Raw genomic sequence first — 72,089 nt, forward strand, 5'->3', positions numbered from 1 at the left:
AATCACGGATAAAGAAGGCAAAGAGGATGATTATCTAGATAAATTCATGATCTCGCCCGAATTCGTGCAAGGTTTTTGATTGATTTGGGTTGTGAAGTTTGAGAGAAAATAGAGATGAATGGGAAAGAGAGGCGGCAGGGCGAGTGACAAATGTATTAGGGTTAGGGAATGAGACCAAATGGTCTCTAGGTTAAAGTGGGGGGAAAAGATTTGGGCCGTTGGATCATTTGATCAACGACCCTGATAATTTGGGTATTAATAGATTTTATCAAGGAAATGTGGTGTCCATTAGATCCCAATGATCCAACGGAAAGGGTTAAACCGATTGGGTATTTAAAATTAATATAAAAATTGGAGTTAAAATGTAGGCCATTGATTAAACGGATGGACGGTGCGGATCAAATGTGTTTGTTCTGTGAGTGGGTAGGACGGGTGACTGGATAATAAGAGGGGACGGGGATTTCCATGGTGGTGAGAAGGGAATTGGATTTGGGTCAGATTTGGCTTGGGCTTGGGTATTTGGGCTGAAATTGATTTAATAAATAGCCACATTGTATTTAATTAAGGAATTGCAATTGTAGCCTTTTAGCTTTTAACCCTTTTAAAATTAATTTAATTAAACTTAATTAATTTTTAATAAAATATAATAAAAATATAAATAAACAAATACACTATTAATTATTATAATTATGCAAAAAATACTTTATTTTCTAAATTACAACACTAATTTTAAATTATAGTATTCTAATTAATCCAAATTTTAAGGAGTAATTAATTATAAAATCTTTATGGCATATTAAAAATATTTTAAAATAATAGGTTCTTTTGTAATTATATAATACTAATGCTAGGTGATTAATTTCAAAACTAATAATGAATTAATTTGTAAAAAGTAGTTATTTATTGATAGAAAATTACTTTCAAAACATTCATTGTAAATAGTAAATAATAAATAAATTAATTTAAAAGGGAGGTCAAAATCGATCATCAACAATCACTGCCACCAATATCATGATGTCAGTGCGAGCGGGTGAAGGCAGCTTTGGTGGGCCTGGGCGTTCTCGACCTTTTGCTTTTGTGTTCCTACCTTTGTCATTGAGTAATTCTTTGAGGTGCCCTTGCTCCAGCAGGTTCGCTACTTGTAATCTCAGAGCGTAGCAATCTTCCATTTTGTGTATGTGTTCTTGGTGGAACTCACAGAAAGCGTCAGACTTCCCAGTGCTTGGGTCGGACATCATCTTTGTTGGCCACTTCACCATTTTTCCTAGCTTCTCAAGTGCGTAGACCACCTCTGTATGTGACAAACAAAATTTATGAGAAAATAGTAGCGGGAATATCTTGATAGTTTATGTGTATGTCCAATCTCGTCCTAGAAGGACCATCTTCGCGGAAGAAGTTGTTGACGGGTGCCCTGATGTGGGTTGATGTTGATATCTGCCTGGTCTCAATACCGAAGAGTCTCCCCTTGCATTGTCCCTACGTTCCCTCCTGGGTTCGGATTGTACAGAGGTGAGTTATCAGGTTGGCCTGCTAACGTCTTCGTCATTTGCCCTGACCTTAGCACAGTAGGCATTGTCGATCTCGTCCCAAGTAGCTGGTGGGTACTTTATCAATTGGCTCAGTAGCTTTTTGGTCACCTTTAAACCATTCCTGTTCAACCTATTTTGAAAAGCTGACATGGACATTCCTACAGAGATGTTTCGTAAAGTCATCCTCACCCTGTTGAATTGGGCGAGGAAGTCTCTCAGTCCCTCCCCTAGGGATTGTCTGATGGAGATGATATCATTCACCTCGTTTCAGCTTTCTTGGCACCATTATGCGTCGTCACGAACTTGTCCTCCATTTCTTTGATTATTTCTATGGAATAAGCTGGTAGTTGTGAATACCATGTCTATGCCCTTCATGTGAGAGAGTCACCGAATTTTTTCAATAAGATGGAGGACACCTCTTCTTTGGTGAAATTGCTGCCTTTTATGGTGGTGACATAATGGGTTACATGATCCTCGGGATCAGTCGTTCCATCATAGATTCGGGGTATGGAAGCATCTTGAAAGTTTTCGGTACATCATGATGAGTCGCTTCCTCCCTATAGGCTGTTCCAAGAACCTACCAGCATCTCTTTTGGTTAGCAATTTGGGGGCACCTGTTATTTTGTCTATTCATTCCCTGTGATCCTTCATCTGTTCTTTGAGCGCCCTGTTCTCGTTTTCCATTTCCTCCATTCTTTTTAGCATGGCAGCGAGGATGCTATCACCAGCACTATCAATAATTGTGTCGTGCCCCCTTTTTCTAGAGCGAAATCGGGTTTATGATATTTGGAGGAACAACTCATTCCTCATGGAAATTGGGTTTGCATTTGAAGAGTCGCCACTTAATGATTAGGGTGCATTAGGACACCAAAAGAGTTTGATTTTGAATAACCAGAGATTAGGGTAAGGGCTTGAAATTATTCCAAGGGGAAGGTGTTAGGCACCCCCTCAGAATCCACTAGTGTGGTTCCCGGTCAAACAATTATTGTGAATTTGGGGTGCAATTAACATGTAGACATATAAGGCTCAAATAAGAGGGGGTTTCATATAATGGTTTGCAAACAAATAAAGTTTGGAAGAACAAAGAAAGCTAATTTTTTAAAGGAGTTAAAATGATAAAAGGAATAAAGAAATAAGGGAAAGGGGGTCCTAGGTTTATTAATAATATGGATCACCCCACACAATTTCCGGTAATCACTCCTCAATGAGGGGCTACACGTGACATTATCGCATGGTCATCATATTCATATCTACCCTTCCGTCACGTTAAGGTATTTAAAGCACAGATTGGTCACGATTACTTATTGCATGCTATTACCCGTCCCATTCCTATCAATCTCGAAGGCACTTAGAACTACTAATCCTAAATGGGAAGGATGTTGTGCTTATTTGGAGTTTCAAAGGTAAAACTCTAGGCGACATACAAAATACATATTGCGCATTTTGGGGAAAGCATATAAACAAACAGATGCTCAGATATACCTTCTTAAATAAAGAAAGCATACAATTAGCATGACTTACACATACTGTTTAGGTCTGATTCAAAAGTATTAAAGATGAGTGAAATGAGGTTGTTAAGACAGTTTCAGTTTATCACATAACTCAGATAAGAAGTCCGAATCAGGCCTGTCTGTTGGTTGTAATTATTAACAGAAGCAGATTCAGTTTAATTACTCTAAAGCTTTCCTAGATGTTTGTACATGGGTCCTATATGCATGGTATCAACGGGATTCAGAAGGGTGATGAAATAGTAAGACTCGAAATGAACTGTTTGAAATCCTATAGGTTAAACTTCTAAGTGAGGGACTCATATTATTAAAAGAGAGGCAAAATTTAAACAAAACGATTATGAGTTCTGCAACTGACAGTATCTATTATTACTGATTTTAACATTAAGTGAAGCGAATTAGATTCAATTAGAAACTCCTATAGGTATGCTTTTTAGGCGTTACTGATTTTAAAACCTTGTAGACGTGGTATCTAGATGCAGAAATTATTTTAAACCTTATAAACATGATATCTAAATGCAGACCTTGTGCGGAATTAAACATTTCTTTAGGCGTGATTTCTATATGAAATTCGAACATGCATAATTAGAACAGTCCTATAGGCATAATTTCTATTTGAAATTCGAATATGCAGAATTAGAGTAGTCCTATAGGCATAATTTCTATGTGAAGTTGAATATGTATAATTAGAGCAGTCCTATAGGCATGATTTCTACCCTTTGCATGCATAGTTACCCAGCCCTGTTTCACTAGCCAACCCCAATTGTTTATTATAACTTATTACAAGACAGAATGAATAAAATTCCATCAAAAATATAAATGAAAGTGCAACTAAAGGAAGCCTGATTCTGACTTCCTCTTTGAGTTACAAGATAGACCAACTCAAAGACCATTGATCCAAAGCATTTCTTCAATTTGAGTGTGTCAGAGTTCCCTAAGAGCCTCAGTGGTACTCTGGGCAGTGCTCATACCCAAATTGCATTACCAGAATGGGAATAAGTGTAGTGTGTAAGGGCCAACCCTCAAGCATCCAAGTTTAGAGGGAGCTCAAGGGGTCCCAAGGCAAGGCTCACAAGAGGGGGGCAGAACTTAAAGTCTAAGAGAGAGTGCCAGTGAAGAGTAGAGTTCTGGGGAATAAAGGGGAGGGAAACAGCTACAAACAAGTACATAAAAGGGGCTCAGGGGAATAGGGAGGTTGCAAAGAGCCTATGTGCTTAGGCAAGGGTAAGATTTGGGCATGCACAACAATAGACAATGCTGGCATGCCTATAAGCCTACCAGAACATACAATAGCAGAGAATTATAGAGGTTAGGATCCCAGGGATCAGGCTTGAGTCATGGGCAGTAATATTCAGTATTATCATGCCTCAAGCAAACAATAGCATCAAACACATTGGGGTGGGGGTTTGGGATTCATAATAGATTCAAAACAGGCGGAAGGAAATTATAGCATACTAAAATAAGTACTGAACTAAACACTAGTAGTAGATAGACAAGAAGGTAAATGTATTAAGTAAACACATTGGGATGATGCTAGAATCTTAATCAAAACATACCAGTTCAAAGAAGTAAAATACAGTAAAAGCAGGTAACAAGACTTTGAAAATAGCTTCGGCCAGCTAAATGGGTCACAGTACAAGTAACAAGAGAGAATGATATTTGAGTGTTAGTGTGAGTTCAGAAAACTAAGAGTATTCGTGTGTGTTTTTGTTTCAATGAAAGAGCATGGTATTTATAGTTTGAAAATAGGCAGAGAATAAGGCAAGAAAATAACCATGTACCAATTAAAATCAATTAGTAGAAGAACTTCCTTTAATTAAAGAGTTCAAACTTAAACGGTAATGAACAGAAATCATTTAAGGAAAGAGATCAAATAAGCATCTTGTGCAAAGTAGACAATTAGGAGTAAATACATAGGAGTTTAATTAAGGGAAGGATCTTTGAAATACACGGTTAAACAAATAAGGCAAGAATAAATCAGTACATAGTAAATCAAAGAGTCAGAGATTCGAAATTACTGGTTCATGAATAAACCAAGTCAGAAAGGCTAAGAAAAGTTTTCAAATCAAATCAAGAAACAAGGAAATTAGTAAAACAAGGAAACAATCAATCAAACATACACAAGGAGGTCTGAAATCAATCAAAAATTGAAAGTCATTTTAGAGGAGAAGCTTAGCATATATAAAGAGCACACAAGTATTAGGCATGCGAGGCTGAATTTAGGACAAAGAAAAGTGTCATGCAATTATAAAATCAGTAAGTAGTGGACTATAGGAACATGGTAGTCACATAGGTCAGTTTCAGTAACTCAGCAATAGAGAAGGTAGAGAGTATCAAATAGCATGCAAAGGGTCAAGTAAAAGATCCTATAGAGTTTAGCAGGAAGTCAGAATCAAATAAAGAAACAAAAGTTGAAAAAAGATTTCGAAACTCAGTCGAGCAGTAGATGAAACGACTTCAGGAACTCGAATAGGTCCAAAGAAATTAGGGTTTTGAAACCAAACAAGTTCAGAGATGAGGAACAAACAAATCATATAGCATATAGTCTCAAAACTTGAATGAACCCCCAAATTTTAGGGTTTTCACCATCAACCTAGTATAGAGATGAAAGACAAAAAAATCAGGCAAAAATATCAACAAAGAAAATAAATCAGAAACCTTAAGAAAGAACCAAGACTTTAACCTAAAGAAACACAGTAGAAGAACAACATAAGAACACAGTAGAAGAATCAACATAAGAAACACAGTAGAACACGCTAAAAATCAGAGAAGGCTTCGAACTAACTAAACAAAACCCTAAATCGGAAAAGATAAAGGTTTTGAAGGTAAAGTTTTGAAAGAGACTTTGAGAAAACGTTTAAAAGCTTAGAGAGAACACAGATCTACAACGGATTTAAAAGAATCAACAAAACCTCGAAGGTTAGGGTTTCAGAAGAACCCAGATGGTGAGAAAGGCTTGGAAAGTCATTGATCTAAGCAGGAGAAGTCAAGATCAGGCTTGAATAACCATGGCTAGCCGGATCAAGGTTGAAGATGACCGGAGAACTGAGATCAACCAAAGTCTGGGCCAAGCTTCTTCAAGGTCGGCCTTGAAACTATGATAATCGAGCATGTAGGAGTCATAGGAGGCAGATACAGGCCTCTAATGGCTTTGGAAGCCATGGATTTTGGCGATTTCAAGGTGGAAGCGGAGGAAGGCCTTGAGGGGAGCTTGAGAGAGAATTGGGGGAAGGGGGAATTCAAGGGCGGTTATAGGTGCAAAATGACCAGGGTTTGGGGGTAGGTCAGGATTAATTTAGGAAAGGGCAGATGTGAGTTGTTGATCTAAGTGATCAATGACTGGGATTAAAAGGGGGATCCAGGCGGGTTATTTAAAAGGGTCGTGGGTTGGGTAGATTTAGGATTTGGGCTGGGTAATTGGGTTTGAGATTGGGTTCAAATTGGGGTTGATTTAGGGTTATAATTGAAATAAACATGGCTAGTATTTAAATAAGGTGGTGATCTTTCAGCCATGCAAATGTAAATAAGGTGGCAATCTTTCAGCCAATGCAAATATAAATAAGGTGGCAATCTTTCAGCCAATGCAAATATAAATAAGGTGGTGATCTTTCAACCAATGCAAATGTAAATAAGGTGGCGATCTTTAAGCCATGCAGATGGAGGCAGAGCTTAGTTTTGGAAGGCAGAATGGTAGCCTTATGCAATGCAGGAATGCAGATGGAGATAGAGCTTAGTCTCGGAAGGCAGAATGGTAGCCTTATGCAATGCAAGAATGCAGATAGAGGTAGAGATTAACCTCGGAAGGAAGAATGGTAGCCTTATGCTAGAAGTAAAAGGGCAAATGATAATAGAATTTCTTAGCTGATAGCAGATTGCGATATTGCGACTGTTGGGGACATTTCCGGCGGATAGCAACTGTGAGTAAGTGCAACGGTTCTGAGAGTTGTATTTCTGAGCGATGTGAGTCTCGTGAGTGTATAGTATATTTGATGATTTTGCAAATCAAGTGCTTGCATCCAAAGAAATCGTGAGTTTTGTAAAGGGGGAAGGTTAGTTCGTATCCCCGCTGGCTCTGCTTGACCTGCTCGGATTTGATCTAGTGACGTTGCACGTATCATTAGGGGTAGCGTTGCTAAATAGAGCAGTTTCAGAAATAAACATGCATGATTTTGTAAAGAAAATGTAACAATAAATACATAATTAAGAATAGTTTTCTTTAGATGAACCGACGACTGCGACGTGGTCCAAGACATTGCAACCTTCCTTGTTACGGAATTTTTAGGGTCCTCCTCAAAATTTTGCCCTAGTTTACTGGGTTGCTGCTTCTGACTACTGCTAGCGATAATTTGCTGAAATCGACTTCCGAATTTTAGGGTCCTCCTCAAATTCTGTCCCAGTTTCTAATCGCAGGGGGAAATGAAAATTTTATTGAATTGTGACCGAACTCGTAGGGCTGCCTACGTATCCCCTCTTAAACGAGAATCGGGTCAGGTGTAGTTTAATTGCATCATATGAGGAAAGCATAAAGATTACACATAGTAACGCTTGACTGCATCCGAATTGATCGTCTTTGGCCAGACTTCTTCATCCATTTCTGCAAGTATGAGGGCTCCTCCTATTAGAACCCGGTGAACCATGTATGGACCCTGCCAGTTGGGAGAGAATTTCCCCTTGGCTTCATCTTGATGCGGAAAAATTTTCTTTAACACCAGCTGCCCTAGTGTGAGCTGTCTCTGCTTAACTCTTTTGTTGAAGGTTCTGGACATTCTGCTCTGATAAAGCTGACCACGACAAACACCGTTCATTCTCTTTCCATCGATAAGAGCCAGCTGCTCGTAACGACTCTTCATCCACTCTGCATCATCGAGCTCTACTTCCTGTATGATCCTTAGGGAAGGAATTTCTACCTCGACGAGAATGACTGCTTCTGTACTATAAACCAGCATATATGGGGTTGCCCCAGTTGATGTGCGGACTGTGGTGTGGTACCCCAATAAAGCAAATAATAGCTTCTCGTGCCACTGTTTATGCTTCTCTATCATTTTCCTTCGTATCTTCTTAATATTCTTATTGGCGGCTTCTACGTCCCCATTCATCTGAGGTCTGTAGGCTATAAAGTTCTTGCGTCTGATCTTGAAAGTTTCACACATGGCTTTCATCAAGTCACTGTTGAGGTTGGAGCCATTATCAGTAATGATTGACTCTAGAATCCCGAATCGACAAACAATTCGGTCACGGACAAAGTCTGCCACGACTTTCTTGGTTACTACTCTGTAAGATGCTGCTTTAACCCATTTGGTGAAATAGTCAATTGCTACCAAGATAAACATGCATCCATTGGAAGCGGCGGGCTCGATTGGTCCAATAACATCCATTCCCCAAGTGGAAAACGGCCATGGTGAGCTCATTGCATTAAGCTCATTTGGAGGTACCTTTATCATGGCTGCATATATCTGGAAGTGGTGGCATTTCCAGACATACTGGATGTAGTCCGTCTCCATAGTCATCCAAAAGTAACCAGGTCGGAGTATCTTTTTTGCTAAGACAAAGTCGTTCATATGCGGGCCGCAGGTCCCAGCGTGAATTTCCTCTAGTAGCCTGGATGCTTCCTTTGCGTTGACACACCTTAATAATCCCAAATCAGGAGTCCTCCTATACAGGATTTCTCCTCTGTGAAAGAAATTATTGGACAACCTCCGAAGTGTACGTTTCTGAGTAGGATTTGCAAGTTCTAGGTAATCTCCTTTCGCCAAATATTCCTTGATATCATGAAACCAAGGTTTTCAGTTTGCTTCTTCTTCAAAATGAGCACAATAAGCAGGCTGATCATGGATCTTTACTAGAATGGGATCAATGAAGTTTTTTTTCTATATGATGTATCATGGATGATTGGGTAGCCAATGCATCGGCGAACGCATTCTGGACCCTAGGAACATATTGGAATTCTGTCTATGATCCTCTTTCTCAATTTTTGCACATAATGCAGATACGGGAGTATCTTGGAGTTCTTGGTTGCCCATTCTTCTCGGACCTGATGTATAAGCAAGTCTAATCTCCAATCACTAGAAACTCTTGAATGTTCATGTCAATATCCATCTTGAGCCCTAAGATGTAGGATTCGTACTCGGCCATATTGTTGGTACACGGGAACCTGAGTTTGGCAGACACCGGATAATGCTGACCGGTTTCTGATACCAGGACTGCTCCTATGCCAACTCCTTTGAAATTTACTGCTCCATCGAAAAACATTATCCAACTGTCACAGGATTCTGCAATATCTTCTCCTATGAATGATACCTCCTCGTCGGGAAAATACATTTTCAGGGGTTCATATTCTCCATCCACGGGATTTTCAGCAAGGTGATCTGTCAATGTCTGACACTTGATCGCTTTCTGAGTCACGTAGATAATGTCGAACTCACTCAACAGGATTTGCCACTTGGCTAGTTTGCCAGTGGGCATGGGCTTCTGGAAGATGTACTTTAAAGGATCCATCCTTGATATGAGATATGTAGTATAGGCGCAGAAGTAGTGCCTCAACTTCTGAGCTACCCAAGTCAAAGCACAACAAGTGCGCTCTAACAGAGAATACCGGGCCTCGTACGGGGTGAACTTCTTATTGAGATAATAAATGGCCTGATCTTTCCTCCCTATTTCATCATGCTACCCCAGAATGTAACTGAAAGCTCCATCCAATACTGCAAAGTAGATCAATAAGGTTCTACCCGGCTCGGGTGGGATCAAGACTGGTGGTGTTGACCGGTATTCCTTGATTCTGTCGAAAGCTCTTTGGCAATCATCAGTCCATTTGGTAGCGGTGTCCTTCTTCAGCATCTTAAAAATCGACGTAGATAACTGCAGATTGTGCTATGAACAGGCTGATGTAGTTAAGTCTCCCCAAGAAACTCATCACGTCCTTCTTGTTCTTTGGCGGTGGCAATTCTTGAATAGCTTTGACCTTTGATGGATCCAGTTCTATTCCTCGGTGACTCACAATAAACCCAAGTAGTTTTCTGGCAGGAACCCCAAATGCATGCTTTGCGGGATTCAGTTTCAGGTTGTACCTCCGTAATCTGTTGAAGAACTTCCTCAAATCTTCCATGTGGTCAGTGGCTTTCTTGGACTTGATAAAAACATCATCTACGTACACCTCTATCTCCTTGTGTATCATATCGTGGAAGATGGTAATCATGACCCTCATTTAAGTGGCCCCTGTATTCCTTAGGCTGAACGACATCATCTTGTAACAGTACATTCCCTACGGCATAATGAAAGCCGTTTTCTCAACATCTTCTTCATCCATCCAGATCTGATGATACCCAACAAAATAATCCACAAATGACTGCAATTCATGCTTGGCGCAATTGTCGATCAGGATGTGTATGTTTGGCAAGGGGAAGTCATTCTTCGGACTGGCCTGGTTGAGATCCCGGTAGTCAACACAGAAACTATCCTTCTCATCCTTCTTTGGTACTGGCACAATGTTGGCTAACCATGTTGGGTATTCTACTACCCTGAGAACCTTGGCTTTGACTTGCTTAGTGACTTCTTCCTTGATTTTCAGACTCATGTCAGGCTTAAACTTTCTGAGCTTTTGCTTTACCGGCGGACATGTTGGATCGGTTGGCAGTTTGTGAGCCACAATAGATGTACTTAGACTAGCAATGTCATCATACGACCAAGCGAATATGTCTTCATATTCCCTTAGAAGTTCTGTGTATTCCTTCTTTTCCGATGGTGATAAGTGGACATTGATTCTCGTTTATTTGACGTTCTCTGTGTCTCCAAAGTTAACAATCTCGGTCTCGTCCAGGTTGGACTTAGGTCTGTTCTCAAAATTCTCAACTTCCTTAACAACCTCTTCTGGTGTTTCATCTTCCTCTGAATCTGTGTCCATTTGTTGCGTTGTCTCATTGTATGTCATAGTCATTGGTTCATCAAGATAAGTAATAGTAATGTTGTATAAGTAAAGTAATGAGAGAAAAATAATAATGAGTATTGATTCATAAGAAAATTCAAAATGCTTAATAAATCGCACAATCATTTTGAACATTGGAGATCTTATTGCGGGAATTAAAATGCGAAAGGAAAATCATTTAGTAAATAAAAATAGTGCATAATGCTTGTTTTAGCCTTGCTACCCTGAGGCTCATCGGGCTCTGATTGTCATGATGGTCCATTAATTTAGGTGTGCCCCTCTTCTTATGGCCTATATGGAAGGGCCTTCCTCTCCCTCCTCCTCGAGAACAACACAACAGTCCATGTCATTGTCTTCTAAGAACAAATTATTCACCGCGGCAAGTGCTTCTTCTTCTCCTAACACATAGATAACATCGGCCGGTTGGAAAGTTTGCTCCAAATGTGGTATTGGTTGCTCCAACGAATAGTAAAGACCGTGCCATGGTGGCGACCAGTGGTTGAATTCCTCCCAGGTGTACTCATATCCCAGACCGAAAGTAGTGCCATGCTTCTTGAGCTTTATGGGCTTAGCGATTCCTTGGAGGTTCTTGCCAAGCCCTTTGTCAGGTTCGTACCCACACCAATTTAGTATACTCTCGATGTTGTTATCCCACCATTTGTCTTTGTCAACAACATTCACCCGTTTGATATGATGGTAAGTCTCTCCACCTAGCTTCTTTCTCCCTTTGATTGACGGAATGGTCAGGTGACTGTATATGGGATTGCTACCGTCGCCGTGAATGATCACTTCCTGGTGATTCTACTCAAACTTCACCACTTGATGTAGTGTTGATGCTACAGCCACAATGGCATGGATCCATGGCCATCCCAACAGCCGATTGTAAGATGCCAGCACGTCTCCGGTAATATGTTTAGGTGTGAGTACTGCCCAGAGTTCATTTCAGACTCTTAGGGAACTCTAACACACTCAAATGGGAGAAAGACTTTGGATCTTGATCTTATGAAGTTGGTTTACCTCATAGTTCAGACAGGAAATCTGAATCAGACTCTCCTTTGGTTGTACTTTTATTTACATTTTTTTCTAATGTATTTTACTTTATTCTGGGCTACAATAATCTGTAATAAATATTTGGGTCTGCCTAGTGAAACGGGGCTGGGTAACTATGCATGCAAAGGGTAGAAATTATGCTTATAGGACTGTTGCAATTCTGCATATTCAGCTTCTTATAGAAATTATGCCTATATGATTGTTCTAAATTCTGCATTCTCACATAGATACCACGTCTATAGGTTTTCGAATTCTGCACATTTAAATGCATATAGAAAACATGTCTATAGGGAATTCTGAATGTCCATTTTCATATAGAAATCATGATCATAGGTCTGCTACTCTCGTTTAGAAATTATGCCTATAAGTCAATATGAATTTTGCATATGCATATAGAAAATATGCCTATAGGTCCTTCTGAATCTTGTATATCCATTTCATCGAGAAATCATGTTCATAGGTCTTAAATAAAATTCAGCACCTAAATATCATGCCTATAAGGTTTCTGTGTTTTTGTCAGGTCAATAAGGTTTCTGACCAATTACGCATAGAAAGCATGTCTATAGGAATTATTAATCTGCATCACTTCATTCACGTCTAGAGCTAAATCAGTAATAACAAGTATCATCATTTACAGAACTCATGACCTTCATAAAAGCTTGTTTCCTTTAATATTCTGAAAACCTTTTTAACCAGTACGCGTCAGTTTATTGTTATTGCTTTCTGAATTCAGTAGATACCATGCCTATAGGATCCTTGTCCAACACTTAGGCAAGCCTTAGGGCGAAGTTATAAACTGAATCTATGTTATCAACTACAACCAGCATGCAGGCCTAACTCGGGCTTCTTATCTGAATTATGTAATAAATCAGTCTGCCTCAGCCTTTAAGTTCTTAATCAGACCATAAACAGTATGTGTAAGTCTTGCTAATTACTTGATTTCTCTGTTTAAAGGAGGTGTATCTGAGCCTTTCTACTTGTTTTATGCTTTCCCCCAACTTGCTATACATGTTTTGTATGTGGCCTTAGAATTTTGCCTTTTGAAACTACAAATAAGCCTAATAGCGCCCCCCCCCCTCTTAGGATTAGTAGTCCTAAATGCCTCCTAGACTGATAGGATTGGGACGGGTAATAGCATGCAATAAATAAATGAGACCATTTCGCGCTTTAATACCTTAACGGGGTGGGAAAGGGTAGATATGGATATGATGACCACGCGATAACATCTCGTGTAGCCCCTCATTGAGGAGTGATTACCGGATGTTATGTGGGGTGATCCATAATATTAATAAACCTAGGACCTCCCCCCCCCCCTTCCTTTGTTTCTTTGTTTCTTATAAAGATTTCAAACTATTTCTTTTTACGAAAATCAGCTTCCTTTTAATTCTTTCCAATTTTGTTTGTAACCATTATGTGAAAATTCCCTCTTATTTGAAGTTTTTATTTGCCTATATATTATTTGCACCTAAATTCACAACAATAGTCTGGCCGGAAACTACACTAGTAGATCTTGAGGGATGCCTAACACCTTCCCCTTGGAATAATTTCAAGCCCTTACCCAATCTCTGGTTACTCAAAACAAACCCTTCCTGGTGTCCTAATGCACCCTAATCATTAGGTGGTGATTGTTCTATTCAAACCCAATTCCCAAAAGGGAATGAGTTGTCCTCCCAAATGTCACAAACCCGATTTCGCTCGAGAAAAAGGGGGCGCGACACCAACTCCTCCGAGAGAACGAAGCCCCTAGCGCCGATCTCCTCGAGTACCTCTCTTCGGGATCTACAACGAACATTTTCCTCAATCCTCTTCTGACAATTAAGGGCCCGCTTCAACTCGGCTTGGGCATCATCAACATTCTTCATATGAATCGACATCTCCTGATCAGCCTTGGTGCGAGTTAACAATGCTTTAACCCGGGCATCGGTTATCTTAGCCCTGACCTTCGGGAGATCGGACTCGAGCTTCATGATCATATTTGTTTGAACTGTATCATTGTCACGAGCCAAACAGAGTTGGGCCTCGAAGGCGGGAACCTTGGCCAAGGCGCCCCTCTCCTCTAAAGCTTGAGCCTGCACCTGAGCCCTCAGTTCACCGCAGGCATTCCTGACGCGGTCGGCTTCGCCCCTAAGGTACTTCTGAGCCTTCGTCTTTTTTTGCAACTAAAGAATAAGCAAAAGCCTAAACTCAAAGGTTAAAAAAACCAAAACGCTTACTACGGGAGGTCACCTTCCCCATCAAATAGCTCTCGTAACTCGAGCTCTGGTACGCACCATATCGCTAGTGCATCAACGCAACCTCCTTTTCCACGCCAAGGAGCCTAAGGGACTCACCCTCATCCAGAATTTTCCGAAGCTTGGCCCCATGATGGAGCAGCTCAGACCTGAGCCTATCAAAGTCCTGCAAAATAAAGATTCGATAAAGAAAGGAAGACGCGAAATACAGAAGGATTGCGCCGAAACTCACCATGAAATGAAGTCGGCGGACTTCCTCGAAGGCAGAGCACACTCTTGTTGGTCCTGCCCCTTCGGCCCCGAAAGAACCAACCCCAAGCAAAGCATATTCACTAGGAGGAACCACCATTCTAAAGCCAAACACTCCGGGAACAGCAGGTTCGGGCGATGTCCTCTCCTCGAAGACACGGGCCCATTGATCCCCATTAAAAGCTCCACCGCATTGCGGGTACAAATCTCGTGTATTGCCATCGTCCCTCAGCTCGGAGGCCAATGGTTCCTTCCCTCTTCGGAGGAGAACAACCTCGTCCCAAGGAACCGCCCGATACCTACAATGGCAAAGCCGGTGTACAAAAGGATAAGGAAAATGTCATCTCAAATATATGAAAACCAAGGTAGGAGCAGTGTACGCGCATACATAGGTGTTTCACCTCCCATCTGCCGCAGGACACAGCTCGCCACCGGCGCTCGTCACAAGTCGAATGGGTCGCCAACCTCCGGACCCAGTCGGGCAGATCGAGAACTTCGCTCGGCGTCCATGAAGTTGCTGCAAAAAGGAAGGAGACACAGTTACTCAACTTGTTTTCACTATAAGCAAATCTAAGGAAGCACAAGACACACCACTCACGCGCGTAATTCCATCCCCTAGGAAATAGCATGAGCTCTACGGGGATAATGTCAACCGTCCGAATTCGGACGAATAGACTGACCCGCTCTTGATCCCCATCTTTTTCATCATCGACAACAAAAGGTGTGGACGAACGGCACCGCAAGGTTAACATGCCTCGGTGATGAAAGGGCTGGTACAATCTGACGAGGTGGCTAAGCGTGAATTCAAGCCCAGCCTTTTCCGGAAAGAACCTCATCATCAGCACTACTCGCCAGAACGACGGATGTATCTACGCCAAAGTAATCTGATACTTCAAGCAGAAATCAAGCACGACCATATCAAGGGGCCAAATGCAAAAGGATATAGGTATACGTTTAAGAATCCATTAGTAGAGTCCGTAATACTCTCATCCGGGGAAAGCACCTATAGCGTTATCCCCTCGCTCCATCCACAGTGTCTCCTTACCATGTCTAGATGTTCCTCTCTTATTAAAGACACAGTTTTTACAGTGAACTCCCGCGGATCCTGAACGCTGGGAGTGGAACTCTCCCCTCCTTGCCACGCTGGCCCCGAAGTAGCTGCCATGGCTATGGTAGAATTGATAGACTAAAGCAAAGACATGCGCCACGCTTTTTGCGCCTGAAGAGACGAAGGACTTGATGCCAAGGCAGAGGGATAGCTATCCAAAATAATGATATTTGTCCAAAAGAAGCAAAAGCCACGCCACATATATGCTGGAAACAACAATGAAACGCCTATCCAGAGTAAGCCCCAGGAGGCCAACAGCCTCAGTACAGATCCCGGGGTGGTACCCGACCCCAAAGGCATCCATCGATAAGAAGTTAGGCCTCAATGAGTAAACCATATCGTCTCCAGTCTCGAGTGTAGACATGTGATTTTTGACCCTTCCCAAGAATTTTCACATTTTTAGCGTAAATATTTAATTTAGGTCTAATATAGCTATTTTAGCTAATTTTGACTATTTTACCTTATTTCGTCACAAAAAGAAAAATTACAAAAAAATATATATATACTTTAGTTTATGTGTTTCTCCTAAATTTGAAAAAAACAAAAATAGTACCTTATTTTTGTACTTTATATAATTTCGAAAATTACAAAAAAATAGTTACTAATGTCTTGCAGCCATTTTAATCTTTTGAAAATACAAAATTAGTACTTTGTATTTTTTTATCTTATCTTCATATAATTTCGAAAATTACAAAATAAATGGTTTCGTTAACGTTTTATAGTCATTTTAATCTTTAGAAAACACAAAAAAAAACAATACTTTATATTTTATCTTTATATAAAAACGAAAATCACAAAAATAGTTTTATTAATATTTTGTAGCTATTTTAATCTTGAAAAAATATTAAAAAATAGTTTTGTTTTAAATGTTAGTCTTATTTTGGTAGTTATTTTACTTACATAGGATTCATTGAACAACGTCGTGTTCTTATTCTCGGGTCCGGACAAAAGAATAATATTTGGGTTCAAACTACCCGTTTTTAGGCCTAATTTTCGGACCTAACCCATAACAATCCAAACCCACCACACCTAACACCAACTCCAAGATAATGGGGAACATCTTTTAAAAAAGAAGGAGGAGGAATACACGGACATCTTTTGAAAAGTGGGGAAAAGGAACGGAGGAGGGGAGTTTGAAAAAAGGAAAAGGTTGGATTGAAAAATGAAAAGGAAAATTGGAAAGGGACGGGTGGATTTAAAAAGGAAAAAGTTGGAAAGGAAAAAGGGTGTATGGAAAAAGAAAAGAAGGGAAAAGAGATTGAAAAAAAAAAAGAAAAAATTAGAAGAAGGGGGTCACCTTCTTCTTCATAAGGAAAAACGAAAAAAAACGGAAAGGAGAGAAAAAAGGTTTTGGACTTCATCTTCTTCTTCCTAAAAAAATTGAAAAGAAAAAAAACTCTCACTCTCTCACATTAAAACGACCCCTTCTGCTTCATCTTCTCGAATCAATCTGCTGCGTCGAAAAAAAAACTCAGCAACAGCCAACATCTCGGGTCGTTGACAGTCTTGGTCCGAGCTTCCTATTTCCGTCGAGGTTTCCATTTCAGTCCAGTGATTACTGTCGTTTTTGTGTGTGAAGATTCAATGTAAGACCCACTTTCTTTATTTTGGATTTGTTCTGCTTACATGTTTCTGTCTATGTATTTTGCTTCTTCGGTAACTTGTGTGAAGATTAATGTTTTCCTTGATTATTTGTTTTGATTTAGACACTAATCCATTAAAAGTGTGAATCCAGCGAAAGAGAAAAACAATCCAACAAATATGGAAATAGGTATCATAATGTAGTAACTGTGTTTGGTTATATGTTGAAATTGATTTCGACTGATTTTCATATCCTTTTATTAAGTTTATTTCAAATGGATCTCTATTCTATTTAATCACAGAAGAAACAAAAATAAGAAAAGTTTTACTGTTCGGTCAAGGTTGTTGCGCCAGTTATATGCCCATGTGATTATTTTACTTGTTGTTCTCTTTTTAAAAGTGAATAAAGCCATGATAACCCTGTGGCCCATGTGATTATTTTGCTTGTTGTCTTTTTTTTAAAAGTGAATAAAGTTATGATATCTTTGTGGATTCCTTTACGTTAATGTTGTCTTCATAGTTTATATTTTTTAGTTTTTTCTTGTTTTCCTTATAGTTAGCCTATGGATATGAATATGGTTAAGTTTGTTTTGATTATGAACATTCGTGCTTTAAGTTAAATGTGATCTTTTGAAATAAATCGAGGTGTGCCATTTATCAAATTTCATGGCCCTCGCAAAGTGCAAACGCGCAGTTGCTTTAGACGCATATTTAATAAAATGACTTTCCTAAATTCGGGTGTGCATTTATGTGATCCAAATCAAATCTCAACGACGTTAAAATATGTTAAAAACTACGGGCACATTGATTGTGACGTGGTCCGAGATGCATGTCCACGACGTTGCAATTCTTTAAAAATAAGAGCGGGATGAGCCTCGCCGAAGAAATACAAAATTGCGGGGCCCTCAGTACATATTTGCTTTAAAAAATTGCTTAGACTTCGGAATGGACCGTTTAACAAAACTCCACGGCCCTACCCAGAATAACAATACGCTAGTTGCTTTAGACGCACCTTTAAGAATTTATTTTCCTTAAACTCGGGTGCACATTTATGTGACCCAAATCCAAATCTCAACCGAGTCGAGATATGTCAATAACCACGGGTGCATTGATGTAACGTGGTTCAAGATATGTTTTCACGATGTTGCAATTCTTGATAAAAATAATAATAATGACAAAAGCGGTTAAAAGTTAAAATTCGCACATAGGTTCTATATGTATAAAATCAGATAATCAAGCCGAATATGACAGTTGAGCGACCGTGCTAGAACCACGGAACTCGGGAATGCCTAACACCTTATCCCGGGTTAACAGAATTCCTTATCCGGATTTCTGATACGCAGACTGTAATATGGAGTCATTCTTTTCCTCGATTCGGGATTAAAATTGGTGACTTGGGACACCCTAAATCTCCCAAGTGGCGACTCTGAAATAAATAAACAAATCCCATTTCGATTGTCCTTTAATTGGAAAAAACTCCCTACGTACCCTCGCGGGGGCGTAAAAAGGAGGTGTGACAGCTCTGGCGACTCTGCTGGGGATAAAAACCCAGAACCACTGGTTCAGGGTTCAAGAATTCGAGCTTAGAATAATTGTTATATTTGGCTTTATTATCTGATATATATTGCATGTCTGACATAACATACTAAATGTTGTCCTTTACCGCTTTGATATTATCTGACTGTATATAAACTGTGTCGAAACCCTTCTCTTTTTACCTCCGGGGAGAAGCTCGCTGGTCGAGGCTACCTATTCTGTTAGTGTCAATACCTGAAATAAGAAAGAGGACGGATAAGTTGCGAAGCCGGATGGCCTTATGGTTCCCGGTAAGTTGCCCCCTCCTCGACTCGAGTTGTCCGCTCGGGTACATAGTCTAGAACATATACCTAGGTTATAAACATAGAATAACGTGACTTCATGCCGGATCCCTAGTAGGAACGCTTATTTGCATCACATTGCATTTGACTTAGGGGACTCAACACAGGGGTTGAGTCCGTCTAGGACTAGCAACCGGAAATGAAACGACCATGCTGATGCATCCTACTTGCTCTGTACATATATTTGTTTCGAACTTGCATGTTGACCGGTTTCTCAATCTCGGGAACGTTGGAAAATTGAAGGAAAAAAAAAGAGAAAAAAAAAAGGAAAAAGAATATATCAGTTAGGGAGTTAATTGATTATTTTAGAAAAAATCAATGACCAATTACTGGCGAAACTCTGCCGAAATTTTGAAAAAAAAAAAGAGGAAAATATTTTATTTTGTTTTACTAAAAAATATAGAAAAAAAAGAGTCTTTTATTTTTGGAAAAACAGATTGTTCTATTGTTTGTTGAAAATGAAAAATTGTTATTTTGTCTTGTTTTCAAGAATAGAAAAGGAAAATAGTTTGTCTTGCCATGAAAAATAAAAATGGAAAAGAGTCATGTTTTAAAATAGTTCGGTTAATTTGCCCGAACTACGCGGGTATGATTCTCACCGGATGTGAGATACGTAGGCAACCCTCATCGGGTCCAACCCCACCTTTTGCTAAAATAGCCACACAAAAAAAATGTCAAAATTTCAATTCTGTCATAAAGAGGTCGGGTGATGCTGTTGTGTCATACATAGCCGAATGTTCCCGAAAGGAACGCCGGAAGGCTGACTTTGCATAAACAGCCACCTTTTGGGCCATGTTTAGGATTTTTGGTCTAGTTGACCCACACAGCCTTAAAAATCTTCGTCCCCGAGGCGCTGAAGGGCCGTGTTTGCAACACCAAGTCTTTATTGTAATTTGAAAAGAAAAAAAACAAAAAAAAACAAAAACAAAATAAAGGGTCAGCGGTCAGGTGAATACCGTTTGAATTTTTAGTCGAAAATAAGCCGAGCCAGCTTCGGCCGCGTCTTAAACCGTTCTTGCCGAAATAGCTTTAGAGTATCTTTCAGTTGTCGAAAGGCTATTTTTGTAAAAGAACGGACAAGTTTGTAAAGCGTCATAAAATAATCCTCCCCGGCCTCAAAATTCATGTGAAATTTGGAATGGGCCACCTTTGCAAAAATAACCGTTCGGTTGCATTTGTCAAATGGAGAACGGAAGCTGGCCATTTATTTTTGGAGTTTGTAAATCTTTTAATTAGAATATGTGGGTTGTTTGATTTTCGAGTTTGTAGGTCATCTTCAAACCTTTGAAACCCAGTTTTGTTTAATATGAAAATTGAAAAAAAAATGTTTATTATTGTTTATCTTTTATTGGTCCGAACTACGCAAGGTCTGATTCATGCGGGGTCATGATACGTAGGCAATCTCCATAAGATTCGACCACAACAAAAAAAATGAAAAAAAAAATGAAAAAAAAAAGAAATCGAAAAAAAAGAAATCGAAAAAAAAAGAAAAAAAAAGAAAAAGAAAAAATGTTGCTAATAATGAGGACCGACTGAGTCCATTCTAACCTGTTTTGTTTCGCAGAGAAAGTTAAGGTGGTTGGTTTGTGGTAAGCCGTACAATGACACCCAGAATCCTTTACTTGCATCTCATGATACACACTCTGCGGGGATCAGGCCTGATAACAAAAGCACTCGAATCCTATTGGGGAATTGTTGACTAAGGTTGATGATATCGAAGTTGGCAATGGTATGGACAATACTGATGCGAAGCTCAGTGGCTAAGATGCCAATTTTGATAAAGTGGGAGGACGCTCCGTTCCTTGGTTAGCAAGAGAGAAGCTTGTGGTGGCTTATTTTGTTGTCATTTCTGTTGTTCGGATTATTAGGGTTGTAATTCGGATATTGTCTCGTGTCAAACTGTCTTATCTTTCCGTTTTGTCATAGCGGTTTGTTTAAGTTTGTCCAGGTTGTTTTAGGATTTTATTCTGGTTTGTTTTTGTTATTCAAACCATTTCACCGGTAGTCTAATGCAAAATCCGGTCTTTTATTATTTCCAGTCATCTTTTGTTTAGTCCTTTTATCATTTTGGTCAGCGCCGATTCTAGTGACATGACATGCGCACACAGTTTGGGCCTAGTCTTTAAAGTTAATCATAAAACCCCGGAAAGGCAATCAGAACATTTAAAGGAAATAAGAACGGTTTGAGATTATTTGAAGCCCGAGTCATGTGGAACTGGGGCAAGTAAAACATAAAGAAAATCGTTAAATGCAAGATTCGCCAAATTGGCATGAGGATCGTTCATAAGAGTGAGAGTGTCGCCCAACGGTGCTTTAGAAATGACAAATGAAAAAGCAAGTGTTTAACATAATTGTCAAGTCCAGCACCATCGGAAGAGACTATAAATCTATGATCAATTGTGTTGTTTGCATTTGGCATGTTTTGAAGACTGGAATGACGAAGGCATTTTGTTCTGCTATCTAAACACTTTATCCTTCGTTACCCCCTTTGAGCCTTATTTATTTTCTTTCATACCCCTCGTTCGGAATCAATAGCAACGACTAGGAAATACGAGCCTGGAAGGTAAAGAAAAAAATCAAAAAAAAACGAAAAAAAGAAGAGAAAAATGATAACAATAAAAAAAACAAAAGAAAGTCAAATGAAAACAGAGGAATTGGGAACTACGTTTGACTTGATTCCTCAAAGAGGATACGTAGGCGCTTCACGGCTCGGTCATAGGGTGCATAGTGTGCATAGTGTGCATGGTGTGCATGGTGTAATAAAAATTAAAAAAATAATAATAATAAATAAATAATCCCCAAGCAAGAAACTGGGGCAAGGGTTGCGCTTGTTGTAAACAAATATGGTTCTGAAGGTTGTAAATTTGAACCCCGAATTGATTTGTTTTTTGAGCCTTTAATACCCTTTCTTTCTAGCCCTATCCAAAACCCACATTACGGTCCAAAGAAATACCTTCTGATCGGTCTTCAAAAGATGCCAAGTCAGACAAATGAGAGTCTTACCGGTGAACATAACACTCTGTTCCACAATAGAAAGGACTCTAATCTCCAGCAGAGAGAGTCATACCGGCAACACTCCAAATCCCCAGCTGGAAAGTGATACAAATGAGAGAGTCTTATCGGTGAAAATCTTCACGGACACCATAAGGCGATGAAAGCTGAGAGAAAAACCAAAATGAGAGAGACTTGATAGTGAAAACCCTTCGGGCACTACAAGTCGAATAAGATTGAGAATCAGATGGGGAATTGCCAATTGAAGGTCTTGAAAAACGATTGACGACGGAAGATAGGCCACAAATGCATGCCATGACCATTAGAGTCGGTGTCTGCGTTTGATAGGTTTTTATTTATAGTTTCTTTTGTTACAGAGTCATCTTTTTCATTTGTCTTTTATTCTGTTCCCTTTTTATCTTTTTCCTTTCATAGAAAAACTCCCCAATAGAGTCTGTCTGGTCAAAACAAGTGTGAATTGACTTCAAAATATGCCATCAGCTTTCCAATTATGCAAGATAAGATCTGACTAGTACATCCAAGTGGTATAGTCAGCGAGGAACAAACGCGAGGCCAGTGTCAAAAAAGATATCCCCAGCAAAAGGGAATTGACAAAAGGATTGACAAGTGTCAAGAGGGATACCCTTGCCGAAATCAAAGGTTATAAACCTCAAGGCCAAGGCCCGTTGAACAAAGCAAGGAGAGCAGTGAGCATGATTTGGGGAAATTCATACTAGACTAAAAGGTCGGGGAAATGCCAGTTTCCGAGCTATGCCACAAAAGAAGAGGGATATCCCCAGCAGAAAGGGATTATCCCCAGCAAATAATATCATCCCCAACAAGTTGTGGAGCGCAGAGCAAGGAAGGAGAAAAGGAAAAGCCATCCCAGTAGGAGTATCACAACCAACCACCACGTTTTAAACTAACAAATTTTGTTTGATTTGAAACAGGTAAAGGAAATGGCATTGATGACAGAAATGCATGCCATAAGGGAGACTGTCAAACTGGGGCAGAAAATTTTCCTTTCATTTGGAAAATTTTCTGGAAGTCAGGTACCCATTCGAGGAAGAATAAAGATAGCACCAGTCTCAAGGGAAGTGGTGTTTGAACCAGTGTTGCCCCAACATAATAAGTTTAAATGGAGGAAGTATTCCCCAGCAGACATAATAAAGGGATGACACTTGTGCTCAGAAAAGCAAAAAGTCATTATCATCCCCAGCAGCTTCCAGAAGAATGAAGCATCGACTTGAAGGGATAAAATTCCCCAGCAGCGTTATCCTCAACAACGTTATCCCGAGAAGATAACACTTTTATCCCCAGCAGTGTTGAAAAAAAAATTGAATTTGAAGGAGGGGAAGAAAGGAGACTTTCCCTAGTAGTATTATCCCCAGCAATCAGGCGTCCACCTGGAGAACAAGGAAGAGCAGTTGGAGTATTAGCAATCAGGCGTCCACCTGGAAAACAAGGAAGAGCAGTTGGAGTGTTAGCAATCAGGCGTCCACCTGGAGAACAAGGAAGAGCTGTTGAAGTATCGGCAATCAGGAGTCCACCTGGAGAATAAGGGAATACAATGGAAGTATCAGCAATCAGGAGCCCACCTGGAGAATAAGGGAATACAATTCAAATCTTAAGTAATCAGGAGCCCCCCCCCATGAAAAACAGAATGGCGTTTTATTTTTGACATTATTGGTTGAAGTCAGGAGCCCCCTGAAGAACAGAATGGTGATTTGTTGGTTGAAGTTGGAAGCCCGCCCATATAACAGAGGAATACATTCAGTCTTTTCATTTCAAAAAAAAAAAAAGAGAAAAAAAACGAAAAAGAAAAAAAAGAAAAAGGGGAAGTAGTTTGCAGAGGAATGAAACATCATACTCAAAAGGAAGTAATTTTGGAAGGAGTAAGATAACATATTTACTTAGCAGAGTTATCCTCAGCAGTGTTATCCCCAGCGGATCATCGAGATGTAGAAGTATCCTCGACAGAGTTTCGGGCAACCCAGAGTGGGTAAGGAAGAAAAGGAAAAGTCATCCCCATCAAAATAATCCCCAGCAGTTTCGAGGGAAGACAACACATGTAAGTAAATAATTCAGGAAGAAGGAAATGGTTCACCCATAGGAGATGCATTTCCTCCTAAGTTTAGTTTCACCCATAGGAGATGCATTTCCTCCTAAGTTTACTTTTACCCATAGGAGACGCATTTCCTCCTAAGTTTAGTTTTACCCATAGGAGATGCATTTCCTCCTAAGTTTGTTTTAGTTTCACCCAAGGAGATGCATTTCCTCCTAAGTTTGTTTTTACCCATAGGAGAGGCATTTCCTCCTAAGTTGTTGTTGAACCAATAGGAGAGGCATTTCCTCCTAAGTTTAGTTTCACCCATAGGAGATGCATTTCCTCCTAAGTTTGTTTTTACCCATAGGAGAGGCATTTCCTCCTAAGTTTTGTTTTTACCCATAGGAGAGACATTTCCTCCTAAGTTTAGTTTCTACCCATAGGAGAGACATTTCCTCCTAAGTTTAGTTTCACCCATAGGAGATGCATTTCCTCCTAAGTTTACTTTTACCCATAGGAGACGCATTTTCTCCTAAGTTTAGTTTTACCCATACGAGATGCATTTCCTCCTAAGTTTATTTTAGTTTCACCCATAGGAGATGCATTTCCTCCTAAGTTTGTTTTTACCCATAGGAGAGGCATTTCCTCCTAAGTTTATTTTTTTACCCATAGGAGATGCATTTCCTCCTAAGTTTAATTTTACCCCTAGGAGAGGCATTTCCTCCCAAGTTTATTTTTTTTTACCCATAGGAGATGCATTTCCTCCTAAAGTTTAGTTTTACCCCTAGGAGACGCACTTCTTAAGTTTGTTTTTACCCATACGAGATGCATTTCCTCCTAAGTTTAGTTTTACCCATAGGAGAGGCATTTCCTCCTAAGTTTATTTTTACCCATAGGAGAGGCATTTCCTCCTAAGTTTAGTTTTACTCATAGGAGAGACATTTCCTCCTAAGTTTGTTTTACCCATAGGAGAGGCATTTCCTCCTAAGTTTAGTTTTACCCATAGGATAGGCATTTCCTCCTAAGTTGTTGTTAAAATCAGGCGACCACCTACATAACGAGAGGAATATTTTTCAGTCTTTACATTTCAAGTATCAAAGTTGGGAGCCCGCCCATAGAACAGAGGCATACATTTCAGTATTTACATTTCGAGCATTGAAGTTGGGAGCCCGCCCAGATAATAGAGGCATACATTTCAGTCTTTTCATTTCAAGCATTGAAGTTGGGAGCCCGCCCATAGAACAGAGGCATACATTTCAGTCTTTAATTTTCAAACATTGAAGTTGGGAGCCCGCCCAGATAACAGAGGCATACATTCAGTCTCTTCATTTCAAGCGTTGAAGTTGGGAGCCCGCCCAGATAACAGAGGCATACATTTCAGTCTTTACATTCCAAGTGTTGAAGTTGGGAGCCCGCCCATAGAACAAGAGGCATACATTTCAGTCTTTACATTTCAAGCATTGAAGTTGGGAGCCCGCCCAGATAACAGAGGCATACATTTCAGTCTTTACATTTCAAGTGTTGAAGTTGGGAGCCCGCCCATAGAACAGAGGCATACATTTCAGTCTTTTCATTTCAAGTGTTGAAGTTGGGAGCCCGCCCATATAACAGAGGCATACATTTCAGTCTTTTCATTTCAAGTGTTGAAGTTGGGAGCCCGCCCATAGAATAGAGGCATACATTTCAGTCTTTTCATTTCAAGTGTTGAAGTTGGGAGCCCGCCCATAGAACAGAGGCATACATTTCAGTCTTTTCATTTCAAGCGTTGAAGTTGGGAGCCCGCCCATAGAACAGAGGCATACATTCAGTCTTTTCATTTCAAGTGTTGAAGTTGGGAGCCCGCCCATATAACAGAGGAATACATTCAGCATTAATTTTCAAGTATTGAAGTTGGGAGCCCGCCCATACAACAGAGGCATACATTTTAAGATCAAGTCAGAGGACAATAAAACAGAGGGTTACAATAGGAATCCCCAGCAGGAAACAATAAAAATCCCCAGCACCGGGAAGCAGAAGGTTGCAACAAGAGGTCAAAGAATCCAAAGTGCAGAAGGGTACAAAAGATGTGCTCTGCTCAGTAGTTGGTTGAGGTCGCAAGAACTGCAAGCCTGGTCCTGATCCGAAAAGTTGAAGAAGGATGAACTAGCATCTACAACTAGCAAGTTTCAAGGTTCAAATCCAAAGTCTACATGAAGCACCATTCAAGATTCGAGACCAAGTTTCAGAAGACTTATAGATAGGAATCCTTGTAACTAGTAGCTGATAGGCTTAGTTAGTTTTCTTCATCTTTCATTTTTTGTAATAGCAGGACCGCGGACTGGAACCTCAACGGAATGGCACCTCGATCGGCTCTTCACCTCGGTACACTCTACCATCTCTCTCATTTCCAAACTACACGTGGCCTGATTTCTCTATAACCAAGGATATGTAGGCAGCTCAGATACCAGGGCTCGGTCACATTCCTTTTCTTTTCCTTTAGTTTAGTCCCTCCAAATAAGGGTCGGGTCAGAAACATGTCTAGTCGTTCTTTGTCGGAAAACTCTTCGTGTTTCCAGTCAAAGAGGGGCAGCTGTAGACATGTGATTTTTGACCCTTCCCAAGAATTTTCACATTTTAGCGTAAATATTTAATTTAGGTCTAATATAGCTATTTTAGCTAATTTTGACTATTTTACCTTATTTCGTCACAAAAAGAAAAATTACAAAAAAAAATATATATACTTTAGTTTATGCGTTTCTCATAAATTTGAAAAATACAAAAATAGTACCTTATTTTTGTACTTTATATAATTTCGAAAATTACAAAAAAATAGTTACGAATGTCTTGCAGCCATTTTAATCTTTTGAAAATACAAAATTAGTACTTTGTATTTTTTTTATCTTATCTTCATATAATTTTGAAAATTACAAAAAATGGTTTCGTTAACGTTTTATAGTCATTTTAATCTTTAGAAAACACAAAAAAAACAATACTTTATATTTTATCTTTATATAAAAACGAAAATCACAAAAATAGTTTTATTAATGTTTTGTAGCTATTTTAATCTTGAAAAAATATTAAAAAATAGTTTTGTTTTAAATGTTAGTCTTATTTTGGTAGTTATTTTACTTACATAGGATTAATTGAACAACGTCGTGTTCTTATTCTCGGGTCCGGACAAAAGAATAATATTTGGGTTCAAACTACCCGTTTTTAGGCCTAATTTTCGGACCTAACCCATAACAATCCAAACCCACCACACCTTACACCAACTCCAAGATAATGGGGAACATCTTTTGAAAAAGGAGGAGGAATACACGGACATCTTTTGAAAAGTGGGGAAAAGGAACGGAGGAGGGGAGTTTGAAAAAAGGAAAAGGTTGGATTGAAAAATGAAAAGGAAAATTGGAAAGGGACGGGTGGATTTAAAAAGGAAAAAGTTGGAAAGGAAAAAGGGGGTCTGGAAAAAGAAAATAATGGAAAAGAGATTGAAAAAAAAATAGAAAAAATTAGAAGAAGGGGGTCACCTTCTTCTTCATAAGGAAAACCAAAAAAAAAAACGGAAAGGAGAGAAAAAAGATTTTGGACTTCATCTTCTTCTTCCTAAAAAAAACTGAAAAGAAAAAAAACTCCCACTCTCTCACATTAAAACGACCCCTTCTGCTTCATCTTCTCGAATCAATCTGCTGCGTCGAAAAAAAAACCCAGCAACAGCCAACATCTCGGGTCGTTGACAGTCTTGGTCCGAGCTTCCTATTTCCGTCGAGGTTTCCATTTCGGTCCAGTGATTACTGTCGTTTTTGTGTGTGAAGATTCAATGTAAGACCCACTTTCTTTATTTTGGATTTGTTCTGCTTACATGTTTCTGTCTATGTATTTTGCTTCTTCGGTAACTTGTGTGAAGATTAATGTTTTCCTTGATTATTTGTTTTGATTTACACACTAATCCATTAAAAGTGTGAATCAAGCGAAAGAGAAAAACAATCCAACAAATATGGAAATAGGTATCATAATGTAGTAACTGTGTTTGGTTATATGTTGAAATTGATTTCGACTAATTTTGATATCCTTTTATTAAGTTTATTTTAAATGGATCTCTATTCTATTTAATCACAGAAGAAACGAAAATAAGAAAAGTTTTACTGTTCGGTCAAGGTTGTTCGCCAGTTATATGCCCATGTGATTATTTTACTTGTTGTTCTCTTTTTAAAAGTGAATAAAGCCATGATAACCCTGTGGCCCATGTGATTATTTTGCTTGTTGTCTTTTTTTTAAAAGTGAATAAAGTTATGATATCTTTGTGGATTCCTTTACGTTAATGTTGTCTTCATAGTTTATATTTTTTAGTTTTTTCTTGTTTTCCTTATAGTTAGCCTATGGATATGAATATGGTTAAGTTTGTTTTGATTATGAACATTCGTGCTTTAAGTTAAATGTGATCTTTTGAAATAAATCGAGGCGTGCCATTTAGCAAATTTCATGGCCCTCACAAAGTGCAAACGCGCAGTTGCTTTAGACGCATATTTAATAAAATTACTTTCCTAAATTCGGGTGCGCATTTATGTGATCCAAATCAAATCTCAACGATGTTAAAATATGTTAAAAACTACGGGCACATTGATTGTGACGTGGTCCGAGATGCATGTCCACGACGTTGCAATTCTTTAAAAATAAGAGCGGGATGAGCCTCGCCGAAGAAAAATACAAAATTGCGGGGCCTTCAGTACATATTTGCTTTAAAAAATTGCTTAGACTTCGGAATGGACCGTTTAGCATAACTCCACGGCCCTACCCAGAATAACAATACTCTAGTTGCTTTAGACGCACCTTTAATAATTTATTTTCCTTAAACTCGGGTGCACATTTATGTGACCCAAATCCAAATCTCAACCGAGTCGAGATATGTCAACAACCACGGGTGCATTGATGTAACGTGGTTCAAGATATGTTTTCACGATGTTGCAATTCTTGATAAAAATAATAATAATGACAAAAGCGGTTAAAAGTTAAAATTCGCCCATAGGTTCTATATGTATAAAATAAGATAATCAAGCCGAATATGACAGTTGAGCGACCGTGCTAGAACCACGGAACTCGGGAATGCCTAACACCTTCTCCCGGGTTAACAGAATTCCTTATCCGGATTTCTGGTACGCAGACTGTAATATGGAGTCATTCTTTTCCTCGATTCGGGATTAAAATTGGTGACTTGGGACACCCTAAATCTCCCAAGTGGCGACTCTGAAATAAATAAACAAATCCCGTTTCGATTGTCCTTTAATTGGAAAAAACTCCCTACGTACCCTCGCGGGGGCGGAAAAAGGAGGTGTGACATCGAGGTAGTGCCCGGCCTCGAGGATCTCCACCAAAAAAGAAGTCAGGCTTCGGAAAGCCTTCAACGCCATCATAGAACTCGAGGTGATACCCGATCTCATAGTTTTCCTTTCTAAAAAGAAAAGTGATCACGCGAAGCTCCGATCCTGGAGTCTCTAAGAGGGCTCGAGGCAACGCCTAAGTATAGGCAACCCCTCAACGAAAGTCTATCCACTACGCTTTAAAAGGCTATCTACATCAAGTTTAAAGTAGACCCCCAGGTACCCGAAGCTGACTTTCTCTCAAGATACCTCTCTCGAAAGCTCTAAAATTCAGCGTAGTATCTCCATGCAACTCGAAGGGCCCGATAGCCCAAGTCTATTAGATCAATTCAGGCTTGGTCCGAGGTACGACGATGGGCTCGGAAAAGAGCCGTGTCAATTGACAGAGGATCGAAAAGAACACTCGCATCCGAGTTAGATATCAGTGGTCAACAACAAAGGAAAACATTCAAAGGCCTCAAAGCGTACGATAACATACAATAATAAGGCAAGAATCGAAAACAGAAATCAAGGGAGTATCTTTATATTCATAAATATCCATGTACAACAGCCCTTGAAACGGTCCTTACATATAAATACAAAAGCCCGCAAGGGGTTCTTACACATAAAGGAAGACACAAAAAGGTTCACACACGAGATAAAAGCCTAGAGGCTGGTCTACCTTTGAAGGTCCACCTCCTGCAACAGGCGCCTCCGGGCGCACATCCTCAGAAGCCTCATCACGGCCTTCCACACTGATATACCCAAAGGATAGGGCGAGAAGCGGAGAGGGATGAAAAAATGCCATAGCTCTCCGAAGGTCGAGGACCCTCGCTGGCCAAGAGAACCTCGGAGAGACAGCAGACCGGGCGAGCCTCAGTCCCGCTTGCACAGCTACTTAGAGCCTACTTCTTGGAACATCTAGCCGTGCAAGCTACTAGGTCGGGGCAGATCACCACGTTGAGCCAGGGTATAAAAATGAGCGGCGGTGTATAATCCAAGCCCCTTTTTGAGCAGTGGTATCTAATTTGAAGAATGTTTTACGAGCAAGGAAAGTTGAACCCCGTATGTCATCACCCCGAGCAAACAAAGTCAGGAATAGCAGACGTAACAGCAACCACAGCAGCAACAGGACGACATGGTTATGCTCAACAAAAGGAAGCTCCGGAAGGAGGCCACAACACAGCCTACGGGAGCTTTGCCGAACGGTCTTGAGACCATGAGCCCCAAACATAATGTTCAAGAATAGAGGAAGATGATAAGAAGAAATGGGCAAATGAGCCAACGAAGGTACTTGGATAGAAAAAATAACGCCAAAGCACCCCCATTTATAGGGTGTAATGACACGATCATCGAGGCTTTGGGAGATTGACCAGCGGACGCAATTACTTCGTTCTTGAAGAACTGAACCGACGGCGGAGAACTCATCTTGGAGAACGGGAATCGATAGTGCATTGAATCATGTCAAATATGCAAGTCCATGGGACACCCCGGTTGCCGAAAAAGCTCGTGCCACATGTTGCATCATTGGTATGATGTCACCGTAAGAAGCTCGTGGAGTCAAGTGTCAGAATCATTTCCCATCGCTTCGTTCTGGGAAACGCGAAGACTATCTATATGCGGCGAAATCAGAGGACTTAATTTCTCGCTATCAAGCTACTTCGGAAGAATACATCGAGACCCCGAGGACATGGAGTTGCGACCGAGTCCCCTCCCTCGGGGCTCGTCGAGACCCGACTCAAAGAAGACGAAGGTTGAGGCTAGAGCAGAAGAGGAAGTTCCCAAGGCACACGGCTAATTCTAACAAAGCCGACCTATCTAAAGCCTATGCTGAAGCGTCACACCTAGCCTTCCCATCTCCATACTTTATAATTAATGCATGTTGTACTATAACCGGGTTCCCCTCCTATATAAAGGGAACCCACATTACTTTGTAAGGGGCTGATGTTGCTCCAACTATTCTCCACCAGATCAATAATATCTCTCTCTCTCTCTCTCTCTTTTCTCTCTAACTTGCTCGTCCATACTAGCTCGAGGTTACTCTTAGCGCTAATTGCTTTTATATTGTTCTTCATTTATTGCTTGGTATTGGCCATAAAGAGTCTTGCTTAATTATACCTTAACTATTATCCCATTCTCGACTGCCCCCGTTAGCTCGAGCTCGAGCCGTATATCGACCTCGAAGTCTTTCATCGACCAGTCCGACGCTCGGGCTGCAAGCATCCCTATTTTATTACTGCCCCGCTTTAGCTCGCATTTCTTCGTTAAGCCTCATATTCTTAGCACCATCTGCTCTGACAACTAGCATAAAAATAGATCACATATTTTTAGAGTCTCATTTACAAAAATAATTATTGTTACCATTTTCACGGTAAACATTCATATTCAAACTCAAGAAACGAATGCACGCGTCAAGGAAAGTTCCAATTGTATACCAGTTCCACGTACAAAAGATGTTATATATTTAGTCATCCACTCTGTATTGCATGTTAACCTAATCATTTTTCCATGTCCCTCGATTGAAAAGCATGTTTGACGAGTGGGTGACATATGTTTTTCGCCATGCGGAGCTCGGCGTGTATTCGGCCGAATTCAATCATTTTTGTTCAAATATTATATTTATATTAAACAATTAATTAAATATATATAAATATTTAATTGTGAATTCGATAACTAGGACGAGCTATGAATTTCGTATTAAATTTAAAATTCATAAAATTTAAATTCTGACTCTATATATATATATATATATATATATATATATATATATCAAGATTTTAAGAAATCGTTACATAACCATGGGGCTTACTGCTTACTGTCTAATTGTGACATTTAGGTGTGAACTCAAAGACGCAAGAACTAAGATTAAAATTGGATTCCTTTCCGTCCATTTAATTTAGTTGTAACCGACAATAAACTATACGTTTGACAATCTTTTCAATTTAAGTTGAAGTCCATTTTGTAGTCTGTTTTTCACAACATTGATTGTTATGACATATATCGTGTGTGCTAACTACTTTCATACTCTCGAAATTGTGCTGAAAATCTATCTTAAATAAAAATAACTTCTTCTAGCGTCACCTATTTTGATAGTTAAGTCGAATTAACAAAAATCATAGTCAAATAAGGAATAATTTTTTATAGTTGAATAAAAAGGCTCATGAATCTAGTTGAAATTATCACATGACAAGTGGAGTATAGTGAGTGTTTTTTTCTCGAATGGTTTGTGAGAAAATTTTATTAAATTTATCTTATATCTACTGACAGTGTTCTTGAATGTTTACATAATCAATGCAGTTTAACTTGATACAGAAAGTTGCTTCCTTTATTTTCTACTTTAATAATTTTGGTGAGTTTATTATCTTTAATTGTCTTTGCGGTGACCTAACAATGTAAGAAAATATTAAACAAGGAAAAAATATTTAGATATGCTTGTAATGTTTGCGATTTATCTTATTTGTGTCCTCCTATAGGAGCCTTTGGCTCATAGGAGCGTCCCTCTCACTAATAGTTTTTCACCGTGAAAAAATTAATTTGATTTGGCTGACATAGTAAAAGCTATATAGGGGTATATTAAAAAGGTCCAAATATATCGTTTGACGCTTACACGGTATCAACCAAAATTAATTTTTCATGATAAAAAAATCGTTAGTAGTCAGAGGGCCATATAAGACATGAAAAAATAGCGGTGAGGACTCCCATGAGCCGATCGATATATTAAAGAAAGGCGTATGAAGATAAATTGCAAACATTTAGGGACAAATTTAGACATTTTCCAATTAAACTGTTACCATACAGAAGTTTAATCCAAATTTTATATGGTTAACAGTCCAATTTTTTTTTTTTTTCAACATGTAAACATTTCGCCTTACCACCAAAGGATGTGGTGCAGTGGATGGGATTGTTCTTTTCTTAACCAGATGTCTCGAGTTCGAGCCCTGGATATGAAAAAATTCTTGGTAGGGAGTTTTTCCCCCTCGAATGAGGCTCTACGCGTCGCTAATCCGAATATAATCGGACTCCAATACGAATATCAAATACCGAGTAGGAAACCAAAACAAAAAAAAAAAAAGTAAACATTTCGCCTTGACCTTTATATATAACGGGTATCCACACAATATGGTTTCATTCCCAACGAATTAAGTGACCAAACGAATCTGCTTTCATGGATAAACTATTCCATATCCTCCTCATCTCCATTTGTAAAGAATAGCAGAAGAGTATTATTCGGAGACCTTCTGCTACCCAAAAATTGTTAATCAAGATTGGAGAATTCACCTAAAGAAGAGGAAGCTTGAAAAGAGAAGAGAGATTTAAGATAGGAAAACTTATTTAGGAAAGAAGGCTTTCTTGATTTTGGTTTGCTTACAAATGAACAAGATACCCCCTATTTATACTAGCCTATGGATGATTCTAAATATGATTCTAGATAATGTACAAAGAAAATTCTAGCAACCTTATATTCTAACAACACTCTAGAATATCTAGATATGTCTTATCTTCCCACAATATTCTACAACATCTAGATATGTCCACTAAATAAATATCAAGGATACTAAACTAGGGCATGCTAGAGAATTCTATATTATTCTAAAAAATTAACTTTATTTTTTTTCACGCTCCCCTTAAAGTGATTTTTTGGAAACTACTCCAAGCTTGTCACAGAAGAACTCGAATGAAGCTTTAGCAAGTGACTTGATGAAGATATCAGTGATATTCTCCTGACTTCTCACTTCCAAAGTATTGATAATTCCATCAAGAACCTTTTCCCGAATAAAGTGATGTTCCACCTCAATGTGTTTAGTTCTTGCATGGAATACTGGATTGTTTGCAAGCTTGATGGCACTTTGATTATCTCTATAGATCACAGTTGGCTTTGATATAGGTAGATGCAAGTCTTTAGCAAGTCTTTGTAGCCATACACATTCTTGAGTAGTGAGAGCAGTTGCTTTATACTCTGCCTCTGTGGTTGACAAGGAAACTGAGTCTTGCTTTTTGCTACACCAAGAAACACTTGTTCCACCACAGGGGAAAATATAGCCCGATGTTGATCTTCGGTCATCCAAATCACCACCAAAATCAGCATCCGTATAACCAGCTAACACCAAATTATTCTTCTTCTAGAAGAACAAGCTCATGTCTGATGTTGAGTTGATATACTTTAGAATCCTATTTGCAGCTTCTAAGTGAGGCTTTCTTGGCCTTTGCATAAATCTACTGACATATCCCACCGAGAACGCAATGTCCGGCCTTATAATAGTCAAATACAAGAGACTTCCAACAAGAGCTCGAAAAGGCTTGGGATCTGCAAGAAGTTTCGTCCGCCTTAACCTTGTCTTATATCATGAGGAGTAGAACATGTTTTGCTTTGATTCAATCCAAACCTATCAACAAGTTTCTTGGCATATCCTTCTTGAGGGATAAAGATCCCTTTGTTCATGTTTGTCACCTCTAAGCCAAGAAAATGGTGTAGTTCTCCCAACTTCTTGATGTCAAATCTTATGGAAAGCTCATCTTGAAGCCTAACAACTTCATCTTTATTGTTTCCTGTTATTATCATATCATCCACGTACAAAAGAACAACCATATGCAAGTCTCCTTAGTTTTTAACAAATAAGCTAGGATCTGATTGTGATGCATCATAGCCACAGAAATGTAGATACTGAGCAATTTTTCCATACCATGCTCATGGTGCTTTCTTGAGGCCATAAAGGGCCTTCTTAAGTTTGCAGACATGATTAGGATGTAAGTTAGAGACATACCCGGGTGGTTGCTCCATATAAATATCTTTGTCAAGCACTCCATATAAGAAACCATTATTCACATCAAGTTGCCATAACTTCCAATTTTGCGAGGTTGTCAAGGCTAGCACAACTCGGACAGAAATCATCTTAGCCACCGGACTGAAGGTTTCTTCATAATCTTCACCATACTTTTGAGAAAATCCCGGAGCAACTAGCCTTGTTTTATATCTATCTATGCTGCCATCGGCTCTTCTTTTGATTTTGTAAACCCATTTACAAGAAATGGGTTGTACATCCTTCGGCTTTGGTACAAGGCTCCAAGTTTGATTATTCATCAAAGCCTTCATTTCATCATCCATATCAAGATCCCATTTTTTTGACTCCTTTAGCTTCTTCGAATGAGGAAGGTTCTTCATCATCAATTGGTCCTACAAAGAAACAGGAATACGTACTGACAAAATTTTCATATCTAAAGCGAGCTGGCTTGATAATAGTTCTGTTTTCCCTTCCCAAACCACTTAAATCATCTTCTTGTTGAGTTTCATGTTGTTAGGGTCCAGGACTCCCCCTTTCTTTTAACTCCTAGGCAGTTATATTATCTAGAGAAGCACCTGCAATGGGCAAGCTTGAATCTCCATTATTTAAGGTTTTTGAACTCGCTCCAGCCAATGCAGATCCATAATACAAAGACACTTCGTCGAATATGACATCCCTTGAGACAACAAAGAGATGAGTTTTAGGATCCATGCACTTCCATCCCTTTTTCCTTTCATCATATCCAACAAAGATGCACTTCCTTGCCTTGGCATCTAACTTGCTCCTTTGAGAATCCGGAATGTGAACATAACAAATAGAGCCAAAAACCCGGAGGTGTTTCATGCTAGGCTTTTCTCCAAACATTAATTCATAGTGAGACTTCATATTATTTGGAGAAAGCAGCATCCTTTTAATCACGTACGCTGCACATTTCATACCTTCAGCTCACAAGGCTCTAGGTAAATTCTTGGCATGAAGCCAACTCTTATATGTCTCAGTTAAGTGTCGGATCTTCCTTTCAACCACTCCATTTTGTTGTGACGTATCAGCGCATGTCAGCTCTCTTTTAATGCCATGCTGGAGACAAAAGGAAAGAAACTCATCTGATGTAAACTCACTGCCATTATCAGTTCGCAGCCTCCTTATTCTAGAATCGAGTTCACCTTCAACTGTTTCTTTGAACTCCACAAACTTACTGAAAACTTCTGACTTGTGCTTCATAAAATAAATCCAAGTGAATCTAGTAAAATAATCAATGAAAATTAGCATATAAGAGTAGCCTGAAAATGAAGGAGTTCACATTGGCCCCATCAAGTCACCGTGAATAAGTTCTAGTGGGGCAATGCACCTTGACAAGGATCTGTCAAATGGAAGACGATGTGCCTTTCCATATTAACATCCTTCACAAACCTCTCCTCCATCAAAATTTCTTAAGTTAGGCAAACCTTTTACTAGATTCAACTTTACCATGGCTTTTAATTTATCCATGCTTAGATGTCCAAGTCTAGTATGCCAAATATGTGTATTGTCATTGCTACTCATCTTCTCGATATATGAATTAGAGGCAGATAAGACATATAAATCGTTAACTCTCTTACTTGAGTGAACGATATCTGCCTTGAGTACCTTGATATTTCGGAGGAACTTCACATCACGTGGGCCAAATAGAAAATAGTTTCTAGCATCTACAACATTTGCAACTGAAAATAGATTTTTCTTCATACCTGGAATATGAAAAACACTGTTGAGGGTGATAGTGTCTTTTTGCTTCTCGTTGATCACAACAATGCCTTCCTTCTCCATATTATGGACTGTATTATCTGCTGTAACAATGACATCATGTCTGTTGTATTCGCGAAAGGTGGAGAATTTGGATTGATCTCCAGTGAGATGGTTCCCACATCCTGAATCCACGATCCAGTCTCTTTCAAAGTTTATGGAAGCCATGGCATTTATTGCTCGAGTCTCCGCTGTGAAGCATTTTCCCCAGTCTTCTTCTTTTTCTTCTTCTTCTTCAGCAACTTTCTTGATTTGAGCTATATTGCTCTCTTTGGCTCGACAGTATCTTTTTATGTGCCCGACTTTGCCATAATGCTAACATTTTAAATGTTTTTTACCGTTGCTGGAAGACTCCCCCTTCTTTCCTGGCGAGCTCGAACCACTTAAGGATTGAAAGTGCATGCTATCTCTTGATTTACCCTTAAAGTTCCACTTATCAGCGACAAGAGCATTTCCTTCCCCTTCTTTGATAGATACACCAGCCATCTGTTTGACTAATAGCTCTTGTGACGATAGCAAATTCTCAAATTCTTCTAAAGATGGTTGTTGAACCCATCCTTGAATCGATGTAACAAAGGGAATATATTCTGGATTTAAGCCACGAATAATAATTCTTCTTATTCATGCTTCAGAGATAGCCTCGTCCGGATTCAATAGAGAACTTTCATAACGCAGATTTTTAACCTTCAAAAAATACTCGGCGATCGAGAGATTACCTTGAGTGGTGTTAGCTAACTCATTCTCCAAAATCTATAACCGAGCTTCATCCTTCTTGTTGAACAGCCAATCGAAGGTCCTCCATATTTCATGAGCTGATTTACACCTTATAATATGATCAAATAAATTAGGAGAGATGGACTTCTTTAGGATAAACTCCGCCTTAGCATTAATTTGCTTTCACTTCTTCCGTGCATTGCTATTTTCTGATGCGTCAATAGGAGGACTTATGTTACTCCCATTGACAACTTCCCATAAATCGTCACCAACAAGGTATGACTCCATACAAGTCTTCCATATCTTAGGACTGGTTCAATAACTCAATCCCCAGTCCTTTAGCACGACCACCCAAATCCATTTAGAGAAACCAGTTGAATCAACCACTAACCCGACCTTGAAATCCAGAAGCCAACTTGAGGCTTTGATATCATGTAAAGAATAGCAGAAGAAGAGTATTATTCGGAGACCTTCTGCTAGCCCAAGATCATTAACCAAGATTGGAGGATTAAACTAAAGAAGAGGAAGATTGAAAAGAGAAGAGAGATTTTAGATAGGAGAACTTATTTAGGAAAGAAGGCTTTCTTGATTTAGGCTTGCTTACAAATGAACAAGATACCCCCTATTTATACTAGCCTATGGATGATTGTAGATATGATTCTAGATAATGTACAAAGAAAATTATAGCAACCTTATCTTCTAACAACACTCTAGAATATCTAGATATGTCTTATCTTCCCATAACATTCTAGAACATCTAGATATGTCCACTAGATAAATATCAAGGAAACTAAATTAGGACATTCTAGAGAATTCTATATTATTCCAAAAAATTAACTTTATTTTTTTTCACACCATTCTCCTCTTTCTAGTAGCTTTTCCGGCCACCGGAGAAGAAGAATACATTTTTGGAAAATCCATAAAGAGAATCTATGGGTCTAAAAAAGGAAAAACTCACCATTTCAAATTCTACTTGCACGACATCCTTAGTGGCTCCAAACCAACATTTATGATGATTATTTTTAACATGAGACTTGACTTGCATAGAGTATTGAACCTTGCTATTTTAGATATTTTACTAGCCATTTGATTAGTCGTAAAAATTATTTTTTATTTTACGGGTTTCTACCGTGTTGTAAGTATTTTATTTGTAAATTTCTTGAATTAATAACTCACGTATATTCGTGAGTGGGGCTAGTGACCCGTCAAAATTTCATATGCTTACGGATCAGGCTGAACGCCTCAGCATTATTATTATTATAGGTTCGGGTCATTCGCATCAGTAGTATTAAGTAACACACTCTTATAGGATTGAGTCATTATCCCCGGCATTACTATGTAACACACTCTTATGGGATTAGGAAGTTCCCCTCGACAGTATCATATCGCCTCGGCAAAATTGTACGTAATATTTGATAAAGAGCCAGTACACTTAAGAGTTTTTCTAACTTGGGATGTGACATTTTATTCAGCATTGATCATTATATATTCTATGCGAGGTAGTATCCAACATTTTAGGACTTAGTATTTATTCTTCTTTTGAGGGTCGGGTTATGCACAAACATCTTCTTTGTTGCTTTCACTTGCTATGCTCCATACCTTTCTGCTTTCATTATGCTTGATTATTGGTCAACTAGTAATTGTCAATGTCGACCTCTCGTCACTACGTCTTCGAGGTTAGACTAGATACTTACTAGGTACACGTAGATTTACATATCCATACTATACTTCTATACTAATTGTTCAGGTACTGAGATAGGTACACTTAGTGGTCACATTGGCGCGCAGGCGCAACTTCTTAGGAGAGTTGTGGTGAGATGCACTTTATGTTACGATCCACAGTACAAGGAGTCCCCTTCCTATTCATTATTGAATTCTGTCTAATTTTTATTCTAGACAATTGTTATAGTAGTATTATATATTTTAGTAGATGCTCATGCACTCGAGATAACGATTTTTGGGAACTTAGACTATTAATTTTCAATGTATTCTTGTTGACATTCGGTATTGCATTTTGGTCATATTCTAATTTTGAAGAAAATATTAGTATTTTCAATAAAAATACAACAATTTTGCTTAGTTATTTCATCATTGTTTTAAAATGTGTTATATATAGAAATGACAATCCAAATCCAAACCAAATAAGTTCAAATTGAATCGGATCTTTTAAGTTCGATTTCAGATTAATTGGTTTGGATATTTTGGATTATCGGTTTTAAGAGTTTAAGTTGAGATGTTTCTTCTTTTTACGAAAAGAAAAATCCAAATGAATGACTCATGTTAAATTTCCTGAAAAGGTCCTCATTCTCATTGCAATCATCTAAATAAAATATTCAAGTAATGAAAATATTACCAAGAAAATGCAATAGAGAAATCAGTACGATCGATAAGAAATAGCAATAGTAAAACCATGTCAAAATAAAAAGTATTATGACAGAAACTTAGTAATTAATATTCAATATATGAGATAATATCTAATGGGTAGGGTATTTAACTTATTACTATTGGCATATAGATAATGGACAAAATATAAAGAATAAAAAATTTGGATTTTCGGGTATCCATAAATCCAAAGTACCAAATCTAATATCCAATACGATATCCAAAAAAATTAATAATTCAATCCATAATCCGAAAATCTAAACCAAAAATGAAAAATTCGGATTACGGTTTGGATTTTAGGTTTGCCCAAACTATATCCACCCCTATACACAACCAGCTTGGAAATTTATATAATCAAACGTGGAAACGTTTAATTTTGCCCAAACTATGTCCACCCCTATACACAACCAGCTTGGAAATTTATATAATTAAACATGGAAACGTTTAATTTTTATGCAACTGAGGTGTAAAAAGTATATGCTGCTCCTATTAGGTCACATATCAAGTAAAATTTTATGATAAGCCTTAATTTCTAAAGTTGTAAAAAAAAAACTCCATGAGTTTTAAATTATTTGTCGAGCTTTCTAAAAATACTTGCCTCAAATTGTTTGTCATTTTAGAAGATTATAACTAAATTAATTACCTTTTTCCTATTTTACCCATAATATTAATGGTTCTTGAAGAATACATATACAAAAGTTTTGAATAAATATCAAATAAAGAGAGATTATATCTTAAAACATAAATAAGGGCTAGCAGGTGTAAAAGTTGATGTTGTTAGCAGGTTTCTTAATAATCTTGGAAAGGAACATTGGGAAGCAGTCAAGTAAATACTCAGGTATTTAAGAGGTACCGCAAAAGATTGTTTGTGCTTTGGAGAATCTAATCCAATCTTGAAGGGCTAAAAGGATGCTGATATGGCAGGTAATCTTGATAATCATAAATCTACTACTGGATACCTGTTCACATCTTTAGGAGGATCTATATCATGGCTGTCGAAGTTGCAGAAGTGTGTCGCCATCTTTACAATTGAAGCAGAGTATATTTCCACTATTGAAGCTGGCAAAGAGATTATATGGCTGAAACGGTTCATTCGGGAGCTTGGATTGCATCAAAAGGAGTATGTCGTTTTATTGTGACAATCAAAGTGTAATAGATCGGAGCAAAAACACCATGTATCATGCAAGAATGAAGCATATCGTTGTGAGATATCACTGGATTCGAGAAAGGATGGAGGGGGGATCTATGTTGGTCAAGAAGACCCATACAAGTGAGAATCCTTCAGATATACTGACCAAGGTAGTAGCAAGAGACAAGTTCGAACTATGCAAACAACTTGTCAACATGCACTCAACCTAGAAGCATAGTGTTGCCTCCTTCAGGTGAATAGGACTGGAAAAAGAGGTTGTGGGGTCCATCTCATTTGTAATAGGCATGTGCCTATGATTACTTTGGCTCCACGTTTGAAAATGGATGGAGGAGAATTAAAGCTCTTTCTACAACATTCTTGTAGGCTACGTAATTTTCTCCTATAAAAGAGAGCTCTTTTACTTCTTTTAACACACCATCAAAAAGAGAGAAAGAAGAGTGAGGCGTCATAGACAGTATATAAGAAAATAATCTATAAGAAAAATAAAAAGTGTGTGCGATATTGCAGTGATGTGAAAATATCAAAAGATGATTATTTCTTTGAGTGTTGTTGTGGTCTTTGGAGTATTTACTCGGGCATATAAAGTGTAAAATTCTTTGCTATAGTGATATCAGTTGCTCCTCTCGGGGTCGTAATTTTTTCTTTATTTAAAATGGTTTTTCACTTAAAAGTTTTGGCATCGTTGTCACTCTTTTATTCTTGTTGATTATCGTATCTCGATGCTACATTATCATTCCGCTTTTATTACTATAAATATTATTTGTTGAGAGTTTATTCCCAACAGCTAGTGACTCGATGGACTGAATTGGAATTGAACAGTCATTCACCGATTGACTAACTCAAGATGTTATAAATGTGAATGAACTGATCTATCCAAGCAGGTATAATGGAGTAACTTGAGGTGTTATAAATGTCTATTTAGGGAAATCTTACACAACTAGGGGTTGGCGTTTGAATAGTTCGGATTGAATATGAAAATTTCGGTTTGGATTTTCGATTTTCGAATTGAAGAAATGACAATCCAAATAAATTTGGATTGGATCAAATTTTTTAAGTTCGAATTTGGATTAATCGGTTTGGATATTTTGGATTTTTGATTTTGAGAGTATAAATTAAGATGTTTCTTCATTTTATGAAAATAAAAATCCAAATGAAGGACTCGTGTTAAATTGCCTGAAAAGTTCCTCATTCTCACTGCAATCATCCAAATAAAATATTCAAGTAATGAAAATATTACCACGGAAATGCAATAGAGAAATTAGTACGACCGATAATAAATAACAATAGTAAAATCATGTCCAAATAAAAAGTGTTATGACAGAAACTTAATAATTGATATTCAATATATGAGATAATATCTAATGGGTAGGGTATTTAACTTATCACTATTGGCATATGGATAATGTATTAAATATAAAGAATAAATTTTTGTATTTTCGGATATCCATAAATCCGAAGTACCAATCCAATATCCAATCCAAAATTCAAAAATTTTAATAATTAAATCAAAACCAAAAATCCAAAAAATTCAGATTACGGTTTGGATTTTGGGTTTTTCCAAACTATGCCCACTCCCTATACGCAACCGACTTGGAAATTTTTTTATGCAAAGATGGAAAAGTTTAATTTTTACGTAATTGCGGTGTTAAAAGTATTTATGGTACTCCTATTAGATCATATATCAAGTAAAATTTTATGATAAGCCTTAACTGCTAAAGTTGTAAAAAAAAAAATACTCCTCCCGTCTCAAATTATTTGTCGTGCTTTCTAAAAATACTTGTCTCAAATTGTTTATCATTTTAGAAGTTAAAGACTAAATTAATTATTTTTTCCTATTTTATCCTTAATATTAATGGTTCTTAAAAATTACAGATACATCAGTTTTGAATAAATATTAAATGAAGAGACATTATATCTTAAGATATAAAAAAGGGTAACACACTCAAAAATTACTCTTATTTAATATTTTCTTAAGGAGCGTGTAAAATAAAAACAGGACAGATAATTTGAGACGGATGAAGTAACTAATATGCTATCATCCATTAAAATTCATTGATGTTGTCAGAACCCTTACAATATCAATTAAGAAGCTGAAAAACGTGGGAGAATTTTATTGAATTGGCCGCATGCAAGAATACATTATCAAAAGCATATCATGTCGTAGTGTTTTATTAGTTTTCGAGTAGATATTTATCCTTGTATCGTCTCTCCTCCTTTCATCCAAATCCAAATAAGTTCGGATTGAATTAGATCTTTTAATTTCGATTTTCGTATTAATTGGTTTGGATATTTTGGATTATAGGTATTGAGAGAATAAGTTGAGATGTTTTTTCTTTTTACGAAAAGAAAAATCCAAATGAATGACTCATGTTAAATTTCCTGAAAAAGTCCTCATTCTCATTGCAATCATCTAAATAAAAGATTCAAGTAATGAAAATATTACCAAAAAAATGCAACAGAGAAATCAGTACGATCGATAAGAAATAGCAATAGCAAAACCATATCAAAATAAAAAGTATTATGACAGAAACTTAGTAATTAATATTCAATATATGAGATAATATCTAATGAGTAGGGTATTTAACTTATTACTATTGGCATATAGATAATGGACTAAATATAAAGAATAAAAAATTTGGATTTTCGGATATCCATAAATCCGAAGTACCAAATCTAATATCCAATACGAAATCCAAAAACTTTAATAATTCAATCCATAATCCGAAAATCTAAACCAAAAATCCAAAAAATTCGGATTACGGTTTGGATTTTAGGTTTGCCCAAACTATGTCCACCCCTATACACAACCGACTTGGAAATTTATATAATCAAACACGGAAATGTTTAATTTTTATGCAACTGAGGTGTAAAAAGTATATGCTACTCCTATTAGGTCACATATCAAGTAAAATCTTATGATAAGCCTTAATTTCTAAAGTTGTAAAAAAAACTCCATGAGTTTTAATTTATTTGTCGTGCTTTCTAAAAATACTTGCCTCAAATTGTTTGTCATTTTAGAAGATTAAAACTAAATTAATTACTTTTTTCCTATTTTACCCTTAATATTAATGGTTCTTGAGGAATACAAATACAAAAGTTTTGAATAAATATTAAATAAAGAGAGATTATATCTTAAAACATAAATAAGGGCTAGCAGGTATAAAAGTTGATGTTGTTAGCAGGTTTCTTAATAATCTTGGAAAGGAACATTGGGAAGCAGTCAAGTGAATACTCATGTACCTAAGAGGTAACGCAAAAGATTGTTTGTACTTTGGAAAATCTGATCCAATCTTGAAGGGCTAAAAGGATGCTGATATGGCAGGTGATCTTGATAATTATAATCTACTACTGGATACCTGTTCACATCTTCAAGAGGAGCTATATCATGGTTGTTGAAGTTGCGGAAATGTGTCGCCCTCTTTACAATTGAAGCAGAGTATATTTCCACTATTGAAGCTGGCAAAGAGATTATATGGCTGAAACGGTTCATTCGGGAACTTGGATTGCATCAAAAGGAGTATGTCGTTTTATTGTGATAGTCAAAGTGTAATAGACCCGAGCAAAAACACCATGTATCATGCAAGAATGAAGCATATCGTTGTGAGATATCACTGGATTCGAGAAAGGATGGAGGGGGGATTTATGTTGGTCAAGAAGACCCATACAAGTGAGAATCCTTCAGATATGCTGACCAAGGTAGTAGCAAGAGACAAGTTCGAGCTATGCAAAGAACTTGTCAGCATGCACTCAACCTAGAAGCATAGTGTTGCCTCCTTCAGGTGAATAGGACTGGAAAAAGAGGTTGTGGGGTCCATCTCATTTGTAATAGGCATGTGTCTATGATTACTTTGGCTCCATGTTTGAAAATGAATGGAGGAGAATTAAAGCTCCTTCTACAACATTCTTGCAGGCTACGTAAGTTTCTCCTGTAAAAGAGAGCTCTTTTACTTCTTTTAACACACCATCAAAAAGAGAGAAAGAAGAGTGAGGCGTCATAGACAGTATATAAAAAAATAATCTATAAGAAAAATAAAGAGTGTGGGCGATATTGCAGTGATGTGAAAATATCAAAAGATGATTATTTCTTTGAGTGTTGTTGTGGTCTTTGGAGTATTTACTCGGGCATATAAAGTGTAAAATTCTTTGCTATAGTGATATCAGTTGCTCCTTTCGGGGTCGTGATTTTTTCTTTATTTAGAATGGTTTTTCACGTAAAAGTTTTGGCATTGTTGTCACTCTTTTATTCTTGTTGATTATCGTATCTCGATGCTACGTTATCATTCCGCTTTTATTACTATAAATATTATTTGTTGAGAGATTATTCCCAACACCTAGTGACTCGATGGACTGAATTGGAATTGAACAGTCATGCATCGATTGACTAACTCAAGATGTTATAAATGTGAATGAACTGATCTATTTAAGCAGGTATAATGGAGTAACTTGAGGTGTTATAAATGTCTATTTAGGGAAATCTTACACAACTAGGGGTTGGCGTTTGAATAGTTCGGATTGAATATGAAAATTTCGGTTTGGATTTTCGATTTTCGAATTGAAGAAATGACAATCCAAATAAGTTTGGATTGGATCAAATTTTTTAAGTTCGAATTTTGATTAATCGGTTTGGATATTTTGGATTTTTGATTTTGAGAGTATAAATTAAGATGTTTCTTCATTTTATGAAAATAAAAATCCAAATGAAGGACTCGTGTTAAATTGCCTGAAAAGTTCCTCATTCTCACTGCAATCATCCAAATAAAATATTCAAGTAATGAAAATATTACCACGGAAATGCAATAGAGAAATTAGTACGACCGATAATAAATAACAATAGTAAAATCATGTCCAAATAAAAAGTGTTATGACAGAAACTTAATAATTGATATTCAATATATGAGATAATATCTAATGGGTAGGGTATTTAACTTATCACTATTGGCATATGGATAATGTATTAAATATAAAGAATAAATTTTTGTATTTTCGGATATCCATAAATCCGAAGTACCAATCCAATATCCAATCCAAAATTCAAAAATTTTAATAATTAAATCAAAACCAAAAATCCAAAAAATTCAGATTACGGTTTGGATTTTGGGTTTTTCCAAACTATGCCCACTCCCTATACGCAACCGACTTGGAAATTTTTTTATGCAAAGATGGAAAAGTTTAATTTTTACGTAATTGCGGTGTTAAAAGTATTTATGGTACTCCTATTAGATCATATATCAAGTAAAATTTTATGATAAGCCTTAACTGCTAAAGTTGTAAAAAAAAAAATACTCCTCCCGTCTCAAATTATTTGTCGTGCTTTCTAAAAATACTTGTCTCAAATTGTTTATCATTTTAGAAGTTAAAGACTAAATTAATTATTTTTTCCTATTTTATCCTTAATATTAATGGTTCTTAAAAATTACAGATACATCAGTTTTGAATAAATATTAAATGAAGAGACATTATATCTTAAGATATAAAAAAGGGTAACACACTCAAAAACTACTCTTATTTAAATATGCATACATACGCCTAAGTCCAAAATCATATTTCGCAGCTATCGAACATTAGAACTCCATTTCAGAGTCATCTATAAAAAAGTCAAATTCCGGTCAACTCTTTCAACTTAAGCCTTTACCCTTGGGACTAGGTGTCCCATTTCTCTCCGAAGCATCTCTAAACTGAACCAACCATCGTGGCAAGTCACTAACCATAGATTAACATAAAAGAAGTGATAAATAGGGGAAGGGGTCACAATACACAAAACGAACGATCGGGCCATTACATAATGTTAAAAGAAAGATTTTGATACACTATTCATGGTTTTGATGTTAATTGTGGCATTTTGAAACTTTAGATAAGTTTGGATTAGATATTGGGACTTTTTTGTATGATTGGATGTGTTCCCGGGGGACTAGGGTGTGATTCGGGATGGTTTCAAACCAAGTTGGTTTGTTTTGTTGGTGCTAGTGTTGTGCTTCGTGAATGCGGTAAGAGGTACGCGTTCGCAATATAGGAATTGTGGGCTACTATTTTGTGCTTCACGATTACAAAAGAGGAGTCACGACCGCAGAGAATGAACTGAGTGCCAGGGGGATTTTGTTTTATGCGAATGCGATAGAGGAGTCATGAATGCGAGGAGTAGGAGCGGGGCAGTTTGCCTTCGTGAATGCGGCGAGAAGACAACGAACGCAACGGAGGGCTCATGGCTGGGAGATTTTTGTCCACTGTGGATGCGATTGGCCTTAGGCAAACCCGTAGGTTCGGAGGGTAATGCTTTGTGACCGTGAGTGGATGTCCACGATCGCGATAGAGGAATTTAGGTAGTGGTAGATTTGGTATCCGCGATCACGAGGGAGAATCTACGATTGCGAAGAATTACAACTGGGGCAGTGTTTAGGGTTGCAAATCTGGACTTAGCTCATTTTTATCTCATTTCTCTCAATTGGAGCCGATTTTTGAGAGACTTTGGAGAGGCATTTTCTTCATCTGTTACAAGGTATGTGATTTCTACTCATTGTGAGTTAAATAGATGGATTATATATGGAATTGAATATGAAAATTTGTAGAAATTGTGGGATTGTGGAAGAAACCCTAGAAATGATATTGTGAGTTTTGACCACAAAATTGGACATGTAACTAGGAACAAATTTTATATTTGAGTTCATGGTATTACGGGTAGTATCTATCTTCGAGAATTTTTGGACTCTGGGTGCGTGGGCTTGGAGGTTGACTTTTTGTGTGGAGTTAGGAATTATTTCTATATGATTAAATTGCAAGTCTTTGAGTATATTTTTATTATTGTGCACGTTCTTTGACTAGTTTTGGATCGTTTGGCATTACTTTGAGGTGTTAGAGAGGCGTTAGAGTCGATTATCGAATATTGGAGTGAGGTAAGTCTCCTGTATAACCTTGTGATGGAAAATTTACCTCGTAGGTGCAATATTGGTTATGTGCTATGTGTTATGGTAGCTACGCACATATGAGGTGACGAGTGCCTTCGTGTATGCTAGAATTCCTAATTATATTCGCATAGATTTAGACTCACGCCATGTTTTAATTGTATCATTTGAGTTATTCTTCCTATTTACATGCCATAATTATTATTTTTAACACGAGACTTGACTTGCATAGAGTATAGAACCTTGCTATTTTAGATACTTGACTAGCCACTTGATTAGTTGTAAAAATTATTTTTTATTTTACGGATTTCTCCCGCATTATGCGTATTTTGTTTGTAAATTTCTTGAATTAATAACTCATGTATATTCGTGAGTGGGGCTAGTGACCCGTCAAAGTTTCATATGCTTACGGATCAGGCTGAACGCCTCAGCATTATTATTATGGGATCGGGTCGTTCGCCTCGGTAGTATTAAGTAACACACTCTTATAGGATCAAGTCATTATCCTCGGCTTTACTATGTAACACACTCTTATGGGATTAGGTTGTTCACCTCGGTAGTATCATATCGCCTCTACAAAATTGTATGTAATATTTGATAAAGAGACAGTGTGCTTAAGAGTCTTTCTGACTTGGGATGTGACATTTTATTCTACATTGATCATTATATATTGTATGCGAGGTAGTATCCAACATTTGAGGACTTAGTATTTATTCTTCTTTTGAGGGTCGGGTTATGCACAAACATCTTCTTTATTGTTTTTGCTTGCTATGCTCCGTATGTCTGCTTTCATTGTACTTGATTATTGGTCAACTAGTAATTGTCAATGTCGACCTCGCGTCACTACATCTTCGAGGTTAGGCTAGATATTTACTAGGTACACATTGATTTACATATCCACACTACACTTATATACTAATTGTTCAGGTACTGAGATAGGTACACTTAGTGGTCACATAGGCGCGCAGGCGCAACTTCTTAGGAGAGTTGTGGTGAGATGCACTCCATGTTACGATCCGCAGCACAAGGAGTCTTCTTTCTATTCATTATTGCATTCTGTCTAATTTTTATTCTAGACAGTTATTGTAGTAGTATTATATATTTTAGTAGATGCTCATGCACTCGAGACATCGATTTTTGGGAACTTAGACTATTAATTTTCAATGTATTCTTGTTGACATTAGATATTGCATTTTGGTCATATTCTAATTTTGAAGAAAATATTAGTATTTTCAATAAAAACACAGCAATTTTGCTTTGTTATTTCATCATTGTTTTAAAATGTGTTATAGAAATGACAATCCAAATCCAATCCAAATAAGTTCAGATTGAATAGGATCTTTTAAGTTCGGTTTCCGCATTAATTGGTTTGGATATTTTGAATTATCGGTTTTGAGAGTATAAGTTGAGATGTTTCTTCTTTTTACGAAAAGAAAAATCCAAATAAATGACTCATGTTAAATTTCCTGAAAAGGTCCTCATTCTCATTGCAATCATCTAAATAAAATATTCAAGTAATGAAAATATTACCAAGAAAATGCAACAGAGAAATCAGTACGATCGATAAGAAATAGCAATAGTAAAACCATGTCAAAATAAAAAGTATTATGACAGAAACTTAGTAATTAATATTCAATATATGAGATAATATCTAATGGGTAGGGTATATAACTTATTACTATTGGCATATAGATAATGGACTTAAATATAAAGAATTAAAAATTTGAATTTTCGGATATCCATAAATCCGAAGTACCAAATCTAATATCCAATACGAAAGCCAAAAAAAATTAATAATTCAATCCATAATCCGAAAATCTAAACCAAAAATCCAAAAAATTCGGATTCCGGTTTGGATTTTAGGTTTGCCCAAACTATGTCCACCCCTATACACAACCGACTTGGAAATTTATAGAATCAAACATGGAAACATTTAATTTTTATGCAACTGAGGTGTAAAAAGTATATGCTACTCCTATTAGGTCACATATCAAGTAAAATCTTATGATAAGCCTTAATTTCTAAAGTTGTAAAAAAAAACTCCATGAGTTTTAAATTATTTGTCGTGCTTTCTAAAAATACTTGCCTCAAATTGTTTGTCATTTTAGAAGATTAAAACTAAATTAATTACTTTTTTCCTATTTTACCCTTAATATTAATGGTTCTTGAAGAATACAAATACAAAAGTTTTGAATAAATATTAAATAAAGAGAGATTATATCTTATAATATAAATAAGGGTAAAACAATCAAAAACTACTCCTATTTAATATTTTCTTAAGGGACGTGTAAAATAGAAATATGACGGATAATTTGAGACGGATGGAATAACTAATATGCTATCATTAATTAAAATTCATTTATATTTTCAAAACCCTTACAATATCAATTAAGAAGTTGAAAAACGTGGGAGAATTTAATTGAATTGCCCCATACAAGAAAGCAAATCCTCCACTACAAATAGCTAAATTATCAGAAGCAAATGTAGAAGTGTTTTATTAGTTTTCGAGTAGATATTTGTCCTTGTATCCTCCTTTCATCCAAAAAGACGATGGATTTCAGCAAAGGCTTGCCGGTTGGAGTTCATGAAGTCTCTCGTCCCTCTGCAAATTACCATCGAAGCATTTGGGGAGACTATTTCCTTGATTGTGTTTCTGATTCCACGGTAATTTGCTGTAATATATTTTATAGATTGCCATATAAACTTGCTACAGACGGTTAATTACTTATTGTTGTAAATCAACTTAGCTTGGTAGTTAAAATATTTATGCACCGTTCACGTAAGTAAAACTAGATATGAAAATATAACGAAAATATTACAAAAAATGGATTAGAGACATGTAAAGAGAAGTTTGGTCAGAATAATATCTAGAAGGACTTTACATAAATATTCGACTGGATTCGCTGTTTATTTTTGCTAATCATTCTGCAGATATTACGCACTAATTATATATGGTTATACATATTATAAAAGGAGTATACATATATTAAAAAGTTAAAGGGTAAAAGCTTTGTGGGGTCATGATATTTGTTTAGTTATAAAAACTTCTCATAAAGAGTAAAATTGGTAAATTGAAGAATTTAAAGTTGAATTATTTTCAAATTTAGAAATGTGTTATTTATTTTGGAACAAACTAAAAAGGAAAGTACCTCATTTAATTCGAAACGGATGGAGTATCATTTATAAATAAAATTTTATGGATAAGACCTTTGAAACATTTGCAATTTCGGTTTTTCTTCATTTTATATTAAATCAAAAAGAAACCAAAGTTGTTACTTCCCTAAGTTATTGTGGTGTTACAAAATTGGAATGAAAGAAAGTAAACGTGTATCTCTTATTCTTGTGATTTACTATTTGCTCTATGACAAAATGGTTAAAGAAAACAGTTGACCAATCATATTATCCACTGAAAAGTAAGTTAGATAATTAACTTTTTAAAAATGTGTCAAATATGGATAAGAACCATATTATCTATTTAGAAAATGGGTAACCAATGGATAACCAATGGTTCCTCAAGTTAGGGAGAAGAATTCTCCCAAAAGTGATCATATGCAAGAAGTCATGGATAATATGATTACCCATATTATCCGCCGGTTAACCCCTTTTTTATCTGTATTAAATATGGGTCAAGTTGGATAATTTATCCATTTTTTCATTACCCGTTTTCGACTCGAACCATATCCCACCCGACCCGCCCGTTTGCCACTCCTAGATCTAGGACTAAATTCTTCTTCTATTAGTTCTTCATCTTATTCTGCTGATGAATCGGCCCTCTTCAACATGTTTCCTTCCAGATTATTAATCCCCTGGAACGAAAACAAGTTCAAGACTTGAGAGAAGAAGTGAGGAAGATGCTAATGGCAGTCCATGACACGTCTTCAGAAAAGGTCGAGTTGATTGATAAAATCCAACGCTTAGGAGTATCGTACCATTTTGAAGAGGAAATTGAGGCATCACTACAAAGGATGTACGAAGCCTACCGTGAATGCAACATGTATGGGGATGACCTTTATCTTGTAGCTATTGGTTTTCGTTTACTAAGACAACAAGGCCATTTTGTATCATGTGGTAAGTGAGTAAACCTCTTCTCAACTACTTGAAGATCTACTTGAATCTACTTCATCATTTAGAATGATTCAAATTGATGATAAGTATATGAATTGTAGTCTCCGTATATATGTTCTTTGACAATCTTCATGGGTAAATTTTGGAGGGGTCAAAACAGGTTGAGTCAATAACATGAGCGGGTCAAATGACCAGTCCAAAAGTTAGTTTGGATAAAATGGGTTGGATCAAGATAAGTTAAAATTTGGGTCATAGCCCAACACGCCCAACTTTTATAAGTCTTTAGTTAATATATGTTGTTTTCTTATGAATTGTATAATTACTAAATAAGATTTTTTGTTTTGTTATGGTCATATATAACATACCAAACAAAAAAAAAAAAAATTTATTTCTAAGATATTTTGACAAATTTACTCATAGATCAATTTGGGCTAAAAATCAACTCAACTTTAAATGGGTTGAGATGGGTTATGTCAAGATGTGTTCAACAAATGAGCGGGTCAATAACAACTCCAACCTTGGGGAGTTGAACGGATCATTTGAGCTTGGACCAAATTTGACCCCCCCTCCCCTTAATTTTTCGTTAAAATAGCATGGTCTAGCCAGTTGTCGGACTGGTCATTCAAAAATAACCAACGTTTGCCAAGTCATTGAAAAATAACCACTATTTTGCTGCAACAAAGACCAATCCAGCATAATATACTGGAGTTCAGTGCACCTGTGAATGAATTTCTAACATATTATGCTGGACCAGTATATTTTGTTGGCTCTAGTATAATATATTGGAGACTGGAGCACTGGTGCTCCGCACTCCAGTATATTATGTTGGACCTATTATACTGGAACTCCAGTAGATTATGCTGGAGTATTTTTCGGATTTTGAATAATTTTTTCGTTCAGATTTATCTTTACATGAAAAATGGCTAAATTTCGATTACTTTTGAAATTGTGGCTATTTTTGAATGATCACTTGTAAGTGTGGCTATTTTTGAATTTCTCCATAATTTTTCACATGGTTTCATAGCTAAATTAATATGTTTTCGACATAGCGTGCAACACAATATTTGATCACCCATACTATAATACTCTAAGATCTAGATGTTCAACCATGAGTAGGCAAGGGGAGTAAAGTATCCCACATCATCAAATACATTAATTATAGTCCTACTATATTTTCCCGAATATATCATATACTTAAGGTTCAATTTGGTCCAAATATGGTTTTCTTAAGAGAAATTGAGGAATGTTGTTTAGATTAAGAAGTATGTCGTGAAATTGTTTGCTTGTGAATATTAGAAATATTACTCTCTCTATATATATTGATGTATATGATAATTTTTTTTCTTCTTTTTAGTACTTCCAAAAAATAATGATATATTTATAATTAAATTTAGAATAATTTAACTTTAAACTTCTCATATATTCTTACTGAGAGAATGTGTAGTCATACAATATTTATGGTTTATTTTAGACCATAAGTTTTCAAAAGTCTTTCTTTTATTCTTAAATTTTATGCCTAGTCAAACAACATTACATAAATTGGTGGGAGGAAATATATATTTGTTTTTATGGATATTATTATAAACGTAAATAATTATTGAGATTTAGATTCTAAAAATTGTTGCAACAGCTTATATAAACAGTTGCAACAGACTCACTATAATATCCTCACATAGGAATTGCAATAAGTAATACCCTATTGCAACAGTTATAGGATTATATTGCTGAGTTAAAACCGTTACACGAATTCAAATTAGTCGGATTGCGAGTACATTTGAAAACTATGTGACACTATTAATTCGTTTTTTCTAATTTATTTTATTATACATCATATGTAGGAGTTTTCACATCGGTTAATAAATTTTGAATGGTTAACTGGGCGGAGCTACGTACTAAAGTTAGGTGCTTCAACACCCATAAACTTTACACAACATAGGTATAGTTATATAAGAAATTTGAGGTATTTGATATAAAAGGAAAAGAAAGCACCTACCAACCAAAAAATTAAGTAGTTACTACACATCAAGAAAAATTAAGCACCCACGAACATAAAATCTTGGATCCGCCGCTGAATTGGTTAATATGGTGTAAACAGATGTGTTCAAAAAGTTCAAGGACAATGAAGGAAATTTTGACAAGGCATTGACGAGTAACGTGCCAGCAATGTTAAGTTTGTATGAAGCTGCACATATGCGAGTCCATGGAGAGGATATTCTCGAGGAAGCCTTAGTCTTTATATCAAATCATCTAAAATCAATGATTCCTATCTTGAGTGATTCTTTTAGGGTACAAGTACTGCATGCCCTAAATCAGCCAATACATATGAGCTTAACAAGGGTAGAAGCAAGGAGATTCCTATCTACTTACCAAAGTTATGACACAAAGAATGAACTATTATTGGAATTTGCAAAGTTGGATTTCAACTTGTTGCAAAAGGTGCATAGGAAGGAGCTAAGTTCTATTACAAGGTACATAGTTATTATTTTTTTATGAAAAAATGTGCGACAATATAATACACTCGCTATTTGATCAGGACACACTTACTATATTTTAAATTGGAAATATAAAATATTTTTACCTCGCAATAGTATATTGCTTTTTATTTATTTATCGGAATTTACTTTGGATTTAGGTGGTGGAAAGATTTGGACATTGTAACCAAATGTCCTTTTGCACGAGATCGATTAGTAGAGAGCTATTTTTGGGCATTGGGAGTGTATTTCGAGCCAAAATTTGTTATTGCTAGAAGAATGCTCGCTAAAGTAATTGCCTTGGCTACCATTATCGATGACATCTACGATGCGTATGGATCTTACGATGAACATATGTGTTTCACAGAGGCACTTGAGAGGTTTGCTAAATTCTTCACAATTTGTCCCTACTTTTTTCTACTTTCAATATAGAGCTCGTTTGGCTTAGCTGATTTGAAGTAGCTGATAAGCATTAGGTGTTAAAAACCCCTTTTAAGTGATGAAGCTGATTTAATAAATAAACAGTTACGTGTTTGGATAAAAGTGCTGAAATTAATAATAAACAGCTAAAGAATGAGGTATATGAAGAGTTTTGTTTTAAAAAGAAGTATTTTAGGGATATAATAGTAAATATTTTGGTCAAATCTAAAATGCTTATAAACTGAAATTCGATAAGTTGGGGGAGATCAACTTATGACTTTTGGCTTATTTTTGGCTTATAAGCACTTAACTTATAAGCACTTTTAATTTTACCAAACGCATAGATAAGCCAAAAAGTACTTATAAGCCAGTTTAACCAGCTTATAAGCTTAGCCAAACACCCTCATAGTACTCCTCTCCATCTCTTTCTTTTGTTCTAAAAACATATACGATTTGGTTTTTATATTGTGTGCTTTAGGCCCTTTTGAAACTTTCAAAATGAAATTACAACGAAAAAAGCTTCCCAACCCAGTAGAAATCTTCATGGCAGTGATTTTCGATGGAAGACATCGACTGTGATGCCATGGACATGGGGTTGTCCCGTCATTTTCATTTTCTATCGTTTTTTATCGTTGGTTCATTTCTGGCCAATGCTCGCTCACAGTGGGGCCGCCTTGCGTTCAGGTAACCTTCAACATAGTACTATGGCCAAAAACTCTACTTTTTGGTGAAGTATACCAGATTGATTCGTCGAAGGAGTGGAAGAGAGGAAATCCGAAATGGGTATCAAATGTTAGTGATTTTGTCATTTTACATATTTTCACATTTTTCAAATCCATTATGGTGGGAGGAGATTGGGGTAGGTGAGGCTGGTCGTTGGGTGGGTTTTTTTGTTTATATTTAAAAATTTTACTTTACTTTTAACGGAAAAGGATTCAAAATGCCCCTAAGCTATTGAAAAAGGTTTAAAAATACTTTTTATCCACCTATTGGACAAAAAATACCCCTCCATCCACCTTTTTGGTTCACTTATACCCTTTGACCGTTAGGTCAATGCTGAATTAAAAATAATTACGTAAAAAAAATATTTTGCAAAATATTTTTGTTTTTTTAAACTAATGCACCAGTAGTCCACTAATTTAGTAAAGTCTTTTTTTTTTTTCAGTTTTTACAAAAAAAAAAAAATTCATTTTTCAGTTTTTTAAAGCATTTTGTTTTTGTAAAAACTGAAAAAACAAAATTGTAAAACCAGAAAAAAATTGTTTTTAACAAAAATATTTTCGTTTTTTAAAAATTGAAATATTTTCGTTTTTGATTTTTTTTTAATATTTTAAGTTTTTTTAAAAAAAATTCAGTTTTTTAATAAAATATTTTGTTAAAAACAAAAAAAAATCAGTTTTTACAATTATTTTTCAGTTTTTACAAATTTGCTTTTCTAGTTTTTATAAAAACAAAATGCTTTAAAAAAGCTGAAAAAATATTTTTCAAAAACGAAAATATTTTGTTGAAAATATTTTTAAGTTTTTAAAAGGCGAAAATATTTTATTAAAAACAATTTTTTTTTCACTTTTTACAAAAAGGTGGATAAAGGGGTATTTAGCCCAATAGGTGGATGAAGGATATTTTAAAATCTTTTTCCACTAGTTTAAGGGCATTTTAAACCATTTTTCGTATTCTTAATGATTTTACAGACAACAAGTTTAATTTTTTTTTAATTTTTTTTTAAAACTTCGTGTCATATCAAGTACCCTAATATATTGGGTCGGAATGAGTATACAACTGGGCGTTTGATTTTGTTTCTAAATAAGAAAAATTGACGAAAACAGAATGCCACGTATTGGGAGGGAGGGAGTAGTAGATAAAAAATTACGTTTGGGATGGAGGGGCATATTGCCTAACGAGGAAATACCATCACAGCCATTTACAATGTTGAAATTAAAAAAATATTCTTTTTAGTTTTCTTATGTGTTAAAAATAGATTTCTTATATATAAAAGTAAATTTTTCATGTGTTAAAACAAAAGGATAAGGTCATATTATTTCTGTTAATTTTATACTGCTCAAATTGACCAATAAGATTCTTGACAAGCAGATGGGACGTTAGTGCCATCGATGGATTGCCGCCATACATGAAATCCTGTTATCTTGCCATTCTTGGTGTTTATGCTGAAATGGAGGAGGAATTGGCCAAGAGAGGAGAATCTTACCGGGTTGACTACGCTAAAAATGAGGTCATATCTATTTAATTACAATTTGTATTACTACGTTCATATAACTATTTCAATGTTTCTTTTTGGATTAAATATACTTCATTTCCTGAAATTGAAAATTGCTTAACGAAACATAAAAAGAGAAAATTCTTGGTTAAGAGCACCAGTGTACAAATTAAGTGAGGAGAGATATATGATCTCACTTCTGCTGGATTAAGAATAATAAAATATTAACCTTACAAATGAAAAAGATAAAGACAAAAGAAAGTAAATGAATGTAATTTCCTATGATTTGTATAAAATCCCTAATTTCTTCCTATTCCTTGTACCCCCAAACCCCTCAACCCCCCCCCCCCCCCAAATAAAAAAGTTGATGAGCTATTCCTGAGTGACTCTTTAAGGACATAGTGACTCAATATTTTAGACTTGTAATCCAGATGAAAAAGTTGACTAGGGCATATTTTGAGGAGGCAAAGTGGTCTCATTCAGCTTCTTATATCCCAACTTTTGAGGAGTACATGAAGGTTGCACTTGATTCTAGTGGTTACATGATGGCTGCAACAACTTCTTTAGTTGGCATAGGTGATAATTTGATAAACAAGAATGTCATGGATTGGGTAACACATGAACCTTTAATTGTTCAAGCTTCAACAGTAATTGCCAGACTGATGGATGACATGGCTGGACATGAAGTAAGAATGTGTTATGCTAGTTAAACTAGTTTCCAATAACTTTTTACAACTGCTTTTCTAAGTGAATATATTTTTGTAGTTTGAACAGGAAAGAGGACATGAACCTTCAGCAGTGGAGTGCTACATGAAGCAGCATGGAACATCAAAAGAAGAGGTGCTTTTGGAGCTTCAAAAATTAGTAAGTAATGCATGGAAAGAGGTAAACAGACAATGTCTGTATCCAAGAGAAGTACCAATGCTTATTCTCATGCGAGTTCTTAATCTTGCACGCGTGATAGAACTCCTTTACAAAGATGGAGATGCATTTACACATTCCACTACCAAGCTCAAAAACATCATTACTTCAATATTGGTTGATCCTGTTCCATAATGTAACCATGTTAGGGTCATCTGATATTATCATTTATACCTATAGATTATACTCTGATTATACATGATTACCTATAAATTATATATATATATATTATACATCCGTCGATTATATATTCGTAGATTATTTCTAGTTTAAGTGGTTGGATGTGCAGCTATTTAGGTTAATTCTTCTTATACTACGCTATACACTAGACCTACTTATTTACTAGTAAATTTGTCCGCGTTCATTGCCAACATCAACGCTAAATGAAAATTTACATAGATTGAAGCGGAAGAATCTATTTTTCTAGTCAACTCAAATTGATTTTTTCTATACATAAATGTAATATTTGACGACAAAACTAATGTCCTAAAAGGTTTTAAGTAGACGTTGTCTTATAGAAATTGCAAACCTCATCTATCATCAAGGAGATTCAACTTGTATTGAGTAGACTACCCTCCATTATCCTGAAGGCTATGGAGGTACTTGCTCAATCCCCGAGCAACTAACTGTGAACACTTAGCTATTTCGTAGCTCGCCATATCATCTCTCCCATCTCTGGGGATATATCGTACTAATGAGTCCTAAATCACAACCTCATTCAAGTGAATCCCTCGAGCCTAAGTTGCGATCTATAACTGGCTATATGTCCTCCAGACTGGAATATCTCTATATTACGAAAAAATATCTCGCACCTCATCCGTGATATCATCACAAGCCAATGGTAGAATTTGTCCTCGCCAACATGCAGGAAGGACAAGAAATAATATCAGAATCCTACTCCAGGGCCTACAGTACAAAGAGTGAATGAAAGAAGGGACCACTTTCCTAAATGCCTCTTGTCACGGCTCTAAAACCGATCCGATCGTGATGACACCTATCGTGAAACTAGGCCAGCCGACACAACTCCTGAATTAATCATTAATCAATAAGAATCATTTTTAAGCTTTTAATTAATCAAATGTTTCATAATGCGAGTCTAAATGAACAGTGCGGAAATGATATACAAGCCCGACATCGGGGTGTCACAAGTCACAAGCATCTACTAAGGTCTGAATAAAACGAAGAGTCTAAAAATGTACTAAATACAGTCTAATGGAAACAAGAGGGAGAAAAGTTGTGTTGCGAACGCCGAGCAACTACCTTGCTAAACTCCGATGACTCTGCCTTTGAGCGATCAACACCCGCTACCGGGTTCAGAAATACCTGAATCTGCATACAAGGTGCAGGGAGTAATGTGAGTACTCCAACTCAATAGTAATTCGTAAATTAAGCTCAGTTTCCGTAAAAACCTTTTAAAACAACTTTCAATAGTTTCAAACGAGTGATAAAACATTGAGTAAAAAGGATGAAAACATAAACAGTTTCTCGGGCAAAACATGTACTATAAACTGCCCCTCGGGCATAATATCAACAGAACAACCCCTCAGGCTACCTCATAATCATTCGTAATCAGCCCCTCGGGCATATCAAAAAGCAAGATCCACCCCTCGGACAATAACATGGAACAACATCAGACCCTCGGGCTATATCATATCTCACACTGGGTACCCGCACTCACTGGGGTGTACAGACTCTGGGAGAGGCCCCTTAAAGCCCAAGCGCAATAACAAGCAATCTCATGGCATAATAAATATATCACTCACTCAGGGTACCTGTGCTCACTAGGGGTGTACAGACTCCGGGAGGGGCCCCTTACGGCCCAAGCGCAATATCAAGCCATCTCGTGACATAACCAAACAAGCTCTCGACCTCATATCAAGCCACCTTGTGGCATACAAATTGGCCCTCGGCCTCATAATCATGAATCAACACAATACCGCTGCGGCACGCAGCCCGATCCCATAATAACCTCACAACATAAGCCCTCGGCCCTACTCAGTCAGAAATCTCTAAAAGCCACTCTGGCATAATAAAAATATGATGCTCAACTCAAAATATCATTTAAGATGTCAAAATAGAGTAAACATGGTTGAGTTATAAAAACAGTAGGATATAGCATGACTGAGTACAAGTATAAAGTCAAAACAATAAGGAATAGTAGTAAAGATCCCCTAAAGGTCCAAAACAGTTGGCACGAGGCCCAAATATGGCATTCATCCCAAAACATAATGATAGCAAACCGTTTTCAATCAAATATACAGTAAAACAGTCATTTGGGATGGACTAAGTCACAATCCCCAACGGTGCACGACCCCACGCTCGCTATCTAGCATGTGTGTCACCTCAAAATAGCACAACGATGTGAAGTCTGGGGTTTCATACCCTCAGGACAGACATTTACAATCATTACTTACCTCTATCCGGTCCAACTCTAGCCCGCGATGCCTTTGCCTCTCGAATCGGCCTCTGGATACTCAAAATCTAACCAAAATCAGTATATTATCATCAATATATGCTAAACGAACAAAGCCCAAGCGAAAATAATTAAATTAGCTCAAGAATCCCGAAATTGCTGAAACCCGGCCCCCGGGCCCACATCTCGGAATTCAACCATAGTCTCAAAATCCAACAACCCATCAATTACGAGACTATCCATACTAGTTTCACTCAATTCTGACTCCGAATCGGCTTTCAAACCCCAAATATTCATTTTATGAAGTTCCACAATTTTCCCATATTTTCATCCCAAATCTCTACTCAAATGATGAATCCAACGTTATAATCATGTATTTTAGCCAAAATTGAGTTAGAATCACTTACCCCGATAGCTTTCTTGAAAATCCCTCGAAAATCGCCAAAACCCGAGCTCTCTAGGTCAAAATATGAAACAAAACCCCAAATCACGTATTTATAGTGCACCTCTCGGATTCCCATCACCGCTGACTGCGAAAAATCACCGCTTACCGCGATAAACCACCGCTGACCGCACTTCTGGTGGCTGCACAGACATGACTTAGTATTTTGGCCATAACATTCTCTACATATGTCCAAATTATGATTTCTTTACCTTTCTGGAAACTAGACACGAATGGCTACAATTGTTATTTCTGAATCATCTCAAAATTCTTTGTAGATCAAAATATATAGACTTCCGAAGTTGGACCAATGACCTGCGGATTCTTCATGACCGCGGATTGTGGACCATTTTCTGCGGCTGCAGTAAAACCACCGCCCCACCGGTAAAACTTCCACCCCAGCTGTAAATTTAAGCACCAGAACCAATGCCTGAGTTCTGGTAATGCCCAGACTCGCTCAAAACTCACCCGAAACACACCCGAGGCACTCAGACCTCAACCCAAACATAACAACACCTCTCATAACATCATTAACACTTAGTCGAGCATTCGAATCACTCAAAACAACATCAAAATACCAAATCAGCTTCGGATTTAAGCTTAAGAACTTAGGAACTTTCAAATTCCACAAATAATGCCGAAACATATCAAATTAAGTCCGATTGACCCCAAATTTTTCACACAAGTCATAATTGATATAATGGAGCTATTCCAATTTTCAGAATCGGGTTTTGATCCCGATATCAAAAAGTTAACCCCTCGGTCAAACTTCCAAACTTAAATTTTCGTTTTTAGCCATTTCAAGCCTAAATTTACCACGGACCTCCAAAATACATTTTGAACACGCTCCTAAGTCCAAAATCACCCAACGAAGCTAATCAAATCATAAAAATTCAAATCCGATATCAAATACTAAGAAGTCAAAACTTGGTCAAACCTTTCAAATTTAAATCTTCAAGCTGAGAACCATTATTCCATATCTATTCCGATTAACTTAAAAACCAAAATCGACGATTTACATGAGTCATAATACATCATATGGGGCTAGTCATGCTTGAGAACTGGCAAGCGAAGTGCAAATGCTAAAAACGACCGGTCGGATCGTTACATCCTCCCCCACTTAAACATACGTTCGTCCTCGAACGTGCCCGGAGTTATTTCGAAACCATCAAATCACTGAGGAACCTTACCATGCACATACCCGGGGGTGATCCCACATCACCCTATCTCATATAGGTGCGACAACACAATGTAACTGAAATTTCGCAATCCAACCTAGTCCATAAACCTTAGAACCACATTTCCACTTCTGAAATCATCCACAAGAGAATCTCACATCTATACTCTGAATAAGCTCGAACAAGATGTAACAAACTCTACCTACAGCCTTAGATGCAATTACATTATATACCGCATAACTCAAATACTTGTAGCGATAACTTCCAATCACGACAACTGCACACAACAACCAAATACCGATAATAAACCTCTTATCAATTAAAGTCTCATTCCCACACTTTCATATACTGCCAATGATGAAAGAAACACGCAAAATCATAATCATTTCTTAGATCGACCATTCATGAAGCTCCCTCTCCTTTGGCAAGAACCATAGTAAATTTCTAAGCCGAACTTCAATATTATCTTTCCAACATGCTGAAATTGAATCCGATAGTATCCATTATAGGTCCAATGACCTCATCTCATCCAACATGACTACTCTGGTGACATGACACATCAATACAATCTAAAGACACAACCCGTGCAATCCGCGCACCAATAAGCAACAATCCAAATGTACTCAAATCATGAAAAAAATGACTCAAATGAGAGAGTTGTACCTTAAACTCACCAGTACCACCATAAGACGATGCTAAGAACTCATCACACACCGTAGAACCAGAACACATGAATCTAACCCGAAGGATCATACCTCCACATAACTTCGCTCCAATGCGCGACCTCATCCAAACACGGGTGCATATGAAACACCTCAAGTCACTATGCTCAAAATAGACAACCACGCGCAATTGATGTCGAGTACCAAACACACATCATCATAACCACGGTGAAGCAAATAACATGATACTACGCAAACCCGAAAGGACATAACCAATACGCTATCCTCCGAACAATACCCAGTACTCTTCCCGCTCGAATTCCACTATGAAACCCCAATAGAACCATACCATATATGCCTATAACCAACAAATCATAATGCCTCACAATACGGAAAAGTAACTCATAGATCACCTTAGAACACTAATATCTCAATAACAACCAAATCAACATATCCCTCAACAATAGCAACTCGAAGTCAACAAAGCGGTCTCGATGCAGTACACATATCCATATAGGTCTACTTATGAACCCTTTATCAACGAGTTCCTGAAACTTCTCCTTCAACTCCTTTAACTATGTCGGTGCCATACAATACGATGCTCGACACCAAATCAATACTGAAATCAACAACCCTGTCCGACGACATGCGCGGCAGCGAGAAACACATCCGGAAAATCCCTCACCACCAGAACTGAATCAATGGTAGGAGTCTCTGCACTGACATCATCACGAAGTCCAAATAAGAAAGACACCCCTTCCCAGCCATCCGCTAGGTCTTCAAAATGACACCACCCTACTGGGAACATAATCCGTCGAACCTTGCCACTCAATCTGTGGCATTCCTGGCATGGCTAACATCGCCTCCCTAGCGCAATAGTCTAGAATAACACAACACTGTGACAACCAGTCTATACCCAATATCACATCCAAAATCTAACATACTAAGCAACAAAGGATCCACTCAGGTCTCCAAACCTCTAATAGTTACCACACAAGACCGATATACGCGGTTCACAACCACGACCTAACCTGTTTATGAGAACCCTCAGTCTCCAAATCCATACATCACACGAATCACCATATCCGATCCTAACTCCACCGTCCGAATATACAACATATATCTAATACCCAATCATTTCATGAGAGACCTCTAAAAATTCATCTGTGTCATCAAACAAACTCGAATATCAGCAGTCGATCCAACAAGAGAGTGCCGCAACACTAAGGAAGTATCCTTAACTCAAACACTTACCCTTTACTGAAAATGCATGCTCTCATCAAGCCATACCAGTCAGTGATATCATTTACCTAGTCATCTAAAGCTGCCCATGCTTCCTAAGAATTTGTGACCTTCCTTTCAAAACTAAACCATGACCTTACACGTGCAAATCTCAACCCTTCACAACATACCGCATATACCATGCCATCATATGATAAATATGAGAACTTCATAATCCACTCTGATCCACAAGCAACTACGTACTCAACTAGCTAAGAACTTTCCATTGATTCCATCTAGAAGAAAATCACTATACATCCTATGCTCCTCAGGATCGTAGAAAATATACATCTCTAATCGTGGTAGAAACCATCAAGAACTCTCCGAATTCCATTTGCACAAAACTAAACCGTCAGGACTGAATCCTTCTAACTCAACCAAGATAGCAGGCTACTAAAACCCAAGAGCATTGCCGCGAAACACCTATAGAAACTCATTACCTCGTAAGCACCCAAAGAACTAATCATATCTTTACCATGCCGATCCGGCCTACTACCCAACTATCCCATCTATCCAAGTTCATTCTGATTCACCTTAAACTTGATACTTCTTCTCGCTTTAACACCACAATCCTCGACCCAGACTCGCCACACGAGACCCAAGCATAAAACCACACCGTCTAAGGCTTATAAGCGACTGAATACTCTCTTAAATACTCCCAAAAGCACCACATTTAAAATACCTACCCTGAAGAGACTTCCTTGAATCCAAAGCTATTACCTTCACCTTCCGAATACTGATATTTAGAATCCCATAATTGATATAGAAATGCCACAAGTCTTGGCACCCTCCAATGCAAACCTAGTTTCTAGCCAAATATACAACCTGAAAATCTACAATTATTACATGTAAAATCTTGAGCCCACTAGACCCAGTCTCGAGAGTCATCCACTCTACTCAAACCGCAATTAGACCGATCAAATGGGCCGAACGACCTGTGCCCCATTAGCACTCCAACACCCGAGGAAGTAACCCGTTCTTCTAAGCCGCTCGCATCACATCCTTACAAACCACAACTAAATCATCTAATGTTTCTCATATACCCATAAAGCATACCACAATCCCTTATACTAAATCATTCTTTACTCGACATCCTCGATCTCAGCCTTTGTAAACCACAACTAATTCGCCGGTATACCTCAAACTGAAACTAATAAGACACTTAACCGTGCAATCAACTTATTAATAGCAGACTCCCCCACTTGGCTCAAAGCCATAGGTCAAGACACACAATAACTCATAGTGCATATACTATATTACTGCCATAATACCATAGTGAGATTAAACTCAATCCCTCATAAGCTCACAAAATACAGACCATCTAGTACTTTAAATCTTCTACAAATCTCGCATTCACCCTCATAACAGTCAAGCCCACTCTCTTAAGCAACCCAAATTCAAATTGCAACACGTATATATCTCACTGGTAAAAGAGATCTTCCAATAAACAATATAAAGGATCACGCCAACTTTTGAACGCTCTGCAAAAGATAATCCACTTGTTTCGCCTCAAACTAACATCTCTTTACACCCTTTCATCGTCATAAACATTACGAAGTCACTAAATATTCCTGAGTCTGAACTTATCTCACAACGTGAAATCTACTTCACTTCCTAACTAGGCAACATGAAAAGATCTTTCAACACGCCCACAACTTAGGTCATACGTCAAATCATGATGAAAATCAAGCACCGAATAGTTCTTACTACCCCCAAGCAGACCCTTCTAGTCTCATTCAAATCATATGAACACATCTCGCAGTCACATCATACTTATCACATAGCTACCCAATCATCACTCCCACTAATAGGGACACTATCAGACATACAAATCCAAAAGCACGTGCTCACACAATCAATGTATACCAGCTGATCAGGTGGTGGTGCGTATATAATGCCATAACCTTTTTCATATCCCATATACATATATATACATACATATATACACGTATATAATGCCATATGGTCATGGGTCAATTTACATGAATGCAATGCATGAAAAGTACGTTAATAAATTCTCTTGGAGTGTCATAAGACCATTATGCCTTTGAATGAAGCGAACTTTTTCAACTTACGTATTTTTCTGAGACCCATGAACAGATGATAGAATAATATGACACATGGAGAATCAAGAACATAAGCATCTCTAGCATTTCTATGAATAGAGTCATTTGTGGAAGTTGTGCATTTGCACGTTTCGTTTGCATCGTATGGATCATGCCAAAAGAAAGAAGGGATAGCCTTAACATATCTGGAGTAGGGAAAAATCCGTATGATGTTCTTGGAAAAGGTTTCACCGTACTCCTTTAGTTTCAATGATTCACATTTTTGTTGAAAATCATAAGAATGGCTAACGGTTTGTACTTCTTTTTAACTATCAACTTATGGCTAATGTTTCTAATTTGTGAGAATGGCAGATTTGTAGGAGTGGCTAATTGTCTTGATTGTTTACAAAGTATAAAGAAAGTGAAGTGTCTTTGTATTCAAGACATGGAAATGAAATTATGTTGAAAGCTTTAGTGAAATGGGTAATGTTCCTAAGAAACGAAATCATAAAGGTGAAGGGTTATTAGAAATTCTTGGAATTGGAAAGAATATGTAACTTTATGACACCTAATCAAGGAGTAACCCTTAGTCATTTCCTTATAATGTGGCTAGTTGCCACATATTTTGGGGGGGAGGGGTGGGAATTATTAATTTTTATCCACTTATTAGTTAATTAGGTAATGTCCCGTTACCCGATAATTAACCAATTTTCCGCATAATTAAAAACTATTTCCACTTACTTAAAATACTACTCACTTTTCATATACCTGATACACCTTACTATCATGTACATGTGGTACCTTGTATGGTACTAGTCCATAAATACTGGGTATTTTACTCGGCCATATTTTATCCCAAAATGTCAAACTTCGATGAAATTCATTTTCTTTGATTTGCTTATCCCTTATACTTTCACAAATTTAATTATCACTTGTGAAATAGCATAATCTTTATAATCTTCAAATAATCTTTTACTTGGACTGGTTTAAATTACCTTACGGCAAATTCAACGTACAATACTACGGGTGAAACATCGTCGTAACTTAATATTGCGAAGCGTAACATCACCGTAATGTAATACTGTAGGGTGCAACATTATTATAACTTAATACTGCGAAGCGTAACATCATCGTAATGTAATACTGCAACGTATAACATTATCGTAATGTAATACTACAGGACGTAACATCATCCTAATACTGCGGGGTGTAAAATGTTTAACAACATTCAATTGAGTTATCAAGTTATCAGGACAGACAATACTCAAATTGGTTGGAAAAAGCTTTTTTTAAATAGTGTCTTTGGATATCACATGATCATGAGAGAATCATGAACATTTATGCATAGCCAGCCAAAGCAAAACAAGTAGATAACTGCAAGAAATTATTTCAGGCAAGCAAGAAGCAAGGGACCGAGTTATTCTCTATAACGACCTGCCCAGAATGCCCATACAGACTAAGACCTTATGGTACCCTAGGTTAAGGTTTATCATGTATTTCCGTCTTTATTTATGTTATCATGATAAACACACATATACCGTTCTTTTTCACCTTGACAGAATCAACATAATACCAAACTAAACTTTTAGCTAGAGTTCCTTGGTTAACAAATTGATTAGTATAATGAGATAGGTATAACTATTAGCGAGGGTTCTTTAAATCAACAGGAAGTTATAAGCAAGTTAACATAATGATTTATGCATGAAGTTAAGCTAACGACATGCACAGGTTTATGAACATCACTTGATTAATAGTAACATCAGGACAAGTATGGGCATAAGTACATAAATCAGTAGGTGCCACTCAATCAATGCAATAGTATAGGTTACACATAGCTATTACACACAATTCACATAGTCATTAGGAGTTAATAGACTATCCTTAAAGACAACAATAAAAAGTTGTTCCAGTTAATTAAGGATGAGAATAGAATTTAACAAACACACCGGGGTAAACATAATATTTAGGAAAACATCATTAACTTGAAATAAGAGTAACACCAAGAACATAACACAATAAGAAAGCCGCATGTTTACTAATGAACACCGTGAAGAGCATAATAGAAAATAATTAATAAAGAAAATCAAAACAAAGAACCACATGATAACACATGAATAACCAAAAAATAATTAGGGGTTCAATGTTTACTGGCCTTCTTCGGAGCAGCAAACAAGGTAGAGGTGATCACTAGCCGTTTAAGAGCTCAATCTCACATTGACCTTGCAATTATCCAACTCAAGCACAAGTGAAAGAAGGAAAACGTTAGAGAAAGAATTCAATTAACAGACAGTGTTTAATTAGACTTTTAGTAGTTCGTCTTCCTTTAGTGTGTCTGATTGTGTTTGCTGGGAGCATTAAAGGCTCTATTTATAGTAGCATTGAAGTCTTAGATCTCTGTTTGAATTCAAAGAGATAGTGGAAAACGACGAGTGAACGCTAATGATAGAAAAAGGGGGAAAACATAAGGAAAACAGAGGAAAATTAGAGTGGATTTTACCTTGTAGGATAATTGGCCATTGGACACTAAGGACCATAGGTTAAAGTTATGTTCCAGAGGTCACTATGTTTGGCATCTAGACCAAAGATCATCATGATATAGTTTAGATCCTCATGAATCTTCAAATGCATGTGGTAATTTAGACAAACAATAGGCAAAATAATGAGATTTGAACACTTTCATTCTTTGGTGTAGGGTTTTGGGGATTTATGATTCAAATTGAAGTGAGAAAAGGGAAAACAATGGCAAAATTCATGGTGGATGAGATAGGATGGATGTTTGGTTCGATTTCAGTGACCTTGCACGAATTTGTACAAGGTTCAACAATTGATGGGGGACTGTGAAAAGAGAGAAAAGGAAAAAGAAAGGGAAAGAGAGATGGCCGGTCCTAGGTGAAATGATTAGGTTTTGGGGTTGATTTCCTAGATGAAATAAGAGACGAAAGGGAAGCCGTTGGATCATTTTGATCAACGACTCCGGTTACTTTGAGATTAAAATTAAGAAAAGGTTTAATACATATAACGAGGGCCATTGGATCATTTAAATCCAACAGTGGAGATAAAACACTAGAGGTTTTAAAAATAAAGGAAAATTAAGATTAATTATGGACTGTTGATGGCTTTAATCAACGGTCCATATCATTTGTGTTAGTTGTTATTATACCCCATATTTTCTTACATGAGAGTACGTCGTAAGTCAATTGATGTATGTTCAAAAATAAAATCGTTTTTGAACGTACATAGAGTAAGTTAATTATGTTACCTTGGAGGTTACAAATCTTTAAGATCATGGATATTAATTACTAAGAGAGTTGAAAGGCATAGAAGCTAAACAAATTGAAGAAAATAAGTTTCGTCGAATATCGACAAGTTGGAATGTTATACCATGTACTTTTTGGGTGACACTAGGGTTCTTAACATGATAAGGAGGTTATGTTATGAGTTATTTTAGGCTTATGATAATCGTGTTTTATGTTTTGAAGTCAAGAGAGTTGTGGAACAAAAGTTGGAAAAAATCATCACAAGTTACATTCATAAATGTGCTGAAAATTAGGTCAAATGTGATAGAGCTTTTCTCTGAATATACTTGAAATATTGGATGATCCACATATACGAGTCTAGTTTCTAATGCATTAACCTTTTTGTCGATACTACATCAGAATAGGGTGATATTTGTAGTTTTGTAAGACCGCACAGACTGCATTGGTGACAAGTAGGTATGTCACTGAAGCTTTTTGAGAAATACATTTTATGTGTTATATGAGTTCTTTTTGGGACATATTATATACCCAATTGAAGGTCTTAGAATGTAGATTCCAATACTCTTAACCGTTTATTCATACAATATCTGAATAAAAAGATATAAGCATCGGAATATGGGCCAATGCTAGGGTGCCAAGCTAGCACCTCTTTGACTTTTCCAAAGTTGATATATATAGGTCTTAGGCTATCTTTATCTTCATTTTTTCATAGAACACGACCAGATAACATCCATAAACATATCCATAAGCTCTCTTCTAGGCTTTCAAAGAAGGTAGCTTATGAGTATTCTTTGTGGTATGCTTTCGTTGTCGTCATTACCAAGTTTATTATGAGTATTCTTTATGGCTGTAAGTTTAATACATCATGCCTGTGCAGGCCTCGAGGAAGGCGTGTTGATGAGACAACCTCCTCTTGGTGAATAAGAAGCCTCAAAACCCAACAAAGGTAAGAAGAGGAAGAAGGAGGCATCGACCGAGTCTCCAGAATCAAAGAAACCCAAGGTCCGCAAGCCTACGACCGATGCCATGGTCTTGACTCAACTTCTGCAGAAAGACTTCGTGAAGATGATGATGATGGCGATAGCCCTTTGGAACAAAGGGTAAGATGGAGTGTTGATGCTCCACAAGCTGTTAGTCGGAAGGCCGCTGAGTCGGGAGTGGTCGACGTGGACCAAACTCGTGCCGAGGAGACCCTCAAGGAGGGTTTGGGTGCAGTCCCCGAGCCTCAAGTTGGACATGGTACAGTCTATGACGAAAAATGCTCGGCTGGCAATTTCGGGGGCCTGAATCCGAAATTCTTCGGGGTCGGGAAGAAACCTCTATAGAAATTGATACCATGGGCGGCTTTAAATCGGGCCCTTCATTTTCTCTAGGGAACATAAGGGATGCCCAAAACAGGGGCGCTGCCGATGTGGGGATCTCTCAGGGAGAGGATGATGCGTTCAAGGACTATTTTGTCGGTGTCGACGAGGACACAAATCTCGACTCCCCCATCACTCTCGACGAGGATGAGAGGCTTCAAAAGTAGGTGATATTCTTGACATACCATTTGCGCTTCAAAAAAAAAAAAGAATTACCCTTGCCTTTCTAACTTCTCTTCTTAGTTGTAGGTCAAGAAATTGTATGACCACGCCTTTTATAAGCTTCAAGATGAGCTTTCATGCCGTGAGGAGGAGCTCGAGAAGCTCACCTCGGAGCTAAATAAGTCGAATGCTTCCTCTGCTCGAAGGGAAGAGGAGTTGAGTGAGTTTCGAGCGAGTCTAGAGGGAGTGCATTAGGAATGGAATAGTTTTGCTGAGCAGGTAACACGACATTCATGATTTCATATTTTTATTCTTATAATTTGATGCTCACTTTCTTAATCGCCTTTGCATATTGGGCAAAAGGATGCCCTAGTGGGGCAACTTCACCAAGAGGTTGCAGCCAAGGAAACGGAGATCCTCGAGTTGAAGAGGCAGAATGAGGTTGTAACCTCGGAGAGAGACCTTTTGCGGGGGGAGTTGGCCTCGACCCAGGATCTTCTTCGAAGTGCTCAGAAGGAGGCCACTGCATTGTCTATGGCCAAGTCTAAGGCTAAAGAACATGCATCCTCATACAAGAGAGATGCCACCACCGCAAATGATAGAGTCATAGAGATATCTGAGAAGGCCGAGCAGAAGCTGGCTCGGGCCATTGCTTATGCTCGTTTGAAAGATAGGAGGTAGGCCTTCGAGGAAGCAAGCGCCGAAGGTGCTGATCTCCCTACCGAGATTGAGAAAGCCAGAGCCTTGGAAGAAGAATCAGCACTTTCAACTACTTCGGATGAGGGTTCCAGAAGTGATTCAGACAGTAGTGAGGGTGAAGAATAGACTCGCGTCGTCATCTCTGCTTCTCCTTTTCTTTCTTTTTGTATATGGATTCCTCGAGGGGGGGGGGGTTGTAAAGACACCCTTTGTAAATGTAGTTTTGGGAATGTAAAAAGATTCCTTTGCTTCAATCCATCAAATTTTCTTTTTCAGCGCATATGCAAAGTTAATCTTAGAATTTTGATGTCGACTCTTTGGAGCCCACACTTGGAGTGACCGAGATCCTCGAGATCGGGCACCATATCGAGGCT

The 72,089-nt window shown here is 37.3% G+C and overlaps 2 protein-coding genes and 2 long non-coding RNA genes across 4 annotated transcripts in view; all 4 read left to right on the top strand.

Moving 5' to 3' along the window:
- Positions 1-16,927: 16,927 nt before the first annotated feature.
- LOC138877110 (uncharacterized) lies at positions 16,928-21,083 on the top strand. The gene is made up of 2 exons (XR_011402430.1): positions 16,928-17,179; positions 20,616-21,083. It is a non-coding gene; the product is annotated as an uncharacterized lncRNA (long non-coding RNA).
- Positions 21,084-27,440: 6,357 nt separating this feature from the next.
- On the top strand, positions 27,441-41,878 carry LOC138877070 (uncharacterized). Its single transcript, XR_011402384.1, has 3 exons — positions 27,441-27,887; positions 40,862-40,915; positions 41,002-41,878. It is a non-coding gene; the product is annotated as an uncharacterized lncRNA (long non-coding RNA).
- Positions 41,879-50,606: 8,728 nt separating this feature from the next.
- On the top strand, positions 50,607-58,417 carry LOC104249323 ((-)-germacrene D synthase-like). Its single transcript, XM_009805728.2, has 7 exons — positions 50,607-50,787; positions 51,918-52,191; positions 54,284-54,656; positions 54,821-55,039; positions 57,171-57,309; positions 57,726-57,980; positions 58,060-58,417. Exons 1-7 carry the CDS (start codon positions 50,674-50,676, stop codon positions 58,348-58,350), a joined length of 1,665 nt encoding a protein of 554 aa, XP_009804030.1. The 5' UTR covers positions 50,607-50,673; the 3' UTR covers positions 58,351-58,417.
- A 10,558-nt stretch (positions 58,418-68,975) lies between these two features.
- Positions 68,976-72,089, top strand: part of LOC138877299 (uncharacterized) — a 5,366-nt gene continuing 2,252 nt past the window's right edge. Inside the window, exons 1-5 of the mRNA XM_070156897.1 lie at positions 68,976-69,051; positions 70,371-70,409; positions 70,544-70,722; positions 71,104-71,262; positions 71,380-71,693. Of these exons, the coding sequence (XP_070012998.1) occupies positions 68,976-69,051; positions 70,371-70,409; positions 70,544-70,722; positions 71,104-71,262; positions 71,380-71,693 (767 nt within the window). The remainder of the gene's footprint in view (positions 69,052-70,370; positions 70,410-70,543; positions 70,723-71,103; positions 71,263-71,379; positions 71,694-72,089) is intronic.

The sequence above is a fragment of the Nicotiana sylvestris genome, chromosome 9, assembly GCF_000393655.2.
Source record: "Nicotiana sylvestris chromosome 9, ASM39365v2, whole genome shotgun sequence".
In the NCBI taxonomy this organism is placed as follows: Eukaryota; Viridiplantae; Streptophyta; class Magnoliopsida; order Solanales; family Solanaceae; genus Nicotiana; species Nicotiana sylvestris.

Coding starts and splice junctions, on each gene's coding strand:
- LOC104249323 (XM_009805728.2), top strand. CDS start 50,674: ATGGATTTCAGCAAAGGCTTGCCGGTTGGAGTTCATGAAGTCTCTCGT. Junction 54,657..54,820: donor GAGCTAAGTTCTATTACAAG/GTACATAGTTAT, acceptor CTTTGGATTTAG/GTGGTGGAAAGATTTGGACA. Junction 57,310..57,725: donor TTGACTACGCTAAAAATGAG/GTCATATCTATT, acceptor CTTGTAATCCAG/ATGAAAAAGTTGACTAGGGC.